The sequence below is a fragment of the Carettochelys insculpta genome, chromosome 1, assembly GCF_033958435.1.
Source record: "Carettochelys insculpta isolate YL-2023 chromosome 1, ASM3395843v1, whole genome shotgun sequence".
Lineage (NCBI taxonomy): Eukaryota > Metazoa > Chordata > Testudines > Carettochelyidae > Carettochelys > Carettochelys insculpta.
The window spans coordinates 351,645,305-351,705,809 of record NC_134137.1 but is presented as its reverse complement, the minus strand read 5'-3'; the positions used below and the strand labels follow the sequence as shown (position 1 = coordinate 351,705,809).

Genomic DNA, 60,505 nt, shown 5'->3' with positions numbered 1-60,505 from the left:
TTTAGTAACAGAGAGGAAGCCGTGCTAGTCTATACACTATCAAAACAAAAAGCAGTCAAGTAGCACTTTAAAGACTAGCAAAATAGTTTATTAGGTGAGCTTTTGTGGGACAGACCCACTTCTTCAGACCATAGCCAGACCAGAACAGACTCAATATTTAAGACACAGAGAACCAAAAACAGTAATCAAGGAGGACAAATCAGAAAAAAGATAATCAAGGTGAGCAAATCAGAGAGTGGAGGGGTGGGGGGGAAGATCAAGAATTAGAATGAGCCAAGTATGCAGACAAGCCCCTATAGTGACTCAGAAAGTTCCGATCATGATTTAAACCATGTGTTAATGTGCCGAATTTGAATATAAAAGCCAGCTCGTCCACTTCTCTCTCTAAAACGGAGCGATAATTTCTCTTCAGTAACACACATACCTTGAGGTCATTGACAGAATGCCCCATTCCATTAAAATGTTGACTAACTGGTTTGTGGATCTGGAGTGTTTTGATGTCTGTTTTGTGCCCATTGACCCTTTGTCTAAGAGAGTTAGAAGTCTGTCCAATATACAAAGCATCTGGGCATTGTTGGCACATGATGGTATATATGATGTTAGTAGAGGAGCATGAGAAAGTGCCCGTGATTCTGTGAGTAACCTGGTTAGGTCCAGTGATGGTATTTCCAGAGAAGATATGTGGACAAAGCTGGCAGCGGGCTTTGTTGCAGGGAAAGGTTCCAGGACTGGTGTTCCTGGGGTATAGGCTGTGGCTGTTAGTAAGGATCCTCATGAGGTTGGGAGGTTGTCTGTAGGAGAGAACAGGCATGTCACCCAGGGCCTTCTGGAGTGTAGCATTCTGATTAAGAATAGGTTGTAGGTCTTCAATAATTCGTTGCAGTGGTCTGAGTTGGGGGCTGTAGGTGATGACCAGTGGTGTTCTGTTCTTGGCTTTTTTGGGCCGATCTTGGAATAGCTGGTCTCTGGGTATTCGTCTGGCCCTGTTGATTTGTTTTTTTACTTCTCCTGGTGGGTAATTCAGGTTTATGAATATTTGGTAAAGTTCTTGTAGTTTTTGGTCTCTGTCAGTTGGATCAGAGCAAATGCGATTGTACCTAAGAGCTTGACTGTAAGCTATGGATCTAGTCACGTGTGCAGGATGGAAACTAGAAGGGTGTAGATAAGTATAGCGATCAGTAGGTTTTCGGTACAATGTGGTACTGATCAGGCCATCCTTGATTAGTACTGTAGTGTCCAGGAAATGTATCTCTTGCATGTTGTAATTGAGACATAAGTTGATGGTGGGGTGTAGATTGTTAAAGTCTCTGTGGAATTCTTCTAGAGCCTCTGTACCATGGGTGCAAATCATAAAGATGTCATCAATGTATCTTAAGTAGAGGAGTGGTAATAGGGGACGAGAGCTGAGGAATCATTGTTCCAGGTCAGCCATAAATATATTAGCATATTGTGGGGCCATGCGGGTGCCCATAGCAGTTCCACTAATCTGGAGGTATAAATTGTCCCCAAAATGGAAATGATTGTGTGTGAGAACAAAGTTACAGAGCTCAGACACCAGATTGGCTGTGGTGGCATCAGGGATGGTGTTCCTGATTGCTTGTAATCCATCTTTATGTGGAATATTAGTGTACAGAGCCTCTACATCCATTGTGGCAAGGATGGCGTTATCAGGAACTTTTCCGATGTTTTGTAATTTCCTCAGGAAGTCAGTGGTATCTTGGATATAGCTGGGAGCGTTGGTGGCATAGGGTTTGAGGAGGGAGCCCACGTAACTGGATAGTCCGGTGGTAAGGGTGCCAATACCTGAAATGATAAGGCATCCAGGGTTTCCAGGTTTGTGGATTTTGGGAAGTAAATAGAATAATCCAGGCTGTGGCTCAGATGTTGTGTCTGAGTTAATGAGGTCCTGAGTAGCAGCAGGGAGTTCCTTCAGTAGTTGTTGTAATTTCCTTTGGAATTCCAAAGTGGGATCTTTAGGTCATTAATAGAATGCCCCATTCCATTAAAATGTTGACTAACTGGTTTGTGGATCTGGAGTTCTTCTGATGTCTGTTTTGTGCTCATTAACCCTTTGTCTAAGGGAGTTAGAAGTCTGTCCAATATACAAAGATCTGGGCATTGTTGGCACATGATGTAATATATGATGTTAGTAGAGGAGCATGAGAAAGTGCCCGTGAGCTCCTCTACTAACATCATAATTCGGCACATTAACACATGGTTTGAACCGGGATGGGAATTTTCTGAGTCACTGTAGGGGCTCGTTTGCATACTTGGCTTAATCTAATTCTTGACCCCACCCCACACCTCTCCACTCTCTGATTTGCTCACCTTGATTATCTTTTTCTGATTTGTCCTCCTTGATTACTGTTTTTGGTTCTCTATGCCTTAAATATTGAGTCTGTTCTGGTCTGGCTATGGTCTGAAGAAGTGGGTCTGTCCCACGAAAGCTCACCTAATGAACTATTTTGCTAGTCTTTAAAGTGCCACTTGACTGCTTTTTGTTTTGTTTGTAATATTGTATTAATTCTTTGTATGATAAAGATATCCCTATAAAACCGAGGTAGACGCATTCAGAATGTTATTGATTTATATTTGTAATTCAAGTTATGTTGTAATATGTACAATTGTAAACCAAAACCTGACTCCATATTGTAACCAAGGATCCATTTTGATAACATAACTCCATTTCATAAGGCTCTGTTGAAACTAAAACTTTATTGTACAAGGTGTGTGAATAGGGTATGAATTGTATTAGATGTGTGAATGGGGTATGTGTGATGGGATTGAGCCTCAACACCAGCCTGTCCTGATGATCAAACACGAGTTCTCCCCCAGTGGCTGAAGAGTGCAAATAACACTGAAGGTGAGAAAAAGATCCACCCTAAAGAGAAAAGAACAAAGTTCCATTAAGGATAAGGTGAAAGTCCATGTCTGAACACTGAGGCAGAATGACTGCAGCATGACCCATAGGCTTACATGTAACATGAAGCTTATAAAAAGAAGGGGTGAAATGTGAAGACCTTTGGGTAATGTTCTGCTTATAACACTGAAGAGCATCGGTGCATGCCGGACAGAGACCCAGCTCTTGCTCATGCCCAGCTTTCCTGGCCAGTTAGCTGCCATGAGCTGGGTACTCAAGCTGCAAACTCAAGCCATGGACTCAAGTTACGCTCAGGACTGGTAACTATACAGCAGCTGCAGAACATTTGTGTGTGTATGTGTGTATTTGATACTGGTTATCAATCAAATCGTATTCTTATAATAAATGTGGCGTACTGCCTTGTCCCCTGAAAAGATCCTGTGTATTTTATCTGTATGACATGGTCTGGAACAGCATCTCTTAGGAAAGTATTAATCTAAGTCTGAATTCAAGTGCCTCAGGTACATAAAGCAGAGCGATATCAAAGTGCATTGCAAAGGAAAAGCTGCTGACAGTAAATCTTAATCCAGCGCCATTCAGAACCCAGGCAAAGTGACAGGCTTGGAAGACACTAGCTCTCTGAACACAACATCCAGAGCAGAGTTCCTCCCAAAGGGAACATGGCCTGCAAGGAGACAGAGACATTGTGAATGACAAATACAGTCATTGATATGGGGACATGCTCAGGAAAATGACAACTAGTCAGCATGATTTTGTAAACATACTCAGGGTCTCGGCTTAACAAATGTGTGTAGAAAAATTAAAGTGATAGTCACACCCAGAAAACCTCTCTTGCTGTCTGTCTGGGGATTGTGAGAGCTTCTGAAAGTGAGGCTGTGTCCATTATGTGTTTTGTGCACTAGCTGGATTTCTGTGAGCCTGTTATGTTTTGTTACTCTGTTTATTTCAGAGGTGTCACTGATTCCCTCCTTTTCCTTGTGTTGAGTGGGTGATTTTCTCCCTAAGGGTCACTTCAGATGCGTTTAAGTTGTTTGACTTGCATGCATGGGGTTTGGGTTGTGCCTGCTGTCTCCTGTACTGCATAGGATGCGTTGGTGTAAATCAATTTATTTGCTGTGCTATTAGAAAATTTGCCTCTTAAATGAGCAAATCTATAGGACTTTCCTGGCCAAGAAGCAGTTTGTGAACCATTTAGTACTGGAGGGATTCAAGGTCAAGGAGTCTTTTGTTCAAGTATTTCCCTCGTTTAGCCCCTGCTAATGAATAAATAATAAATAGCTTTTTTCCCAATTCATCCCTCTTCTTTCACAATGAGACACTAGTGTCTGCCCTTTCCCACTGTGAGAAGGAATTTTCTGCTGGTAGAATGGTTCTGTTAGGCTGCAAGAACCCAAATATGAGGCATGTTATGTCATGCTGGCACCAGCTTTATGCAGTTCTAAAGAACCCTAAACAGCCCTGGAACCTGGTTTTAAAGCACCACATAGATTATACAGTCTTTGCTACCTCTGAACACATGAAATGAGTCTGGTCACTTGAGTGGTTGCTGCCCATGCACTGCTGGTTCAGGGGTCCCTGTGGAGAATGTGGAAGCCCAGGATAGTGGACAGGGAACTGGGACACAAAGGGCCCAGAAGGAAACATCTGCATTGCCAGCCTTCATTTCCTCCCACCCTTACTGTATGTGGCCTGCCATTGTCCAGGGAGATGCGCCCACCAAGGACCCCTCTGTTGTGACCCCATCACTTGTGCAAGGAGAGAATGAATCCTGGAAGGGGAGGAGCACCTCCTTGCAGAGAAAGCAGAGACATGCTTGAGTGCTGTGGGGTAGAGAACAGACCAAGCAGATGGATTTAGGTAGGAGTTTTTTTCTAAAAGGTCTCAGACATTGGAAGCCTGTGAGTTGCTGTCAGTGTCTGGAGCTGGAGTTGTGAGGAGGATCATGGGGAAGTAGTACCATGTCTGGAATTCCCACTCATACACTGTCTTCTGTTGGCATCATGAGTCCTCAATCCCCCGATCCTGCATGTTGCACTTATGGGTCCCAGTCTAACGCTGTATTGCCTACCACTCTTAGGGCAATAGCTGTGCCAGCTGCTCCCACTGAATCTTCCTCCTGCATGAATGATGAGAGTATTACAGTGGCAGCTCAGCGTTCTTCTGAGAGGGTTGAGTCTGGTGGAGACAAAGAGGACAATGATGATCTCTCTGACTCTTCACTGGTTCTGGATAGCCCAGCCTTAAAGCTATGTAGGAAGGATGGTACAGTGAGAAGGAAATTAGTGAGTTTTTTATACAACGTTAAAGGGAGGCAGGGGGGTGATCTTGAGGTCTTTCTTCCTGATTGACAGCACTTTGTTCACTCAACAGCCTTTTTCTTGAGCAATACTCGGTTGATTGCAGGAAATACTTCCATCTCAAAAAGTTGCTGAGTAAGGTGAGGAAATGTGCCAAGATAGTTCAAGATAAGTTGGCCTTCCTGTGATTCATTTTGTTCAAAGTACTTACATTTTACATTGTTTCTGTCTGCTGTTGGCTGTTTCCTAGTTTCTATGGTGTTGCTTGGTTTTGGTTTTCTGGAGTGAAAGATGCCAGGGTGGTCTTAAAAGGGAAGAATTTGCTGAAATTTTCAGACAAAATGAGCTGATGTTGTTTTGCAAGAGATGCATTCAGACTTTGGTAACAATGGGAACAGGCTAAAGGAATGGAAAAAGGAAACTTTCTTGAGCCATGGTTCCTATGTTACTGCTGAGGCAACTGTTCTCTTTTCCCAGGACACAGGGTCACAGATATGCTCTGTGAAGGAGATTGTGCAGGGCTGACTTCTCCGTGTTGTTACACGTGTAACCCTTCTATTAACGCCAGGTGCCTGCCAGAAGGGCCGGGTTTAGCTCCTAGGGGTTTTCTGTCAATGATGCAACCAACCGGCTCAAGCCCCCACCCAGTGACCTGGGACAATCTCACCCCACCTGCTGGGTGCCTGTAAGGCAGTTCTCCCTCCCGCCTCACAAGCAGAGTCTAAGATGGAAACAGCTTGTTTAATAACGATAGCCTAACCCAAGTTTACACAGTGACACGTGCAATATATCTAAACAATGGAGAAATAAACCGCATTAACAAGGCACCATCCCAATACTTTATAGAACCAAGTCTCTTTCTGAGGGCTCTTTGCCTTTACCCCCCACACACGAGTAGGGTGTACCTCTCACGGTGCAGTCCAAGACCCAGAGTCCACAGATACATCACCATGGCGGTGCTAGCTGTCCACCTGTCTGCGGCTTCCCGCTGACTGCTGGCCGCTTGCGGCTCCTCCTACCAGCCGTTGGCCAGTCACACTGACCATTGTGGGTTTGGCCTGAGGCAAAGCCCTATGATTTCAGCTCTTAGTGGCCTCAGCTGCCACTCTGTGATTTCAGCTCTCAGTGTCTACCAGAGTAGAGTCTCATAAAAAAATACAAACACTTCCAGCTCCGTTTTTTCAACAGGTGGGGAGAACTATTCAAACCAGACATATAGCAATATGGCCAAGGCTTAGGCAGGGTCAAGGCACTCAGCTAACTGGTTCAAACAGTACCTCCTCCCTTTCTGCTTTACACTGGTTTAGACCAGGGGAGCCCTGGGCCATCCATGTCTTATGTAAACAAAAAAGCAGTCCAGTCGCACTTTAAAAACTAACAAAATAATTTATTAGATGATGAGCTTTCGTGGGACAGACCCATTTGTTCAGATGTGATGACTGCCCTGTCCCCCACAATGACTTCAAGCATTGGTGAGATTTCACAATTCTTATACTGAGTGTTAGCATAAATTGTGATTTTACAAGAATGTGTTTACAATAAACAAAACCTCATTGCTTCCTTGCTACCCATCAGACTTTGCTTGCAAGGTATCACATATGCACACCTTTGCATTCTCATGCAAATGATCTCTGGGAGACACATTCCTGCCAGCCTTCAGCAGCATTGCGTTCCTGCTGGCACATTCCTTACACACGAAAGCTCATCACCTAATAAATTATTTTGTCAGTCTTTAAAGTGCTACTGGACTGCTTTTTTGTTTTCACAGTACATAGACTACCACGGCTAGCTCTGTGTTACTATTGAACATATTGCCACTATTGTTTTTAATAATTTTATTGTTTATTACCCTTCTCTAGGGCAAAATTGTGTCGCCTTTCTGTAGACACTAGCTGATGCCATGTTTGGCTATGACCCAGATACTACTATTGTTCTGGAAATGGATTTCAATTGTACAGCTGATTATATTTTAGATGGGAACCATGAGGAGACATGCCCTCAGTCAGCTAGGGAATTGTATTGCCTCCTGCAGACCTTTGGGCTACAGTCTTCTCACTGTAGATGGCAAAAGAAGACTGCAAGGATAGGACAATCGGGGGTGTGGGGGAGAGAAAGGAGAAGATTATAAAATATCCAGCCCAACTGTATATGAAAACCTGAATTAATATATTCTATTTGCATCAGGACCGTAAACCCCAATTTCTTAGTCACCAGTGGTTTAACCCATTCCCTATACCAAAACACTGGATGTAACAGTAAACATTAGCAGCAATTATTGTAGTGTTGGTTTACCTGTTCCAACCTCAGTTTTCTTACATTTCTTTTCTTGCTCCTGTTTAATACAATAATTCCATTTTCAATGGTGAAATCATATCCTTGCTGCTGGAAATAAGACATCACACCTTGGTAAAGCTGTTGGTTAAACCTTAAAAGCAAAAATGGATGATTACGTGATGTGACAGTGCCTTTTGAACAATTTTTAAGCACATATGGCTAAGTTACAAACACATTCCACACAACAGGCTATACTCTCTCCTGGAGTGAATGAGTGCGGCTTGAATTTGTCCCAATAATCATTGAAAACATCTCTTTCACATAGGCTTTTACTGTACGAATACTTGGATTAGCTAAATTGGGTTAAAACAGCCATGAAGACACAGCACCTCAGCTTTTAACTGGAGTTAGCAGCTCAAGTTCAAACCAGAGTCCCCCTTGAGTTGCTAACGAGTTAAAAGCAGAGTTGCTGTGTTGTCACTGCTGCATAACCCTGGTTAGCTAACCTGAGCTAAAGACACACTTTTATCTGCCATGAAGACATAAGCACTCTTACAACTAGCATTTATTGCCACAAGCAATTATTTGGCCCTATATAATATGTCCCAGAGATCGGTTTTCTTTTTAGGTTGATCGCTGCTTGTGAATATACTAGTTAAACCTCTCTAGTCTGGCACCCTGGGATCTGACCGATGCTGAATGAGAGAATGTTCCAGACCACAGGAGGTCAATATTGTCTAGCACAGTGTTTCCCAAACTAATTTGGCCATGGAACACTTTTTGGGCTTGGAATATATTGACAGAACAGATGCATGCTGGCTGGAGGTGGATGGTTCTTACTGAAAAATTGCCGCATGTAATGCTCAATAGTTGATTTTAAAGAGTTAGGTTTTTTTAAATGTTTTTTATTTTACAAAGAACAAAAAAATAACAAGAGAAAATCTGAAGGAACAATGAATGTCCTTCTGAGAGGAGGATGGTGAGCAACCCTATAATTAAGTATTAAAAATTAAGTACAAACCCAAAACAAAACAGCAATGTAACAGCCAACAGGAGGATGGTTGGTGTCATTCTTTTGTACAAAAACAGAAAGGACAACATTGTTCAAAGAAGGACTGTCCCTTCCTTCCTTTTCAAGAAAAAGAAACACAAAACAAATGAGGTATGGAAAAATATTTTTTAATTTTGTGTTTTTATAAATGTTGTTTTTACAGAAACCTACTGGAAAATAAAAATAAGTAATATCTGACAGGTTTTTAAATGTTATGAATATGTAATAAATATTAATATACCTACAATCTAAATACTGTTCCAATACCGTAGTATTTTTGATATACACATAATTTCCTATTCAATATATTAGAATAAAAATATCATTAATGGCAAAGTTTTTCCACAGAACACCCATACACATCGCACAGAACACCAGTGGTCCATGGAACTCAGTTTGAGAAACACTAATATTGCAGCATTAGCAACACTTCCACGGCTTACTGGGCTCTTAGAAGACATTTAGGGATAAATTACAGGTAATAGCAGTGAACACACCCATGATAAGTGGCCATCCAGCTAACTAAAATCATGCTGGATTACGGACGTTGACAGATGAGAAAGTGCTGGACTAGAGAGGTTCAAACTGTACCTGAAGTATTTTCAGGTATGCCAAGCAAATTAAAAAGAATTATTATGCCCTGCTTTGAGGACATATGAGAGAAGAAACATTTGTAGAAATCTTGGCCGAAGAAGAGAACACGTTCCAGTAGAACCAAAGCTTTCATTGTGGATGCACTACAACTATGTCTATAGTAAGAAGCTATTTTAAATCACTATTCTAAAAGACATGTGGACTGGATCAGTTATGTGACCATGTGAAGAAGCTGGGCTAAGTTCAGAGTCCATGTGTTCAGTGGTGTTAAATGAGTCTAAACAATTCATTTAGAGCTATCCTAAAGCTGGCATTGAAGAGCAGAAGAGGACTTCCATTCCTCACACACAGGAAGCCACAGATGGGATAGAACCACTACAAGGTTCTTTCAAATCAAATATTGTCTCTAGAAATGAAGGCCTGTGGTAGGGCATGGCAGGACTCCAGAATTGCCAGCTCCCATCATGGCCTCCTGAGGCCTGTGGCAGATGGCATAAACCTTCTGGATGCTCTAATTTACACTTGGGCCTGGCTAGGTACCTGGACAACTCTAAGGGGCCCAGATGTCCTCAATTAATAGGGACAATCCCTATATTTAGGGCTTTGTCTTATATAGGCTTCCTTTACCCTCCTCACCTGTCTGGGTTTTTCACACTTGCTATTTGGTCACTCTAGGACAACTCAAGACAGAGGACACTGGTGGGAACCTCTCCACTGTGCACTTAGGGCTCGGTTCCCTGGTTACAGTCAAGAACTAGGGCCAGGGAGTATCAGTTAGCATCATTTATACACTGAGGAATGTCATTTAAAATTGCACGGTACGGGTAAGGAACACCCCTAACAATTTATTTTAGCTACTTTTCCTGCTGCAGCACTCTTCCCCCCTCCCCAGCATTCCACTGGCACCAATCTACCCCTCCTTGCACCAGTTTACACTGCCTCACATGTTACCTCTGAATACCGCACGTAAAAGGAAGCCATACCAAAGACGCTGAGCCACAAAGTGGCTTTGCACGCTCAGCTTCATAGTAGCCTGTGGCTGGTTTGGTACATCGGCAGCCCACAACGTTAGGAAGACAGTCATACTGCCCATCGCTTGAGGAACAACTGGGTGCACAGATGGGAAACAAAAGATGTCAGAGTCTTATCAATACACGTATATTTACACCATACGGGTCTGGCTGTTCTACCTTTGCTTTTATTCTTCTTGTTTCTTTCATTTTAAAATGGACTCGTTTAAAAATATTTTCCCAACAATCACTATTTGTTGCTTGTAATGGTGGGTTTTCTTCCAGTGCTTCCTTATTAATCTGTTAGTAAATGTATGGGGTACTCATGTGTCTGTCACCCTTGCTTGTTCTACCAGTTCCACAAACTGCAACACGTCTCATCTTTACTAGCTTGGTTTTACCCATCCGAGCTATTTAGTTAGGTGACTAAACATGAATATAGGAACCCAAGTTCAAAAATATTGTCCCTAATTAACTAGACAGTGCTGGGGCCCCTGGCATCCAGAGTCAGGTCAGGGTCGTTTGTGCTTTTAATTGAACTGATCTTAAATCTTAATGATTTGAGATTTGCTTCTCAGAAAAAGAGAAGGGCACGTCTACATAAACACTTACTGCATGGTACGCCAGGGTGTCGATATACAGCCTGGGAGTGTGCTGTACACAAACTGTATATGTGGATCCTGCTGCTGCACACTAAAAGTTCCCTCATGTGTCCTGACATTTCCTAGTTATACTCAAATCCTTTAAACCCTGCTAATAAATTTACAAAATCATATATCCCAGGGTGATTTTACATGGCTCACACATGGCAAAACTCTGATTCTGAACTACTTAGTTTCTTCATGAACCACCTAAATGGCACCCATGTAGGTTTTAAACTTACAGCCCTAGGTTTAGCAGGCTAATGCTCAAACCACTCAACCATCCCTCTTCCCATAATATATGGAGATACACTAGAAGGGACCTTGAGAGGTCACAGAGTCCAGTCCCCCGGCTTTTTGGGAGGACCAAGCACCATCTCCCCTCCTTGGCAACAGGTCTCTAAATAGCCCTCCCCCTTCAAGCATTGACCTCACAACCCTGGGTTTAGCAGGCCAGTGCTTGGCCTACTGCATTATCCCACCCCCACTAATGGAGATATGCATCTTGTAGAGCTGGAAGGGACCACAGGAGGCCATCAAGTCCAGTCTGCTGCACGCATGACAGGACCAAGCTACATCCTTCCCTGCTCCCCCCTGAACCCCCATCACAGGTTGGGCTCACAATCCAGGGTTTAGCAGGCCAATACTCAAAGCACTGAGCTATACCATTCAAGGATTGAACTAACAACGCTGCATTAGCAGGCAAATGCTCAAAGCACTAACCTACCCCTGGGCACTAGCAAAGTATGTTGAACTCTTGAAAGAAGTTCTGTGCAGTGGTTTTTGGTGCATTCTTTTTGCTACACTTTAGTATTCTCACTGTTGTCAAATCTAACCTCTGCCATTACTATTTATTTCTATTTCTGATTCAATAACCACAATCTGTTTGCAAAATTGGACAGTTCCTGAGGTGGACAAGGTTGCACAATTTCACTTAAAACTGACTTGGAAAAGCGATTGGCTGAAAGTTCTCTAAATCAGTATTTCCCAAAGTGTGGTACACATCCCTCCAGTGGGATGCAAAAGGATATAAAGGGGTACACTACAGAAAACAAATTATTAAAAATCAGGAGATAAACACTGGGACGGCACTGGAAGAAGGGATACACCGATAGGGCCAAAGTCCTGAAACAGGTATGCAAATGTTTTAAGTTGGAGAGACACTGCTCTAGAGTAATACAGTCTTGTAGCCTGTTCATACCCAGCATGACAAGTTTGCCACCTGCTAGACCTTTGCCACATCAAATATGGGGCCTCCTAAATCATCCCAAAAAAGTGCTCCCACATGGTAGTGCAGACCTCGTGTTTTGTTTCTGTTCCACGTGGGTTTCTGTGACCTTTAAGTTCAAGCTTTTATTCTCTAAAAATATGACTGGAATGTTAAACTAGGGATTTTGATGGCATTCCTCCTTTTCTGTGTTTAAAAGGCACAAGTTTAGCTGTCCAGATACATGGTTTCTAAATGCTCTTGAAATACTAAGACAGGATATGGCTCTGCAAAACCTTCTATAAGGTGCTTGCAATGGACATTTGTCTGTGTCACTAATAACCCGACAGACTGACAGGAGAATGTTCACAAACTGCAAGAGAACATGAGTGTTGCGAGCCAGGAGGGTGGTGTGCTGGAGAGACAAGCTGGGGAAGTCTTTCATAAAGCTTACCTGCCGGATGAGTGATTCCAGCTCGTCTCCTTCATGATTACCAAATTACCCTGCTACTTTTTCATATAAATAAACATTTCACCTGTTTGAAGTCCCCCCTTCCCTAAGGAATCAGATGGCGTATTTAATATCCCTTCTGTTTAACAGAGAATGCAGCTGATTCAATACATGTTTTTGGTAACTAGTATGTTTCTAGTCCTACTCTTCTTCATTGGCTGGTTTCCTCTATCGGGACAGCCCATCTTCAAATAAGTTAAAGCTGTTATAAAGAGGAGTGGGATCAATTGTTCTCTATGTCCACTGCCGATAGGACAAGAAGTAATGAGCTTAATCTGCAGCAAGGGAGATTTGGGTTGGATATTAGGAAAAAACTTGCCAGCTGTAAGGGTTCAAGCTCTGGAATAGGCTGCAAAGGGAAGTTATAGGATTGCTATCAGTGGAGATTTTTACAAACAGGTTGGACCAGGTTTCTGGTTTCCCCGGGGGGGCTTGATCCCCTTATGACCCCAGACTCCATCCTCTCTTCACTGTTTCCCCCATGGTCCCCCTCATCTTTCCCACCTCTGTTCTGCCCCTCCCTGAACACAGCTTGCCCTTGCTCCAATTGGTTGGTTTGGATTGGAAGAGGTTGCTGGTGGGCAGGAGGTGCTGGGGGAGGAGCTCATCCTGAGGCTCACTGCAGGGATGCTGAACACTCATTACGTTTTCCCCCTGGGGTGTTTCAGCCCTGGAGCACCCACAAAATTGGCACCTATGGGCAGAATGGAAACCTGTCAGGGACGGGTGATAGGTGGAATTGAACTTCTGGAGCTTAGTGCATGAGCCAAAAGCCAGCAGGCTCCCAGCTAAGGCTGTAGAGGAGACTTTTTCTTTCCCTCTTGAAGTGGTCTAAGCAGGGGCAAAAGGAACTTAAAATTTCCTACAGGTACCATCCTACTGCATTGCGGGTCCCTGCCAGCTATTTAAATAGCTCCCCGCCGGCTTTTGCTGCAGCTCAGCCTGCTCTTGCCAGAGCTGTGCACCTGCTTTCTTTCACTTCTGGGTCTAAGTGGCACTATGTGAGACAGAGGACAACACCCAGGAGGAGTCTAGTTTTGCACCTAGGTTTCTATGGTCCTGCCTCACTGCAGGGGTTGAAATGGATGACTTGTCCAAGTCCCTTCCCGCCCTGCATTTCTGATGCCTTGGTTCATTTCACACACTGCCCCCCGGTGACAATTCTGGAAATGAAATAATGTCAGACAGTGCAACGGGATTTGTAAAGGGGCCAGATTTGTTTTTATCTGCCTCAGTCACTGAAAGTTAAATGTTGAAAGGAAAAAAAAGAAAAAGATAATAATTTACATATGCTGGGAGCCAAGTGATCCCAGTGGTAGTGATCCTGCTCAGTCCATAGTAGCTTGGTCTGCATGTCTCACAACAAACTCCCTCAACATTTTGCTTGAAAGACACCGGCCAGCAACAGTTCCAAGAGTCGGGTCTGTTTGGCTTTCACACAACCCCTTATATAATTTGCCCTTTGGCTCACAGTTACAGGCTACGATCACAGATATCCACATGGAGATGGAAAATAATGATATTCAAAACTATACATTAAAATGCAGATCCCATAAGAGCCATCATTAATTCAATATTTGTATTCAGGAAATACCGGAGAGCCAGTCAGGATGAGGGCCCCAGTGTGCTAGAAACTCTATAAGCAAAGCCTCATCTTAGCCAGAATTATTCCAAACACCTTCCAAGAAAAACATCCTGGAGAGGGTGTTACCCATCCCTTGAAGGATGCCAAAAATTCCCTCTTCTCTTTGTGTGAAAGGCGGAAACATAGTCCCATTCCAGTCACCCTCACCCTCTTTCAGGTACCTAGCACCTCCAGGTAGTAGTTAAAAGCAAACAATATGCTCCTGAATGGGGTTCTGGTAAATCCCTCTTAAAGGATGCAAGGCTCTAGAGAACACATGGTATTCGCCTCTTCCTAGCACCTGTGCAAAGCCTGGCTTGAGCCTGTCATTTATGGTTATTCATGTTTACGCTGATTTGTTACAAGATTTTTTGAGGGGGATGGAGGCACCCATCTGTCGCCCTGACATTTCGTCTTGGGAGATATGCTGCCTGCCTGGGGCCCGTATCCGAGATGTTTCAGAGGCATTGTCGAGGATTGTCCGACCCTCAGACTACTATCCCATGCTTCTCATCCATGTGGGCACTAATGATACTGTGAGGTGTAATGCTGAGCAGGTCAAGAGTGACTACAGGGCTCTGGGGGCATGGGTGGAGGGATTTGGGGTGCAGGTGGTATTCTCTTCAATCCTTCCTGTTGCAGGTAGGGGACCGGGCAGAGACAGGTGCATCCTAGAGGTGAATGCCTGGCTGTGTGGATGGTGTCGCCAGGAAGGCTTCGGTTTCTTCGACCACGGGATGCTATTTCAGGAAGGACTGCTAGGCAGAGATGGCGTTCACCTTTCAAGGAGGGGAAAGACCATATTCGGACACAGACTTGCTAACCTGGTGAGGAGGGCTTTAAACTAGGTTTGCCGGGGACAGGGGAGCAAAGCCTGCAGGTAAGTGGAGAACATGGAAACCTGGGAGATGGGTCGGAAGTAGGAGGGAGCATGGGCAACAATGTCAGAGTAAAAAGAGGACGAGGAAAAAACTGGGGGGAAAGTTCAAATCAATATCTAAGATGCCTATATACCAATGCAAGAAGTATGGGTAATAAGCAGGAAGAACTGGAAGTGCTAATAAATAAATACAACTATGATATCATTGGCATCACAGAAACTTGGTGGGATAAAACACATGATTGGAATGTTGGTATTGAAGGCTACAGCCTGGTTAGGAAAGATAGACAGGGAAAAAAGGGGGGAGGTGTTGCCTTATATATAAAAAATGTACACACTTGGACTGAGGTGGAGATGGACATAGGAGATGAACGTGTTGAGAGTCGGTGGGTTAGTTTAAGAGGGGTAAAAAACAAGGGCGATGTCCTGTTAGGAGTCTACTACAGGCCACCTAACCAGGTGGAAGAGGTGGATGATGCTTTTTTTAAACAACTAACAAAATCATCCAGAGCCCAGGATTTGGTGGTGATGGGGGACTTTAACTATCCAGATATATGCTGGGACACTAATACAGCGGGGCACAGACTATCCAATAAGTTCTTAGACTGCATTGGAGACAATTTTTTATTCCAAAAAGTTGAAAAAGCCACCAGGGGAGAAACTGTTCTGGATTTGATTTTAACAAATAAGGAGGACTTGGTCGAGAATTTGAATGTGGGAGGCTGCTTGGGTGAAAGTGATCATGAAATCATAGAATTCACAATTCTAAGGACTGGTAGGAGGGAAAACAGCAAAGTAGAGATGATGGATTTCAGGAAGGCAGATTTTGGTAAACTCAGAGAGCTGGTAGGTAAGATCCCATGGGAGGAAAAACTGAGGGGAAAAACAACTGAGGAGAGTTGGCAGTTTTTCAAAGAGACATTATTAAGGGCCCAAAAACAAGCTATTCCCCTATGTAGGAAAGATAGTAAATATGGGCAAAGACCGCCTTGGCTTAACAAGGAGATCCTGCATGATCTCAAACTAAAAAAGGAATCCTATAAAAAATGGAAACTGGGACAAATTACAAAGAATGAACACAGGCAAATGACACAGGAATGCAGGAGTAAAATTAGAAAGGCTAAGGCACAAAATGAGCTCCAACTAGCTACAGGCATAAAGGGTAACAAGAAGGCCTTTTACAAATATATTAGAAACAAGAGGAAGACCAAGGACAGGGTAGGGCCATTGCTCAGTGAGGAGGGAGAAACAGTAATGGGGAACTTGGAAATGGCAGAGATGCTTAATGACTTCTTTGTTTCGGTCTTCACAGAGAAGTCTGAAGGAATGCCTGACATAGTGAATGCCGATGGAAAAGGGGTAGAGTCAGTTTTTGAAATAAAAAAAGAACAAGTTAAAAACCATTTGGAAAAATTAGATGTCTGCAAGTCACCAGGGCCTGATGAAATGCATCCTAGAATCCTCAAGGAGCTGATAGAAGAGGTAGCTGAGCTGTTAGCTCTCATTTTTGGAAAGTCATGGGAGACAGGAGAGATTCCAGAAGACTGGAAGAGGGCAAATATAGTGCCCATCTACAAAAAGGGGAATAAGAACAACCCAGGAAATTACAGGCCAGTCAGCTTAACTTCTGTGCCAGGAAAGGTAATGGAGCAGGTAGTTAAGGCAGTCATCTGCAAGAATTTGGAAGGTAGTAAAGTGATAGGGAACAGCCAGCATGGTTTTGTAAAAAACAAATCATGTCAAACCAACCTGATAGCTTTTTTTGACACGATAACGAGACTTGTAGATAAGGGAGAAGCAGTGGATGTGGTATACCTAGACTTTAGTAAAGCATCTGATACGGTCTCGCATAATATTCTTATCGACAAACTAGGCAAGTCCAACTTAAATGGGGCTGCAATAAGGTGGGTGCATAACTGGCTGGCTAATCGTACCCAGAGAGTAGTTGTTAATGGTGCTCAATCCTGCTGGAAAAGCATAACAAGTGGGGTTCCGCAGGGGTCTGTTTTGGGACCAGTTCTGTTCAATATCTTCATTAATGATTTGGATATTGGCATAGAAAGTACGCTTATTAGGTTTGCAGATGATACCAAGCTGGGAGGGGTTGCAACTACCTTGGAGGATAGGGTCATAATTCAGAATGATCTAGATAAATTGAGAAATGGTCTGAAGTAAACAGGATGAAGTTTAATAAAGATAAATGTAAGGTGCTGCACTTAGGAAGGAATAATCTGTTTCACACATACAGAATGGGAAAAGACTGTCTAGGAAGGAGTACAGCAGAAAGGGATCTAGGGGTTCTAGTAGATCACAAGTTAAATATGAGTCAACAGTGTGATGCTGTTGCAAAAAAAGCAAACATGATTCTGGGATGCATTAGCAGGTGTGTTGTGAACAAGACACGAGAAATCATTCTACCGCTCTACTCTGCGCTGGTTAGGCCTCAGCTGGAATATTGTGTCCAGTTCTGGGCACCCCAATTCAAGAAAGATGTGGAGAAATTAGAGAAGGTCCAGAGAAGAGCAACTAGAATGATAAAAGGTCTGGAGAACATAACTTATGAAGAAAGGCTGAAAGAATTGGGCTTGTTTAGCTTGGAAAAGAGAAGATTGAGGGGGGACATGATAGCAGTTTTCAGATATCTTAAAGGGTGTCATAAGGAGGAGGGAGAAAACTTGTTCTTCTTGGCCTCTGAGGAGAGAACAAGAGGCAATGGACTTAAGCTGCAGCAAGGGAAGTTTAGGATGGACATTAGGAAAAAGTTCCTAACTGTCAGGGTGGTCAAGTACTGGAATAAGTTGCCAAGGGAGGTTGTAGAATCTCCCTCCCTGGAGATATTTAAGAACAGATTAGATAGATGTCCATCAGGGATGGTGTAGATAGTGGTCGGTCCTGCCGTCGGGGCAGGGGACTGGACTCGATGGCCTCTCGAGGCCCCTTCCGGTCCTAGTGTTCTATGATTCTATGATTCTAAGATAGATAACTCCCAGCCAGACTTCAAAGCTAAATTCAGTGCAGAGCCCTAGCTGAAATGAACGCAGGTTCTTTCCCTCTTTAGCCTGAGCATGTTATTAATCAACTGGGGTATTACATGCTTCTGTGGGTGGGGGGGAACATTTTTAGATCTCTATTGACAATTAAGTATTAATGAAGCAAGTGCTTGGGGAGTGCAGCAACTTATAGAGAGAACTGTAAACATTTAATTTTGAACCATCCATTGCTTGCCATTCATAAAGGGTGAAAGAACAGCATGCTTACAGATACAGGCACAAAGATCTGAAATGGTTGTGTGGGGGGTCCTGGTAGAAGAAATGTTTGCTCTGATCAAACCTATGCTACCCCCTGGTATTGTGCTGACAGTCTTCACAAATGCTGCCACTGATGCGATCATTAGCTACATACACAACCATGTCAAAATGGCATCGGTCCAAATGGCCATTGCACGTACACTCTAAAACAGAAGACAAAGTGAGGTTTATTTAAGAGCCAGACTGTCACAGCTGGAATAAAGTTTCTGATTCCGATCTCACACTGATTTAATCAGCATGAAAAGCCAGTGGAGCGATTCCCAGTTTTCACTGATAGAACTGAGAACACAGGCAGCTGCACGGCCTTTGCAGATCAGATGCAGCTCTACAGTCTGGCCGTTTTACATCAGTGGGGTGACACAAAGCAGATGCTGCGTACAGGTGAACCTGGCCCAGAATGTCTTAGATCCCTTGTGGCCCTCACCATTGATTACTATTTTGTCACATACCTACAGCTGGGTTAGAAATCAGCTGGTAATCTGCTGAAGAGAATACACTTTGTCTAAATAATATTTTGCTTTGCAACAAGAACGCTAACCAAAGAATGAGCCCTTTTTAGTTCTGTGCCTTTCTTGCTCACTTTGCTTTTACTCTTTACAGAGTGTTGGAAACTGAAATAGCTCTCCACGGAGAGCAACACTAATGTCAGATATAGGGCTGTACCAGCATGGGGCATAGCACCATTGATATGCATCTCCGCTCACAAGGTATCACTGGCGCTTGTATCTGTCTACGATATTCTGTGCTGCTGGGTTTAAGCTGGAGAAATGATCCCATGTGACAGCTCAGCTGGGATTGTACAGCGCCATCACCCATTTGATGCAAAGTTAAGTAACTATTAGTCAGGTACGTTTGTAAGCATTCTCCTGTGATCCTTCAGCTGGGCTCCAAGGAGCATCACTGTAGAATTCTTCACACCTTTCACAGGACAGGCCACCAGTGTTGTGATGACAGACACATCTGCCATGGACCTGCAGCATGTCAACAACCAAAACAAGTGAATTTTCAATCCATTGACTTTGAGCCCTTGGGCATGGGGGAAAAAAATCCCACCCCCCCACCCGCATGTAGTTTTATTTCAGGTGGGGTAATATATTGCATTTTGATTCCTGAAGATGGAAAACGTCCATAGGGCCAGAGCCTGGTCAGGTTGTCTCTATCTCTTACAGCCAGGGTTGGCAACCCCCAGCATGCATGCCAGTAGTGGCACGTGAGCTGATCTGAGTTGGCACATGCAGGAGATCGGCCTCTTCCCTCCTCCTCCCCATGCAGTACAGGAAGGGGCCAGAGGACGGGGCCGGGGCTGGGGCTGGAGCTGGAGCCCCTGCTGCGAAGGCCACAGGACAGTATGCGGATGGGGATGGGGCTCCTTGGAGTCCCCGCCATGGCACAGAGTTGGGTCCAGAGCCCCCCTGGAGCCCCCACCACAGCAGCATGGGGCTGAGGCTGGAGCCCCCCCCGAAGTCCCTGCCACAGCAGCATGGGGCTAGTGCTGGAGCCCCACTGCAGCCCCTACTGTGACATGGCACTGGTGCTGGAGCCCCCAGCGTGATACAGGTCTGGGGCTGGAGCCCCTGCCACAGCATCATGGGGCTGGGGATGGAGCCCCCTGGAGCCCCCACCACAGCAGCCTGGGGCTGGGGACAAAGCCCCCCTGGAATCCCTGGTGCAGGGCTGCGGCTGGAACCCTACCATGGTGGCCCCTGCTGCACAGGCCCCCACTGCGGGGCTGGGGGTGGAGCCCTCCTTGCGGAGCCCTACAGAACCTGCTGCAAGTTGGTTTTTCTCCCCCTCCCCTGTGGGCTGGGAGTGGGTGTTTGAGTTCTGGCCAAGAGGGATGGTGCATGAGCAAGCTGGGTGTGGGTGTTTGGGGTCTGAATGTGAGGGAGGGACTGGGCTGGGCTGGAGGTGAGAGGTCTGGGTGAGAGGGAGGGTGCAGGAACAGGCTGAGGGTGGGGGAGCAGGGTGGGGGAGGGATGGTCTAGGCAGGAGGGGATGCCAGAGCAGGGTGGGGTGGTCGGGGCAGGAGCAGGGTGGGTGAAGAGGCGGTGCTTATCTCCCTGCAGTGTTGTCACTGTCCCCTCCCCCACCCGGTGGTGCCCCCCTGCAGGGCTGCCAACAGCTCCACTCCCAGCCTGTGGGGCTGCCTGCCAGACCAGCTGAGACCATGGAAGTTACTGGACCAGAGGGTCCGGGAGAAGAGATGTTCAACCTGTATGAAAATCACAGACATTTTTGGATGTTTAAAAAACCCAGCTGGGCTGCGATTTAGTGACCGGAATGGTAAAGCTCTGCCTTTTAATTTATTAATGAAGCTGTTGGAAGTAGGACTATCAGTGACTTTAAAAAGTATCACCAGCACTTGGGCTGTACATAGAGGTCAAAAGATCAAATTTCAGCACTCCTCCTCGGAAAGGTTGTTGATGCCTGTCTTAGAGGGAGAAATTAACTATGTTTAGTATGTTCATCAGTATTCCTGATGTTTCACCTCCAGAAAGCAACTGATCTCAAGAGTGACTTTTCTTTCTTTGCTGAGATAAACTTCAAATCTACAAATCTGTCACTTGCTGAAACTGAAGCGTTCTACATCATTTAAAGAGTCCTATGTACTCTACTCACCTGGCTGGTAGAAGTCCCCTAAATGCTATATGCTAACCTAAAATGTTTGCATATAAAATTACTAAATAACCCTAGGCTTGTGGTATGCTAGCATAAGCTAAGAAATTCAGAGCCCTCTGGCTCCCTCCTGTGACATAAACCATTCTCAGTTACATGAACAAGAAGCACGGACTGCGTGGTAACAATAACCCACTTTAAATATATGGAACAAATTTTAGGAAAGACACTTCTGACAAAAACTGAAGTTTAAATACTTATATAGCTTATCCAGGAAAAAAAGGCAACTAGTTCCAAATATGACCGTACTTTACTCTGTTCCTGGCTTCTTGGAAAATCTGCTGTTCATCAGTTTTTTGGATTTTTTTGTTTTGTTGTTGTTGGTTGTTTATTGGTTTTAACGTAGAAGCAGGGGATTCTCTTAACACTGATGACTCTTTTTGTGTATCATAGTTTTCACCAAGCCTTGCCAATGATGTGAAATGTACCAAGTAAAGTAGCCATTCAGATCTGCACACAATACAGATTCCTTTCTGCATTATATTTTCACCATTACAGCTCTGGAATTTTCTTGCTATTATTAACATGTTTGTGTGACACTTGATTAATCTAGAAATTTCACTCTACTGCCCAAAGGGTTTAGATTCTGGTGTCTTTTAATCTGGCCCAGTGTTTTTCATAGAGGAGGCAATGTTAACATTTTTTAAAATGTTGAGTGACAAATTACAATCCAGAGATAATCATCTAAAATTACCAGATATGGAATCCTCTTTTAGGACTGAAAGTTTTATAATTTACCATTCCCAACTGATGGAAAACATCTCGCTGCAGTTTCTGCACTGGACTGCATTGGCAGGTGTGGCCATTATAAAAGCAGCTTCCATGGACAACCATTTCATAAACCGCGTAATAGTATTTTTCAAGGAGATCACTTCACCTTCTTCCAAATACAGTATCCCCAAGAGTGTGGAGTTTTGTGAAATTTATTCTTAAGTTTGTTAAGGTGATGAGTTCTGGGACAAGAGAAATGAAATCAAAAACCACAATTTCTCTAAAATTTCTATTCACTTGAAAATATACAGGATACTCAGCTGATGTAAATTGGTACAATATTCCGAGTTACACCTTCTGAGCACCTGGATAACAGTGTTTAACAGGCAAGACAAACAAATAACTATGTGTAAGGAAAACCCAAACTATACATATCCTGGACAGAAGGAGTATTGGGATTTTCTATTTCAAAGCTAGGATCCAAAGCTTTTAAGAAAACCTGTAAACCAAATGAATATATATTTAAGTATGCAATGTATTCTTTTAGCACATAAAAGCAAATATTTATCTGAAATTCATCACTATATAGTTAATACCACTTGGAAATAAAATAATTCATTAATAAAACTGCATGCCACTTTGTAAATCATATAGAAGAAAGAACAGGCTTAGGGCGCTGATTTAGAAAAGCATTTAAACATGTTAAGTCCATCCTTATGCAGTAAGGCACCGGTGTAACAACATACTTGCATGCCTGCCTAACAAACTACACAAGGGCTATGTCTACGCTACCTCCCTTCTTCAAAGGGGGCAGGGTAATCAGCCTGAGCAGAGAATGCTAATGAAGTGCTGCGATGAATATGCAGCACCTCATTAGGCTAATTCTCCCCGCGGCATCTTTGAAGTTGCAAACTTCAAAGTGCCAGCATGCTGTGTAGCTGTGGGCACTTCAATGTACCCACATAACTTCGAAGTGCCCTTACTCACAAAAATTTTGAACCTGACACTCAAAATAAAACCTGGTAGTCTCTCAGTGTAAACCATCGCTGGAATTTCCCCATGTAAAGCCGGTGTGGGAGGAGAATCAGACCTGGGACACAAAGTAGCTGGCTGATATCTCACTGGCATGTGAAGGAAATCACAGTAACTTCAAGTAAAAGAAGCACAGATATGAAGGAATATGTTGCCTTCAGTGGATGCCTAATGTCTGAATATCTTAAAGCACAAACAATGTCTTCCACTCCTTTTGCTGGACCAGGAGGGATGGTGGGGAAAGATTCAGCACAGTTTTGTGCAAAGTACCTAAATATCTTCCAGCTGTGCCCATAGTCTGTGGAGCGCTCAACCAACATGGCTGCAGGCCAAAAGGTCTAGAAGGAACATTGTGTCAAAAAGTGATCTACTCTGTAGACAGAGAGTGGCCAGGCTGTCCGGCCCTCTCTCAACAGAACAGCCCACTGGAAGCGCAGCAGACAGGGCTACCTGGTGACCCGGAAGCCCTGTCTGGCGACGGAAGGCCCCTGGAATGTCCACGCGGTTTCTTTGTTGACAGATCCTATCAAGAAGGGTGGTTTTGCCTGGTGGGGGAAAGGTGGAAGGCTGTCGACAAAAGTGCCAACAGCATGTCTACAGAAGGCATTTTTAGTGTGGACACTCCATGGGTTTTATCGACAAAACACCTGTTTTGTTGAAAAAACCCATCAGTGTACACAAGTATCAGAGAGATGGGCATGTTAGTCTGTATCTTTGAGAACAACAAGAAGTTCCGTGGCACCTTGTAGACTAACAGATATTTTGCTCCCTATGGGACAAGTGTATGATTGTCTACATAGCAAAATCTGCCAGGTTACGTTAATTCCTGAACTTTGCAGTTTTACACCTTGCCTGATAGCATATTTTATTCTTTTGTTTATAAACTTTTCATACATACTACATAGAATATTATATTAAATCAGATATTTTACATAAGCATGCATGCAATTCAGACAGATATAGTAACACTTTGTAATCAGGACTACAATATGAATCTCAAGTGTTGTTTTGAACTTGGACTCAAAATTTTCAATAAAATGTTCAGTTTAAACCTTCAATGGGATTTTGTAAAGTGCCTCAAGTGACTCATCTGCATAAATCTTTGTAGGATTGGAGCCTATTCACTTCCCTCTGTTACTCTTTATTTTTGTTAGCACAGTATCTTCGCATTATTTCTAATGATGTTTCAGTAAGCTAAACAAATATGTACACATACACAGTACATGAGGTCCCAAAATGATATTGCTAAGGAAATTATTCCAATGGCAATGACTATCTTTCAGAGGGGTAGCCATGTTAGTTTGTAGCTTCACAAACACACAAACAAATAAACAAGCAGTCTTGTAGTACCTGAAAAACTAAATATTTTACCAGTCTTTATTCATCTGTACTAGTTTATGTTTATTAATAAAGGCACTTAATGCTTTGCATGCTCTATCTGATAACTTCAAAGTGCTTTAACATAATGAAACAGCTGAAATGCACCAGAGCCCTGGGGTATGGAAACACTATCTTTGTTTTATACATAAAGAAAAAGACGCAGGAGGTTATTAGCACTAATTATTTGTAGAGCATTGCTAGTATACCAGATACTTTACAAAACTTGAGGTCAGACTCTCTGCTCCATAGATTTAACCATTTACAGGGAAAAAAACTTAAAGGAGACCTCAGATAAGATGCTGGTTATAGCGTATGAGGGAGTGGAGAGATTATTGGTGAGTACAACCCGGAAGCAATAATTTTGGGAGACAAAATGGCTATGTCTACATTTGCATTCCTCTTTCTAAAGAAGAGATTCGAAAGAAAGCAGTGTAGATGGGGTTTTTTGAAAATAAACCCCATTTTTGAAAGAACTCTTCTTCCTACTTTGTTTTAGGAAGAAGGGTTCTTTTGAAGATGGGGTTTATTTTTGAAAGAGCCTGATCTACACCACTTTCTTTTGAAAGAATCTCTTCCGAAAAGAGAGTATGCAAATGAAGCACAAGATATGTAAATCAATGCCTCATTTGCATTTTCAATTTCCCTCATTTGCATTCCTCTTTAGAAAGAGGAGTGCAAGTGTAGATGTGGCCAATGGGTTTTAAGAAAGGATTTGGGAGGGTATGAGGGCAGAGATGGTCTGATCCTGAATTCTTCCCTACTCACCTCCACTCCCTGGCCGAGATAGCTGGCTATTCATGGAGGGGATGTAATCAACAGCCTTTTACAGGGCTGTGATTACCCTCCCTCTCTGAAGCAATATGATAACAGGTTTAGAAATTATGGGGATATTGATTAGTGATACCAGAATTAGTACATTTCTGCTGTAATCTCTTTGTTAATCAAACACAAATGTTGACAATCATTTTTTCAGTTATGTTCTCAGAAATAAAATAAAATAGAGTAAAACATCAGTATGCAGAAATATCACACAAATCCAGTGCAAAAAACTGTTCCCCTGGGTGTTCTCATTCTTGTAGCTTTCTTGGAGACAGATTTTATTATGAGGTGAGAGCAGAACCAGTGTTAGTTGCTCACTTGTACCATGTTCATTAATCACAAACATTTACACTAACAGCTTTTCTCTTGCAGGAACCCTTGACCTGGGTCATCAGTGGGGAAAGAATGCAGGATTTCATCAGTAAAAATGATGGCCTTCATCCAGCAAAACAGTTATTGTAGGCACGTGAGTAGTTCTATTGACTCCAGTGGGACAATTCACCGAGTTTAAGTTATGTATACACTGAAGTCGTTTGCCACACTGGGACCTTACAAGGTCAAGGTCCCAATGCACAGGCCTCCACTATATGGCTGTGTCTACACGTGCCCCAAACTTCGAAATGGCCATGCAAATGGCCATTTTGAAGTTTACTAATGAAGCGCTGAAATGCATATTCAGCGCTTCATTAGCATGAGGGCGGCAGCGGCGCTTCGAAATTGACGAGCCTTGCAGCTGCGCGGCGCATCCAGACGGGGCTCCTTTTCGAAAGGGCCCCACCTACTTCGAAGTCCCCTTATTCCCATGAGCTCATGGGAATAAGGGGACTTCAAAGAAGGTGGCGTCCTTTCGAAAAGGAGCCCCATGTGGACGCGCCGCGCGGCGGCAAGGCTCGTCAATTTCGAAGCGCTGCTGCCGCCCGCATGCTAATGAAGCGCTGAATATGCATTTCAGCGCTTCATTAGTAAACTTCAAAATGGCCATTTGCATGGCCATTTCGAAGTTTGGGGCACGTGTAGACACAGCCTATGAGTGGAAGGAATAATCCCGTTAGGTGGTAGCAGTAGTAGACTCTTATCCTCTGTCCAAAGTAATAATTAAGGTTGCACCTCTCTACTCCAGCACCCTCAGAACCTGACTGGTGCCAAACAAGGCAATTTGCTGAACAACAGGCAGGTAATATTGTCTAGCAGCATTACCAACACGTCCACTGTCTTTCGGGCTCTTAGAAGACATTTAGGGGCAAATTAGAGGCAAATAACAGCACTGAACACTGAGAGCCAGGACTGGTGGCTGTGACAGGAAAATAATTAAGAGCTCTGAACGAGGTGCTCATGCCCTGCAGAAAGACCTGTGGAAGCGGAAAACTTACTTACACCAACTTTCTGGTTTTCCTGGGGGGTGCTTGACCCCCACTCCACCCCGAGCCCCACCTCTGCTCCACCCCTTCCCCATGGCCCCACCCTACCCCTACGCTACTTCTTTCTACCCTGTGGCACCCTTCCCTGACCATGCCCTGCCTTTGCTCTCCCTGTTCCTGGCACTGCTTCTCCCCTTCCTCCCCCAGCGCCTCTTGTACGCTGCTCGACACCCCATCACTGGTGGGCAGAATGTGCTGGGGTGAGGAGGACAAGCTGATTGGTGGGGTCCACTGGTAGGCGGGAGGCACTGGGGTTGGAGGAGGAGCTGACTGATGTGGGTGCTGAGCATCTGCTATTAGTTTCCTGTGGTGGCGCCTGTGGGAAAACGCAGTAGGACACACGGGGATTTTTCATGTGGGATTTTCTCTGCATCCTTCCCCGCCAAGGGAATTATTAGTAACCTCAGAGTCAGGAAGAAGTGACCCTGTAAACCCCAAAGATCTCGGAGAAAGCAGCTGGCAGCCAGTGGGCCCGATTGCCTGGCACCTCAAGTGAAGTCGTGCTGCCGTGGTAACCCACTCCCCTCAGAGAGGAGCAAGCAGACATGCCGTACGCATTGACATTGCTTGCAGCAGCAGGTGGACGGTCCCTGCGAGACCTGGGACAAGGTGGAAGGGGCCCAGCTCCATGCCTGGAAGGGGCGGGACCAGGCAGAGGTGACCAGTGTGGGGATTGCAAGGGGGACACCTGCCGAGTGGCCCTGCCCAGCCCCTCACTGCCCCTGCTCCACCCAAGCCTCACTCCTTTGCACCCTTGCCCCGCCCTCTCCCTGTCCCTGCTCCACCCATGCCTGCCTACCCCCCTGGAGTGGCATAGAGTGGCATGGCCTAGGAGTAGTGCTTCCAGGCCATGCTGTTTTGGGGAAGGGGTGGGACTGACCCCATACTCATTGGGAGCGGAGCAGTGTTCATGATGAATGTGAGGGGGGCAATGCAAGGTGCATATGGCCTTCTGTGCACCCCCATGCATCACCTATGGGATCAAGGGCAGAATGGGCAGGGCGAGGGCAGTTAGCCCTTGCACCTGCATGGACTGTGGTGCTGCCCCTCTCCCCTCACCCCACCTCACCACAGCTGTATGCACCAGCGCTGCTGTGGCACTTCAAAGGAGCCCGGAGCGCCAGGCCCCTTTGGAATGTCAGGCACCAGGGCAACGGCCCCATTTCCCCAAACCCCCCAATCAGTGCGCCTCGTTTGTAGTATTAGCTTCTGTGGAGTTGCCATGTGGCATGAGCTAAGATGAAATTCTGCAGAATACCAGTTGCAGGAAAACCACTGCACCAGGAGTCTGCAACCTGTGGCTCTTTAAGGACTTCTTTGAGTCTCCCAATGCTACAATTGCAAAGTTAAAAAACAAAACAAAAAAAACCCACCTCCTGATTATTTTTGATAAATGGTAAATGTCTGAAAGCCCCAAAATGAACAACTCACATCTAAAGATATGTGATCTCGAAACGTCGGCTCATTCCTTCTGGTGTCCTCCAGAGAGAGAGGAGGTTGGGAGTGAAAGTCAGGAGGACACTGGTACAAACACACATCTAAAGTGTGAGGAAATAGAATATGTAACAAGTTTGTGAACGTCCTGCAGTCAACATGTATCACATTACAAATCTTTGTGTGCGCGATGTTCTTAAAATAAGAGTCACAAGAAGTATGGTTTGACCTTATTTATTAAAGGACCGTCTCGTATTCACATGCATTGTGGCTCCTGAATTATTGATTGTTTTACCAAATTGGAAAAAATGGCTCTTTTTGCTACTTTGGTTGCCTACCCCTGTACTAGACCATAGAGGAGCTAGGGCACCTCACCTTGCACAGCTGCACCACCCATGAGCCTGTGAACTTTGACTGAGACTCAGACTTGTTTACACTTTATAGAACAAGTTTTAAAAACCCCACCCACTTTCATCCCGGACAAGGCAGGTTACCCTTGCTGCTTTTAATGAGTTATGCTTTCTTGTTTCCCCTTTACCCACTCTTGCCTCACAGTTCACTTTCCCTTTGTTGTAAACTTGCACATGCAGGAACTTATTTGAAACATTCACTTCAATAAAACATTTCAGTGGAATTAGTCACATGCCTAAAGTCATTTACTTATTTGCAGGCTTTGGTCCCATGTAAGCGTAGTTTGCAGTCTCCATAATTACACAGCTATTCGAGCAATGTTATTTGGGAAAAAGTTATGAAAGGACAATAAGCTCCTCTTCTGTGCTCTAGGCAGAGAGCACATTATTTCAATTCTTCCTAGTGTACAGCAGCTTTGAAGGAGCTTGATGAACGGCGTATAAGAAGATGAATACCCTAGGTGCACTTGTGCCTTTTGCTATCAAATTACAAAGGGAATTTCCCACAGACCCAATTCCATATAGCTTAATTCAGCAAACATTTTTCTGTTAAGATGAACTTCAAAATCTGATACAGTATCAAAATAACAGACAGACAGGGTAATTTTAAATACTATTACTGAACCACACTTGGACTTTTAATAAAATACATGTCCACAGTAACAATAATCTATCTAACAAAACAAAGCAGCAGAAATGTAGCACTTTGCTGCTTTGTTTTGTTGGAGTACAGACTAACACAGCAGTTTCTCTGTTAATAATCTATCTAGGAGCTGTATGGGCTCATCACCACAGTTTCTGAATTACTAATATTAAAAAGTGCTAAACTGACCATAGCCACTGGAGTCTACCTTTGTTGTTGCATTCGTTTAACATCTGAAATGACAAACCGCAAAAACAGAAGGCTGTAGTTCAGCACATAGCAGGGAAGCTAAATGGTGAAAAAGGTCTTACATGGACCTGGGAAGATGAAGCGTTTTTAGAAATGAATGGGATAATATGAAGGCAGCAAGGCAAGGCACACCAGTGAGCATCAGCTCAGAAAGGGAAGGGCTTCCCCTCAGGCACCTGGGCATAGAAGAAAAAGAGAACTAGTCTAAAACCTTCCAAAGAGATGATTTGTGAAGTCATTCAGCCTGAGATTTTTGGCATTAGCAAATACATGCAGTAAATAGAAACAGACATAGGCATGTTTATAGCAAAAAATAGTGCTGCATTGCTTTAAGCATGAATCTACAATTCACAAAATGCTGACTTACGTGTCTTTGATTCTATGTTCCACTTTGCGGCTGAACACCAACATACCTAATTTACAACAAAAGTTTAGTAGCATGTGAATACTCTAACTTGGGTAGGAACAACTAAAACCAGAGCACAGCAGACTTCCAACACGTGTGCATACTGAATTAAAGAGTCAATTTGTGTCTGAGAAGATGCAGATTACAACCACACACAAAAAATAAAGGGCCAGGGGTACAAGTTTAGTTCAGAGGTCTGGTCATGTACCTAGCACTTCTGCAGATTTTCTGGCTAGCCCCAGACAAGTCACAGAAACATTTTCAAAAGTGGTGACTGATTCAGGGTGTCTCCAGTTTTGGCCCACCAGTTTGAAACACTTTGATTCTGATTTTCAAAAATGCCAAACACCTGAAAAATGTTAGGCACTAAGACTTGCACAATCAGTGACTACTTTTGAAATTTTTAGTTTTAAGTTCTTAGAGCTTGAGTTTCCCGGTGTATAAAATGGGTGCTGCGGGCTTTGATTCATTAGTTTGTTTGCAAAACACCTCGAGATCCTGTGACAGAAAGTTCTATAGGTGAGCAATACGTACATTATTGTATAACAAGGTAATCGGCTTTCTTTCATCTAATTCTTGTGCTCACTAGAAAGTTCTTCAACTCCTAAAATTATGGCTTTGGTCTTCTGACAGTTGTTCTGTCACCAGAATTGCCCCAGCAGAAGTAATGCACACAGCTACAATTTTAGAAATGTTTCTCCTCAGGAACATTTGTACATGTTGGAGCACAAAGTCCTCATTTCAGGCTGACTTCCTCCCCTGTTTGATGTGCATTCACCTACTGCGGGTATGAATGATTGTAGAAGTGTTTTACATTTAGGCTGGGTCCAGCGCGCCCTACCAGCTGCTCCCAGGAAGCTAAAAACATGCCCCAGGCAGATGTGTACTATGCTTTGCTCTTCCACAGCTCAGGGAAGGGATCCCAGGGCTCTGGAAGGGGTGGCAGGAGGCAGGCCCCGTCCTGGTCTGGCCTCAAAATAAAGGACCTGCTGGTCCTCTGGGCCAAAGAGGAAGTGGTCCTGGACCCCTCCGCCAAGCACGGGAATGTCGTGGGCTACGTGTGTATGGCCAAAGCCCTGATGGAGCATGGCCACCCTGCTCACACCCATGAGCAGGTGCAAGCGAAGGTGAAAGAGCTCCGCCAGGGCTACATGCAGGCCCAGGACACCCACCGGCAGTCTGGGGCAGGGTCTGCCACCTACATCTATTACAGGGAGCTGGACCACCTCCTTGGGGGCAAGGATGGAGCCCCAAGCACCACCCCCATGGATACCACGGAGTGGACTGCCCCCTGAAGGTCCTCGCCAGGGCTGCCCAGCTCCCTGGAGCCACCCCAACAGGAGCCCACGTCAGATCCCAAGTCGAGCCAGAGCACGCCAGTGATTGCCTTGAATCCACCACCACCAGCATTGCCATCTACACATGGGTATCCCTGGACCTGTTCTCTCCGGTGCAGAGTAACTGCCTGAATAAGTCCCCGGCATCCCAGGAAGGCTTCTACAGCTCATGCTTAAGTCTCTGCTGTGGGGGCTTCGCTGCAGTTGGAAGGTACGTTAACTCACGCAGGCTCAGCACAGTTACGTCCCCATGTGCTCCACTCACAGATCTGGGCATGGATGGTACAAGCTGATGACTTGTTGCATATGTGTATCTATACAGGCCAGTATAGACTGGGAGCATCTTGTGCCTCACAGAATAACTCCTTGAGAGATAGTAACAGAGAGGCAGCCGTGTTAGTCTGTACGCCAATGAAAGTGCTGTAAAGTGCTATGTTTCTGCTGCTTTATTCCCTTGAGAGATGTCCATGCGGGCTGCACCAAGAGGTATGCACTCTACATTCTCCAAATAACAGACCAAACTGGACCCTAGATTTATTTTTGTGTGTTTGATCATTATTTAAATCAGACTTATATAGTTAGAAATGATCAAAATCTTATAGGAAAAAAAGACCGTTGATTTTCCAGTAATAGAAGTGTCTTATGGTCTTGCACAATCTTTGCATGCACAAGTAAGGACATTTTTGAACTTGAAGTCAACAGTTTCCCCTTTGCAAATAAGAATACCAGACTGAGTCTCAATTTCAGCTTCCTGGCAGCAGCAACACTGGCGTTCTTTATAACGAATGCTAAAGGGAATAAAAAAGTTGTTGTTGGAAAACTGTATTGTTTTGAAATGTTAAATGCAACTTCAAAGTGTCAAGATTTAATCACAGCCAGTGGTTGAACCCCTGGCTTAACAAGGCAGCTCAGCCCCACCCCTTTCACCTGAAGCCTTGTCTCTTCCATGCCCACCTGCCCCACCCAACCTCATAGTGAGCACTGGCCCCTGCTCCCAACCCAGGATTGCCGGACAGTGTGGCTCCAGACCCCTGGGACCCAGAGAGCCTGGCCAGCCCTCCTGCCCATGAAGGCCCTCATCTCAAGTGAGCTGCCAGCCCCTTCCCATGTTGGACTGTCAGAATGACCCCGAGGGCACTATGGCCCCTAGTCTGCCTGCCCTCCCTTAGGAGGGGACCCGAGGGAGACCATAGGTGGGGTTTCCTCAGTCAGTTTGGAAAGGCAACACCTTTGCATGTCTGTGATACCCACTGCCCATAGATTTAATGTGAAATTGTTTGTCATAATGTCCCCTGAGAGCTTGACTTTTCTGAGCAGATTAAGAAGAGTATTTTGCAAGCTGACAGGTCTGGCAGATTCTGTGTTACTCATATCATAAGATATCTGTTGGCTCAGAAAGTGCTCACCTGAGGCACCAGAATCTATCTTTGTTATTGGTAAGACACTCGAGCTGGCTGTGATAGCAGGCGACTGGTGTCAGTGACCCAAGAGGTCCCTCCGAATGCTCTATTCCTTACAATCTGGGCACATATGAAACCTTTGGGGCAGAGGCACCATATGGGGCGGGACTGGATGTTCAGCAGTTTCTGAACGGCAGACCCTTAATGTCTAAGTATGACTTAAGAACTCTTCTAACTTTGTCATGCAAATTTTACAATTTTCATTTGTTCTTGTCTAAATTAACTGCTTCCTTGAGTATAGATCAGAAACAACAATTTTCCACAACAGAAAGAGCAGTGATCAATGTGTACGAATAGAGTTCACTTTTCCATTTAGTATTATTATTATTCTACATCTTAAATTTGCCATGCAATATTCCCTCTCCTAACTGTGGTATGGGAAAGTTAGTGCCGGGGGAAGCTAGCCAGAAGCTGAAGCCAGCACAGCAGCTGCAGAAAGCCGTTCTAGCCATTCTGACAGACACTGATGGCAGTAGCCTGCTGCCTACAGTTTTCCCAGTGAACCTTCCAACCCCTGTGCTGATTGGCTGGAACTCTTTCACTTCCCTCCCTTCCTTCGTCTTTCCACCTCGTTAATCCCTTCCCAAAGACCATACTGAACGAGTTTAAATAAACACGCCAAACCAAAATAATCACAGAACATGGGTGGCCTGCTGCCATCATATTATTAATTTGCTTGCATGCTATTTCCATTTCCCTTATGCTTTGTCTGTCTTTCCTCTTCAGATTCCAAATGCTTCATGCCAGGGGCTGTCTCTTACTTACATAGGTACAGCACCAAGCACAATGGGCCCTCTTCTGGGTTGATCTAAATGAGCCTTTTTAATAAACATGATAGTTTTGGCTGTAGTCTCTCAAACTTATGAGAGACTCCACAAAACAAAGCAAGCAGTCCTATAGAACCTCAAGGACTAACAATTCTATTTATTATGTACAATAATCCCTCAAGGTGCATGAGGGTTGTGTTCCACGCAGCCCTTGCGTACCTGGAATCTCATGTAAGTCGGGGCTGGCTTGCAGGGATGGGTTGTGGCCCTGGGATGGGACAGGGGGTTAAGCCTGTGGTGGATTAGGGCAGCAGGAGTGGTAGAAGGGTGCTGTTCAGCTGGGGCTTGCAGGGGATTGGACCTGGGTAGCAGGGGGTTCTGGAGGGGGTTGAGCCCGGCCAGGGGGTTGCAGCCGGGGCTGCAGGGGTGGTGGATAGTGGGGTTGGAGCTGGAGCCCCGGGCACTGGGGGCTGGGAGCTGGAGACCCAGGCATGGGTTGAAGTCGGAGCCCCATGCATGGGGTGTGAGCCAGGGCCGTGGGGGAGTTGAGCCAGCCAAGGAAGGGGTTGATAGGGGGTCCACTGGGGTGGGGTGCTTGAGCGGGGGGCAGGTTGGAGTCCCCTGCATGCTGAGCCAGCTGCATGGGGGGTGATCTGGGGCCACATGGGAGTTAAGCAGGTTGGGTCTGGGTCCATGGGTGTTGTGGCTGGGTAGGTGGGGTCAAGGGGGACTGGAGATGCATCTGCAGGGGTTGGAGGGGAGCCCCAGGCATGTGGCTGGAGCCTCCCCCCTGGGGGAGATGAGATGGGGCACACAAGGAATCATAGAATCATAGAACACTAGGACTGGAAGGGACCTCGAGGGACCATCGAGTCCAGCCCCCTGCCCCAATGGCAGGACCAAGTACTGTCTAAACCATCCCTGATAGACATCTATCCAACCTGTTCTTAAGTATCTCCAGCGATGGAGATTCCACAACCTCCCTTGGCAATTTATTCCACTGTTTGACCACCCTGACAGTTAGGAACTTTTTCCTAATGTCCAACCTAAACCTCCCTTGCTGCAGTTTAAGTCCATTGCCTCTTGTTCTATCCTCAGAGGTCAAAAAGAACAAGTTTTCTTCCTCCTCCTTATGACAGCCTTTTAGATACCTGAAAACTGCTTTCATGTCTCCCCTCAATCTTCTCTTTTCCAAACTAAACAAGCCCAGTTCTTTCAGCCTTTCTTCATAGGTCACATTCTCTAGACCTTTAATCATTCTTGTTGCTCTTTTCTGGACCCTCTCTAATTTCTCCACATTCTTCTTGAACTGCAGTGCCCAGAACTGGACACAAGACTCCAGCTGAGGCCTAACCAGTGCAGAGTAGAGTGGAAGAATGACTTCTCGTGCCTTGTTCACAACACGCCTGTTAATGCATCCCAGACTCATGTTTGCTTTTTTTGCAACAGCATTACACTGTTGACTGATATTTAGCTTATGGTCCACTATAACCCCTAGGTCCCTTTCTGCTGTAGTTGTTCGTAGACAGTCTCTCCCCATTCTGTATGTGTGAAACTGATTGTTCCTTCCCAAGTGGAGCACTTTGCATTTGTCCTTATTAAACTTCATCCTGTTTACCTCAGACCATTTCTCCAATTTATCCAGATCATTTTGAATTATGACCCTATCCTCCAAAGCAGTTGCAATCCCTCCCAGTTTGGTATCATCTGCAAACTTAATAAGCGTACTTTCCATGCCAATCTCTAAATCATTGATGAAGATATTGAACAGAACTGGTCCTAACACAGACCCCTGTGGAACCCCACTTGTTTTACTTTTCCAGCAGGATTGAGCACCATTAAGAACTACTCTCTGGGTACGGTTACCCAGCCAGTTATGCACCCACCTTACAGTAGCCTCATCTAAATTGTATTTGCCTAGTTTTTTTATAAAAATATCATGTGAGACCATATCAAATGCTTTACTAAAGTCTAGGTATACCATATCTACCGCTTCTCCCCTATCCACAAGGCTCGTTATCCTATCAAAGAAAGCTATCAGATTAGTTTGACATGATTTGTTCTTTACAAATCCATGCTGGCTGTTCCCTGTCGCCTTACCACCTTCCAAGTGCTTGCAGATGATTTCTTTAATCATCTGCTCCATTATCTTTCTTGGCACAGAAGTTAAGCTGACTGGCCTGTAGTTTCCTGGGTTATTCTTACTCCCCTTTTTATAGATGGGCACTATATTTGCCCTTTTCCAGTCTTCTGGAATCTCTCCTGTTTCCCATGATTTTCCAAAGATGATAGCTAACGGCTCAGATACCTCCTCTATCAGCTCGAGTATAGAGGGAAGGTGAACTGAGGCCATGGGGGTGGGGAAGTTGGGTGGAGGGAGTTGAGCTGACGAGGAGTTTAACAGGAGTGAACATACATGGCTGTCAAGCGGTGCTGCTTTGGGAGGCAGGTGAAAGGGGTTCTTAGTCTGCTTAGCTGCCTGCAGCTGCAGGAAACTAGGCAGGCTGAGAACCCAGCAGCTTTGCACTGTGTGAACATGAAGCCTTGTGAAGCGAGGGGTTACTGTGTGAATCGGAGGTCAGCCACACAAGAGCAGGGTCGCATACTCTGGATTTGCATACTCTGAGACCTCACTGTAATGAGCTTTCCTGGGTAAGAGCCACTGTCATTTGGAGATCAGTTTTGCATGATATATAAAAATTATATTTATTTTCTTTCTGAAATGAATTATTTGTAAACAAAATATTCTCTTTATTATGCAACTAACACTAAGGTGCTTGTTATCTACAAAGTTGTTACAAGCAGGATGGATAAATATTTTCATTAACCTCTGGTGATAGGACAAAAAGCAATGGGCTTAAATTGCAGCAAGGATGGTTTAGACTGGACATTAAGAAAAACTGCCAAACTACCAAGGTGGTTAAGTACTGGAACAAAATTTCCAGGGAGGCTGTTGAGTCTCCATAATTGGAGATAGTAACAAACAGGTTAGACAAACACCTGTCAGGGATGGTCTACTCAATGAAGACAGGGACAGGACTAGAAGACTCTTGAGGTCTCTTACAATCTTGACATTCTATGATTATATGGTGGCAGGGTTGAAATCCAAGTACTGTAATAAATAATCCTTTTATGAATAGGCAGGAAAAACCAAACCAAAAGACAAGTTCTCCTTGGTTATAGGACCTCTCCCAGTAGCGTGTTCTAACTCCTTTCGACACTATTCTGTATTTTGTTCTGAAAGTTGCTTGGATAGCTACAGAGAGATTTTATTTACAGTTCCAGAGTGGCTTTACATTTGAATCAAACACAATACAGATAGTGGATGGATGGATAAATAACGAATAATGAGGAAAAAAGGCCCAGATCTTCAAAGGTATGTGAGTACCTCAAGAGAGACAGGTGCCTAAACACTTTTGAGGATATTGGCCTAAGCTTCTCGCTCGCAGTCGCATTCTCCCCTGTGCAAGAACCTCTTATGAAGAGGAGGATGTTCAGAGTTCCAATTCTTGGCATTTCCTCTTCCTTGTCATTCCTCGGTAAGGAGCTTTCCCCACTGCAATCAAGGGTGACGTGTGGGTGGGGCATGAGGGATTATGTGCACACTCCCAGTGCCCGTCCCCCCTGCAATGTCAGCACTGTGCCACTTCCGATGAGTCCGGGGTGGTCCCACCCCTCCCCTGGAGCCGTGCAACTCGAGAATAGCATGAACTTTCTCTGCCTTCCACTGCTCTCCGACCAAACTGCTCCGGGATGAGAGGCGGTACACCCCACCCCGGCCTCTTCCTATTGCTGCTTCCAGGGAGTCCAGGGGTGGTCCTGCCTCTCTCCCAGAGAGGTGTGGCTCAACAGCAGTGTGAGCTTGCTCTAGCTCGCATGGCTTTAGGGCCCTCCCATTCTAAGCGGGGGGGGCAGCACCACCCCTGCACTTCACCAGAAGTGGCACAGCACTTCCAGAGGAAGAGGCAGGTGGGGGCAGAGCAGGGGGGGAGAATGGGAGGAGCAAGGGGAAGGAGGGTGGGGCTTGGTGTGGCCAGGAGCTTCCCACACCTCCCTGGGCTGAGGGCAGGGCATGTGGCCAATGACCTCCCCAGAGCCCCTCTCACCAGTCACCACTGACTGCAATGTTCCCATTTCTAATCCAGCAGATTTCCTGGGATCCACACAGATTTTGGGACACGAGGAGAAGCCCAGGGCTTCCATGCATCTGTGCTCCCAGTGACTACTTCCATCCTCTGCCACTATCTAATTCTGTTCACAGAGCAGCAACACCTCCCAGTTGGACATACTGTGGGAAATCACCAATCTGCAGAAAAGCAGCGGATCCCAAATTCCAGTTTTTTCACTCCTGGCTCCACCAAGCCCCATTCCATACTTACGGGGGCTTCTCCAGAACCAAGTGCTTAGGGACCATGATGTGTGCTGAAATCTATTTCCCCTCACTTTTCTATGATAGCGACCTACAGCGAGTTCACTTCTCCTTTGGTAATGTAAGCACAGGATAAAATCGGTACTCTGTTTTTTACAGTGCCAATAAAAAAATCAAATAGTCTGTTCTCATACAGCTCAGAATCTCATACAAAGACATTTCCAATAACAAATCACTGTGGATTTATTTAAATGCAGCCTAATAACTTACTTTTCTTTTTTTGTACAATGATCACTGCATTTGGATGCATTAACTGAAGTGCTACAATCTTTGAATGTAAAGTGTATGACTGTAGGCACTGGCTTGCACATTTCCTCACCTAAAAGAGAGAATACGAGTGAAGATTTATATTGAATGGTACCAATTTAGAAACAATGTGCCCATAATGATTATAGTAAGTAATAATTTAGAATGTTCCGCAGATAAGATTGATGGGCAGAGTGTTCTAAAGTGAATAGCAAGTTTTGGATGTCCCATTATTTCTCAACTTGCAACAACGGAAAGGGTCTTAATTTTTCAGAGAGTGGCTGGCCCTGCACTATCTAAAAATCAAGTGCCTTTAATGATGACTCATATTGGCTACGTCTACACGTGCACACTACATCAAAATAGCTTATTTTGATGTAGCGACATCGAAATAAGCTATTTCGATGAATAACGTCTCCACGTCCTCCAGGGCTGGCAACGTCGACGTTCAACTTCAACGTTGGGCAGCACCATATTGAAATAGGCGCTGCGAGGGAACGTCTACATGCCAAAGTAGCACACATCGAAATAAGGGTGCCAGGCACAGCTGCAGACAGGGTCACAGGGCGGACTCAACAGCAAGCCGCTCCCTTAAAGGGCCCCTCCCAGACACAGTTGCACTAAACAACACAAGATCCACAGAGCCGACAACTGGTTGCAGACCCTGTGCATGCAGCATGGATCCCCAGCTGCAGCAGCAGCAGCCAGAAGCCCTGGGCTAAGGGCTGCTGCACACGGTGAACATAGAGCCCCGCAGGGGCTGGAGAGAGAGCGTCTCTCAACCCCTCAGCTGATGGCTGCCATGGCGGACCCCGCTATTTCGATGTTGCGGGATGCGGATCGTCTACACGTGCCCTACTTCAACGTTCAACTTCGAAGTAGGGCGCTATTCCCATCCCCTCATGGGGTTAGCTACTTCGACATCTCGCCATCTAACGTCGATTTCAACTTTGAAATAGTGCCCAACATGTGTAGCCATGACGGGCGCTATTTTGAAGTTGGCGCCGCTACTTCGAAGTAGCGTGCACGTGTAGACACGGCCATTGACTACTTATACTCTCTAGTTAATTTGGGAAATGTTGGCCAACATTTTTAATTGCAAACCACATTTCAATAAGGTGTAATGAAAGCTCAAAGAATGTCCACCGTAAAACAGCAACTAAAATAGGGCTAATACTGCTAATATCTATCTCTCTATCTATCTATCACAAAATATACTTACAGGTGTGGAGACAACAGCAATCTTTCATACCATGTTTGTGTCCCTGAAAAGTAAAATAAATATGTTAGTGTCTAACTGGAATATCTTCTCCACAATAGTATCTGCTAATATGGCATAACACTGATCTTACTCTATTAAAGTTCTAGGTAGTAAATTAAACTGTTATGAAAAGGTAATATTTTCATCCATCCTGGAAGTTTGCAAGCAACCTCCAGTGTAATCCATCTATTTTTAGCTTTTCCATAACTATGGTGGTGTGAAAGATTGCTAGGTTTGACAGCAAGGTGATAATTCACAAGTTAAAATGAATTCTTCTCCGTGAAGTTTGAATAAAACCTATCATGCTCTTTTGGAGTTACAGAAAATTACAAATTAGCCTGATTAGAGAAAATTTGTCTTATACTAATGTAGGGAATGTGGCAGAAGGAATGCAGTGCTGCTGAAGGCTGGGAGGAATGAGTCTCCCAGAGGTCATCTGCATGAGAATGCAAAAGGTGTGCATGTGTGATACCTTTTCAGGCAAAGCCTAATGGGTAGCAAGTAAGTCATGAGATTTGGTCTATTGTAAACATGTAGTTGTAAAATCACAATTTAAGCTGACACTTAATGCTGGAGTTGTGAGATCTCACCAATGCTCTGGGTTGTTGTGGGGGACAGGGCAGTCGCCTTAGCTGTGTAAGACATTGATTACACAGGGCTCCCTGGTTTAAAGTGTTGTGAGAGAGAAGGGGAGGGGTACTGGTTGAGCCAGCTTGCTGAGTGCCTTGGCCCTGCCTATGCCTTGGCCATATAGCTATAAGCCTGGCTTGACTAGCCTGCCTCACCTGTTAAAAGATAGAGCTGGATACTAGGGTGTTTGTGAAACCCCACACTAAAGATACCAAGAGCTGAAATCACAGAGTGGCAGCTGAGGCCACACAGAGCTGAAATCACTGGGTTCTGCCTTAGGGCAGTTCCAAGCAGTGGGGTTAGGACTGGTGGACAACAGCAGGACCAGCGGGTGGCTGGTAGGAGCAGCAGTGGCCGGCCGGTAGGAGCGGCGGTAGACGAAGGCGGCCGGTAGGAGTGGTGGTGGATGACAGCGACCGGCGGGTGGCTGGTAGGAGTGGCGGTGGACGACGGTGATTGGCAGACGGCTGGTGACAGCAAGGGGAGGCTACAGACAAGTGGACAGCTAGTATTGCCCTGGTGATGCATCTATGGGCTTTGAGTTTGGGACTGTACCGCACAGGGTACACCCTGTAACTGTGTGTGGAAAAGGGCCAAGAACCCCAGCAAGAGACTGAGTTCTACTGCATATGGGGATGGTATCTGGGTAAAAGGGGTTTTGTCTCTTCTGTGCTAAGATATACTGCATCTGTCGCTGTAACCTTGGGGTAGGTTATGGTCATTAAACGAGCCATTTCTATCTCAGACTCTGCTTGCGAGGAGGGGGGAGAACCGCCTTACAGGCACCCAGCACGGGGGTGAAATTGTCCCAGGCCACTGGGTGGGGGCTCTAGCCGGTTGGTTGTATCCTTGATAGGAAAACCCCACAAGAGTTGAACCCGGCCCTTCTGGCAGGCATCTGGCGTTAACAGAAGGGTTACACTAATTCTTTATGCCCTTTTAGTTTGAAACTTCTGGCTGGAGAGAAATGGCAGTTTTCCTGGCAGGAGAAACCACCCCTTCTCTCCAATTGTTCCCCCTGCTCCTCCTGAGTCCTCCAGCCCAGACCTGCACTGCTCCCTGCTGATCCCATTTAAACAGTATTGTGACCCACTGTGGGGTCCTGACCCACAGTCTGAGAAGCCTAGAGCTTCTCTAATCTTCATGGTCCCCGAAGAGATTTTGTGCAGGCTGGGGTTGTGCAAACCACTGACTTGACTTCCACTTTGGATTCCCCCTTGCCTGAGAACTGGGAAGATAAGCTTCGTTCTTGCTGTAGGAGGCTACGTCTACATGTGCCCCAAACTTCGAAATGGCCATGCAAATGGCCATTTCGAAGTTTACTAATGAAGCGCTAAAATGCATATTCAGCGCTTCATTAGCATGCGGGCGGCAGCGGCGCTTCGAAATTGACGCGCCTTGCCACCGCGCAGCGCGTCCAGACGGGGCTCCTTTTCGAAAGGACGCCACCTACTTCGAAGTCCCCTTATTCCCATGAGCTCATGGGAATGAGGGGACTTCGAAGTAGGCGGGGTCCTTTCGAAAAGGAGCCCCGTCTGGACGCGCCGCGCGGCGGCAAGGCACGTCAATTTCGAAGCGCCGCTGCCGCCCGCATGATGACGAAGCGCTGAATATGCATTTCAGCGCTTCATTAGTAAACTTCGAAATGGCCATTTGCATGGCCATTTCGAAGTTTGGGGCACGTGTAGACACGGCCGGAGTGTGAGAGGGAGGCCAGGCAAGGCAGGGGTTAAACAAGGCCTGTTAGCCCAATCAGCCCCGCCCAGGTTCACCTGCAGCCAGTGTCAGGCCTGGAGGGGTATAAAGGGACGGAAGCCAGCATAGTTTAGGGGCTGACCAGCTAAGAGGCAGGAGTTGGCTCTGAGGTAGGAGGCCCTGAGCCAGAGCTGCCACCCAGTTAGCTGCCAGAGGGTGCAGCCCAGGACCCTCTCCCATGTACTGAGGGGAGTGGGGAGCCCCACCCTAGGGAACCCCTCTGCTGCTAAAAGGGGGACCTAGATTCTTGGGGCCATGCCCCAAACTCAACCCCTAGTCTCTCAGGTGGGGGCTGCTCACCCACCCAACAAGCCCTGGCCAGGGGCCCTCGCCACTAGGCTGCCCAGGTGCAAACCGCTCATGTTGCCCTTTTTGCAACACAAAAAGCAGTGCCAAGGGAACAGGGACCACTCCAGCAGTGGCTGAAGGGGGACATATAGTCTGCCCCAGGAATGTGTGGGGGGAGGTAGGGATGACCTTTCTGAAGCACAGCAGAAGAGTGAATGAGATGTTACAAAGGGATTTTAAATCCATACAGGAGTGGGTCGACTGGTCTTTCTGATTCAGTTGAATGATGAATGGGAAATCTTCCTAAACTGAAGGGACTATGGAAAATAATACAAGATCTCTGTGGTCTCTTGACCATAGTAAGCGGATGAGCAGGAGCAGAGCTGAGTCTGATCTGCATATGGAAGGTAAAGGGAATGATGTTGATGTCCCTTCCAATAAGGGGGGATGAATTAGAGTGGAGCTTTTCAACCTTTTTCCTTCTGAATCCCCCTGCCCAATGCTGTAAAAACGCCAGAGACTCTAGGGCCCAATGGCGGGGGTGTATTTCAGGTCTTCAGAGGCAGGGTTGGGGGTGGCTGGGACCTCTTCCCTGCAAGGCTGTGTGACTTGGGATATCAGCTGTACAGCAGGGGGACTCGGAGCTTCCGCCCTGTGGTGCGTCAGGGCTCCTCTCCCATGGGATGCTGGGCTCCTGCTTAGCAAGGCAGGGGGGATTGGGACTCAGGGTTTCAGCTGCAGGGTGGGGGGTTCTGCCTGGAGCGGGGTTGGGAGGGCTTGGGGTTTGTGTCTTGTGGGGTGCAGAGGCTTGAGGTTCAGGGCTTCAGCCATGGGGTCAGGAATCTGAGTTTTCTGCCTTGGGCCCTAAAGCTGGCCTGCTCTGTGAACCCACTGAAACCAGCCTATGGCCCTCCATGGGGCTGCAGACCCACAGTTGAGAACTGCTGAACGAGAGGATGGTCTGCCAGCCATATGTGGTGGATGGGTGCTGGTTTGTAAGAGTTTGTAGCATATCACACCCTAATTGACAGAAAGTCTGTTTCTTTGTTACTGACAGAGGCGTAAGTTGGGCATAGGCCTTGCACTGATTCTGTGCACAGGGGTTAAGTTCACCCTGAGTAAATTACTGCATGAACATGACTATTTCATCAAATACTTAATTCAATTAGTAACATGCCAACAGCGTGGTTGGTTACATACGGCAAAAGAGCCATTGACTAAAAGGCTTGTTGCAAATGGCAATACAGTAAACCCTTGATTTTACAGACCCTGATTTAGCAGACTTTGGGAACGATGGATGTCTGCCCCTCTCTTTGTTTCCGAAGTCCACCTAACCAAGGTCCATAAAATCCTAAATCTCCACCCGGCAAGAAAGTATGATAAAGGGCTTACTGCCACAGCCTGGAGGAGCTGCTGGTGCCGCTGGAGCTGTCATGCCCTCCTACCACCAGGGTTGGGGCATGTACATGGCCAGATGACTCTTGTGTACATGCTCCACCCCTTGTGGGAGGAGCATATGGTGGCTCCAGCGGTGGTAGCACTTCCTCCAGGCCATGGCAAGGTTCTTGCTGCTGCACACCCCTACAGCTTTTGCGGCCCATGCAGTGGGGCACTTGTTGGCATGCATGGTATGGTGGGACCCGCAGCCATGGCACGGCTTTGGATGCCACTTCTGGCAGTGCCCTTGCTGGTGTATGTGGCATGGCTTAGGGTGCCATGTGTGGTGGGGTCCCCAAATGTGGTGGTGGGTTCTGGTGGCTCTGGCAGTGGCAGCGGTTCTGGTGGCAGTGAGTAGTGGCCATTGTTTTGGGGAGGGAGATTGGGACTGGGGGTAGCCTGGCAGGGGTGGTGGACAGTACTATGGCCCCCTTTCATCTCAAGAGATGGTGGTTAGCAGCGACGGTGAGGATCTATGGGCAATGCTCGATACTGAAGCTTCTCTGATGGCTTATCCATCCAATATTGGATTTGCATGGTCGATTGCAATAACCGCATGTCAGTCTATTTCCACATTCTGGAGTCTAAGAGTTTTTCCTTCTAAGATGAAGTTCTTTTGTGTGACTTGCACATATACTATGGAAGTATGATGTGCCCTGTCGTAGCAATCATCTCCTGGTATTTCAATCCGATGATGCAGATTCCCAGGATTTTGGATCGATGTTGAACTTTTTCATGGTGTTTTTGCATGTATCCTTCAATCTTAGCTTTGGTCTTCCTCTTGTTCTCAACACACATGACAGTTCAGTGAAGAAAATTTCTTTGGGAAGACGTTTGTCACCCATTCTTCTCACATGACCAAGCCATCATAGCCGCCTGCTGTTGAGGATCACTCTGAGGCTGGGTATGCGAGATCTTGACAAGACAGCTGAATCACAGACTCATAGGGCTGGAAGGGACCTCAGGAGGTCATCTAGTCCAGACCCCTGCTTCAAGCAGGATCAATTCCCACTAACTCATCTCAGCCAGGACCTTGTCATGCCAGGACTTAAAAACCTCCAGGGATGGAGAATCCATCTGCATTTGAAACTGTATCTTGCCAGCAGTAAACCCTCCAATTTAACAGACTTTGGGCTTTAATGGACACCCCTTCCCCCATTAGTTTGTTAAATCGAGGGTTTACTGTACTTGTTGGGGTGTATTTGCCAAACACTATTCAGGCAGCTGTAGTTGGCAATAAATTTCTTCATGACTAGGGCTAGGAAGCAATAACATTTCACAGTGTGGGAGAGCATGAAGCCCTCTTGGAAATGATAGAAGGAAATGCCAGAGATGATTGGTTAATTTTTCTTTCTACTAGAGGTTAGCTATCCTCTGTGTGCCAGAAGCTTTCTGAGAGCTTAAAGAAATGTTGCAGGGCAGGGTGCCTTCACCTTGGTCTGCTTACTGCAAACAATCACACAGAAGGTGTGGCAATTTCAACCCTCAGTGCTTTATTTACAGTTCCCCGAAGCTCAAGTTGTATAAGGTGAGAGTAAGTCAAGATTTCACTTCCCTCAGAGCCTGGGCTTCTGCACCCTTCTTTCCAACCTACCTCTCTTCCTGTAAGAAATAAGCTTGCGTGAGATACAACTCACTTCCTCAGACCAAGCATCTAAGGGAGGGAGGTGTAACTCAAGAAAGCTTATGCTCTAATAAATTTTAGTCTTTAATGTGCTACTGGACTACTTGTTGTTTCTTGTCAATTGGCTAATTATTCAGTCTTTTACCCATTATCTCCCTAATTTGCCCAAGTGGGGATGTTTAACAATCAGCCAGACTAATGCATCTCACCCTCTGCCACATTCTGGTTTCCTTTGGATATAGTTTTACCTGTTAGCTGACTGTGCATGTATTACCTGGAATGCGAAAAGGTACCTCAGATATGAGACACACCATATATATCTAAGATTCATTTGGCTACTGAATTGGCAAGGTAGTTTGTGTTGCTGTTTTCCTCTTACACACACTGCAGTGTAGTATAGTACGTGGTGGGATAAAAACATGGCCAGTGGACAGAAGGAATGAAGGCCTGCAATAGGTACTGTGTACCCCAATTTGATGTTACTTGACAGACTTTCTCAAAGCTCATCGTAGCACTTAATATAGTAAGAATTTCAAATGCTCTTAGGTGGTACGCTTAGAAAGAAACCACTGCCTTGTATAGAATGACTTCAGCCTCTCCTCCACAGACATGTTTTTTTCATGTGGATGCCCTGTGAGGTGCTTTAGAATGTTATCTCCATCGGTCAGAAGAAGAGTTGCTAACAAACAGATGGAGAAACATCAGCAGGCACAAAGTTAGCCATGTATTCTCCCACTTCCCCATGCTGAGCTGCTGTTGAGAAATATGCCAGACCCCCCACCATTTGTTTCTGTGACAGTTCCTAGTCGGTTGCTGGGAGCACTCCTCTGCCTTTGTGTTCACTGTTTCAATTAAAAACCACGAGAAGTCCTGTGGCACCTCATGGACTAACACATTTTGCGAGCATAAGCTTTCATGGGCAAAGACCTGCTCTGTCAGATGCATGACATGTGCCTGATGGAGTGGGTCTTTTGCCCACAAAAGCTGATGCCTCAAAAAGTGTGTTAGTCTATGAGGTACCACAGGACTTCTCATTGTTTTTGAGGATACAGACTAACACAGCTACCTCTCTGATACTGTTTCAATTAGTCTTTCTTCATGTGCTTCTACCTCCTCACATTACAGTACTGTAACTACACATTTATTAACATACATTCCTACTCTATGAAGATTCCCTACTAACTGCTTAAGTTTAAAGCCAGGCCACACTGTAATCAATGGTGAGAATTCCACTGGCATTTTATGAGACCATAATTTGGCTCATAAAGAACAGCAGGAACAGAACCCTTAGCAGCCTCCAGGATAGTCGCTGGTGTTGCTGTGCAGGTGCATGTGAAGAGGATAGCTCACCAGGATGCAGCAAGAACTGCTACTATTGTCAGAGAAAAAAGCAAACATCCAACAGGCAACTCAAATATCAGAAGACATACAGTTTAAAAACAGATTTCAGTTGGAAGCTCAAACATCTAAATAATTTAAAAAACTGTTCAAATGTATCCTGCATTTTTCATTATCATGCTGTTAATTATTTTGCCCGGGGTTAAAATCTCTGGTAAATAACAGATGTTTTCCCATTATTCATAGAATCATAGAATAGTAGGACTGGAAGGGACCTCGAGAGGCCATCGAGTCCAGCCCCATGCCCCCATGGCAGGACCGAGTACTGTCTAAACCATCCCTGATAGACATCTATCTAACCTGTTCCTAAATATCTCCAGCGATGGAGATTCCACAACCTCCCCTGGCAATTTATTCCACTGTTTGACCACCTGACAGTTAGGAACTTTTTCCTAACGTCCAACATAAACCTCCCTTGCTGCAGTTTAAGTCCATTGCCTCTTGTTCTATCCTCAGAGGCTACACATATTACTTAACAATATGTAAGTGACTCAGCAACACAATAGTCTATAAAATCGTGCCAGACTCCTGTAGTAATACTGTGGTAAATAACCGTATTTGGGACTGTCATGGTTGATGTTTGGTATTTGTTTTAGATAAATTGTCCTTCAGAAGCTAGTGAGTGCAAAGATGACAGGACTGTGGTTTATAGGATCTCATTGAAAAGATCCTCAGCCAGTAAGTGACATGAAATTTATTTTGCCCACCTTGGAAGCATGAACAACTAAGTTGACCCTTCTGTGTTCCATGGAAGTATTTTAAATCTGATACTCAGATCACTGTTAGCTTTTCTGGGAAGCCATTTAAATTTATTAACCTATACATATTAATACATATATCTACTATAGTACAACACAGTGACATGTAAACTTTCAACTATTGTAAGACGTCCTCAATGCCCATTGCTGCAACATCAAGGGACTATATAATATTAAACAATCATATAAAAAGGTGAAATGCAAAAACTTAAGGGTACAATCCTTCTCCTCTGTGATCCCTGGAAGTACAATGAGTAATAGAACAGCATAAAATAAAACAAATAAAATGTAATTCTTCTAGGCTGGCCAATGAATACATGGTTTAATTTTTGCGCTCTCTCACAGGATTTTAATTGCATTGGAAATGCACAGAAGCAGCAGAAGCAGCCCTCTCTGCTTTCCTGGTCTCACCTTAATGCATGGAGGCTTGACACTGGAAGCATCAACACCTTTAGACTGGAGCAGTGGACAACATATGGAAAACCAGCAAAGCCAAGCACTGAGGCAAGCAGCAGCAAGCACCAAGAAGGAAAAATGCCTCTGGCTTTCAAATGCCATCCTTGTAGAAGAAATTGATTTTGTGGGATAGAGGGAAAAGTAATCTTTCCCTTGCCTTCTCTTTATGTTCTATTGCTCCGCAACAGCAAGATATCTAATATTCCTGTACTCACTCCTACCCTGCCCCTTCTTTCTTATTGGACAACTAAGTAAACCAGCCCAAGTCCACTGCACAGGGGAGGAGAGAGATGACGAGCCCTGAGATGAGTGACAGAGCTTAGCTAGATAGCTAGATGAGTCTTTGCTATAGGATGTGCAGAAAGTAACCTCCAGAGAGTGTGTTTCCTGATTTTAGAGGTTAGTATATCATTGTAGGCTCTGACTGAAAGATACAGTTATTTCCCCAGCATCAGGATATACAGAAGTGAATTATTGTGTTCAATATCTTAGAAGGATATTTAGGGTGTACACGACGGACGCACACGCTGAGGACAAAACATAGCTTTGAAGACTTTTATTAAAATAAGGCCAGACCACAGAACCAAAAGACAATATTATAATACTGGGGTTACGTCTATATTTACATTCCTGTTTCGAAAGAGGTATGCAAATGAGGGAACCCAAAATGCAAATGATGCACATATTTGCATACTGGCACCTCATTTGCATATTATTTCAAAAGAGCTTCTTTCGAAAAAAGAAAACCAGGATTCTTTTGAAGATGGGGTTTACTTTCGAAAGAGCAGTGTCTACACTGGTTTTCTTCCTTTGAAAGAAGCTTTTTCGAAATAAGAATATGCAAATGAGATGCCAAATATGCATTTCAAAAGAGGAATGCAAGTCTAGCTGCACCCTGGGAGTATTTATTTATGTGCATTGAGACATGTACAGATGTGCACCACTAGGAAAACACATGCTGCTGGCTGCTGCCAGCTCTGGGTGCTCTGCACTCTGGGTGGCATTTGAATCTCTCCTGGGAGGACACTCAAGCACCCAGCTTGTAGGGAACACTGACCAGAGGTATCATTCTTTTAAAACAATTCCCAGGTTAGCATATTCAAACCCTTAGTGGGGGATCTGGTGGCAAGAGACAAAGGGGCACTCTTGCCTATGGCATGCCAAGTAAGACCAAAGATCCAGGTTCCTGATTGCCCTAAATTGGCTGGAGAGTCCAATGCCGAGCATCTAAGATACCAATGGACAGCTAATAGACTCTAGAGCTAACGGAAAACCTCAGAAGTAGCCCAACGATGCTAATACCAGGGTTCTCAACCTTTTTCATTCTGAGCCTTTCTCCTCCTCCCCAACACACTATAAAAACTCCAGGGCCCAGCTGGGAGGGGACTCAACTCTTCAGCTGTGGGTTGGAGGACAGGGTTTAGGACAGGGCAGCATGGCCGATGGCTTGGGCCACGGGCTGCTGAGGTTTGGGGATTCTGCCCCACAGGCAGCCTGCTCTGTAAGCCGTGCACGTGAGTGGCCACTCAGGAGAGATTCACGTGCTGCCCAGCTGATCAGCAGAGTGCCCACAGCCAGCAGCGTGTGTTTCTATGGGTGGTGCTCACCTGCACGTCTTGGTGCACATAAAATTAATTTAGCAACTGGAAGGAAAAAGAATAGAGGGACCCTCGCTCTCAGGGTGCCATGGCCCTGGGCTTCAGTCATGGCTGGCAGGGACTGGGGTCCTGTGACTTGTGGGGTTCTAGGGCTCTGGGCTTTAGCCTCATTGGTGGTTGGGCTTTGGGCTTCTGACCTCTGGTGGGGATGGAGTTCTGGGCTTTAGCCCATGGGACTTGGGGACTTCGGGGTTCTGACCCATGATGCCAGGGCTCAGGGCTTCTGCTGCAGGGCTCAGAGCTTCTTTCTTGGGGGTTCTGGAGCTTGGAGCTTCAGAACTGGGCACAAGATCTCAGGGACTCAGGATTAATGCCCTGGCCCTAGCTAGCCTAAAGGCAACCCTGCTTCACAGACCCCCTGAAGTCAGCTGCAGACCCCCAGAAATCTGTAGAACCTGGACTAAGGTGTACTGCTAATGCCACAAGGTGGTTTGCCCTTTTACAGGGCCTGAGCACTAGCTTCGATATTCGTGCCAATGCCCAATCTTCCATGCCTACATCCGTCTTCCGCCCACATTTAAGATTGGCTTACACTTCTCTGATAGGCTGGCATATCCATACATATTAACACCAGTTAGAGCATTCCAGAACTGCCACTTCTTCCCCAGGCTTGTTTATGGTGCCTACTTCCATGTTCCATGTGATTGCTGTCTACTCTTGCATTATAACTCCTACTCTTAGGTAAATATATCCAGCTCCCCACAACCTGAAAGGGTGACCATTAGGCCATTTATGTACGTTAAAGGTAACAAACATACTTAAACATGCCTGTGCTCATTAGCCTGGAATAGACTTTGTTCTGGATTATGCTGGGAACAGAAAATTGCTTATCCAGTAGCCAATACATCTGCTGACAACCACTCTACTGTACCCTGGGGTTCTGTCTGGATACAAAATAGTGGGACCTACAAGCACTGGAAGGTGCGGGGGAACTTTGGTGAGCCAGTTTGTGCTCAACCTTAGTACCACGGCCAGCTGGGGATATCAGTTGGTGACTCCTTCATGGAGAGGTGAGTACAGAAGTGTACTTGGTACAGTGCACCCTTGTCCCTGCAACCTGTCCCTTTTGTGGCATGAGTAACACTCTGGCACATATATAACTTAACTTTAGTGTGCCAGATTGCAGCCCCTCTTCTAACTCCACCAGGACCTCTTATTGAGATTCTGGCTGTACATTTTCCTTCAATTATTTATGTATGCACACACAGTTGTGGGACCTCTTCATCAACTTCCTCTTAATGTTGGCCAAGCTAGCTGTCTCTAAGACCATGGAGAAGAGGGAGTTTCCTGTGACTGTGGGGCCTATTTCCACTCCTTCTGTTCACACATCCAGGCAGAGTTTCTCTGGGTGGTGTCTGCTGGCTCCCTTGGTATCTTCAAAGAGCAGTGGGCACTGTCCAGGGTTCCCGGCTTGGTATCACCTTCTGGTTCCCTTGTTTTAGAGCTTTGACCATTACACTTGCCCTTGTTTTCTTTTTAGCTGTCTCCTGTAATCATCTGAATTTCTGGAGTCAGTGGAGCCTCCCAAAAGGTTGAGGCAGAGTTCCGTAGCAGTGGGCAGGCATTAGCTGGCCTGCTTCCCTGGAATGCAATTTGACTACTCTACTGTACCCCACTGGCCTAGGTCAGTTACAAAGCCTTCCCCCTGCTCATCAGCAGAGGGGTGGGGAACTGTTTTGGAGGGTAATCCCTTGGCTAGTGCCTTCTGGGCCATCCACCCTCCCTTGCTGTCTTGCTGGCTGCTTCCCACTCCCCCACCTGTTACCTGCTGTAGTTGCTGGGGGGCTCTGCTGGCCTACCTTTTGGCAGGGGAGAAGGAGGAGCCTTCTTCACCCTGTCTGAAGTCTTTCCTTTCTCTTTTTCTGCTGCAGTCCTGGTGCTCCACCATAGCTGTTGCTTTTCCTCTTGGTGCAGAGGAGGTAGGGGTGCACTTGGGTTTTCTGTGAGCAGGGAGGGAACTTGTGCCTGTGTTCGGCCTTTTTCCACCCTGGTTCCTGGGGTGGTAGTGTGGGGCACCAGGACAGAAGTGTGCTGCGCTCCCCACGGTCCACCTCTCTCCCCATTCCTTTCTGCTCCCACCTTTAATGCTGCTCCTTCCCCAGCCCATGGCTGCGAGAGGCCTTCTCTGCTCTTTGGCCCGGCCACTTGCCCCCACCTTTGCTAACCTGGGGCTTTGCAGTGGCTGGTGGAGCTTGCTGCTCAAGTGACCATGGGTGCACCTTTACCTCCCTTGGTTTTTTCCTCCCTCCCCTAGCTGCAACAGATCAGGAGAAAGCATTTGACTGGATGGACCATGGGTATGTCTTGGACACTCTGCAGGCATTTGGCTTCAGGCATCAGTTTGCGGAGTTTCTCCCAGTGCCATTCATCTCCACAGTGTGTTTAATCAGACTCAGCTGGAGCCTGACTGCACCTGTCAGCTTCAGGGGAGAAGTCAATCAAGGCTCTGTGCTGTTGGGTCAGCTGTATGCTGTGGCCATTGAGCTCTTCCTCCATCTCCTTCGTAAGGGATTGACGGGGATGGTGCTCTGTGAATGGTATGCAAACAACCTGCAAAAAACCTCCTTCTCATGGTCCAAGACCCAGATTACCTGATGCAGGTGGAGGTCTGTCAAGACCCCTGGCTTGCTTGTTGGTGCAAAGTAGCATGTGACTCCCTCCCACCAGCACTCCAGGCTGGATGGGACTACTCCAGTGCCACTCCCTGCAAGGGAGGGCACTGATGGTTAACTAGCTGGTCCTGTCCACTCTCTGGCACCAGCTGAACACCCTGGTCCCCCAACTCTGGGTTTCGTAGCTGTCCTCCAGAAGCTGGGTCTGGGATTCTTTTGATCTGAACTGTGCAATTTTCACTGGCTCCCTGAAAAAGGAGAGCATCCAGCAATGTCCCCCTCTTTACACTGTGACGTTTTAACTGAATGCCAGGAAAGTCAGTGTTTTAATTAAGGAAGGGGGGACAGTCAGTGGATGTCCAGTTAAGAACACAGACTGTGCACAGAAGCTGTAGAGTGGACTGGGAAGCCAAATATTATTCAAAAACTTTACTATCTATTCTTTCTTCAAGCTTTTCATTGTCCCTGTGTTATTTTCAGGGATCAGATGCAATCATGGGAGGGGAGAAAATCAGTGAATGGCCAGTTGAGAAGACACACACTTGCTGATTTTTATGAAATCCTTGATAATTCAGCTACAGAAGAAAGAGATTTCTGTTAACTCCACCATTTTGTTGATGCCTTACTTTTCCTTCCTTCTGACTGGAAAAAATGGACCCTTGCTTAACATGGGAGGGGAATGAGGACAATGTGAGGAGCATGTGGGGAGGTGAGGACAGTCAAAATAGATTATAAATTCCAGAGTTACAAAATTGATATTAATAAATTCGATTTATCTCATAGTGTAGAAGCAGCCACAGTAGAATAACCATGATGAAGGGAGTGATACTACCCCTTTCTGCACATTCCAGCCATTCAGTTACCTACAGTGCCTATAAGGGTTAAACCAAGAAACACTGGGCCCTTCTGAGTCTCCAGAAAGTGATGGCAGGGAGCCAGGAGAACCAATGAAAACATAATGTGAGTTTTTTAATTGAAAAAAACAGAACCCTCCTGGGCAGTCTTTGTGTGAGCAGAGGTGAGCTGGGAGAGATGGACTGAGCTAGGAACAAGGCATGGAATTTCTAGCAATATCCATGCCTAAGGAAGGGCGAAACCTTGGTACAGATATGTGAGTAGAACTGGGAATGTGTAATCAGAAATGATCAGTTTATTTTATTTATTTTGGGCTTACTAGATTCATCTGGTCTGAGCCCATGTACTACCCCCACTTTACACTGTAACTTTTTAACTGAATACCAGAAAAGTAATTCTGTGTTTTAATACTGTTTTTTTTAGTTGCTCTGTAACACCTAGCAACCAAATCATGTTTTACCAAGTAAGTCTTCTTTGTTTTGTTAATAAAATCACCATTTTAAACACTCTAAACTGATTCCTGTGTCCTAGAAGGCGGGAGGTTCTGTGTGCATATGCCTGAAGCTGCAAGGTCAGCTTTTAGGAAAAGTACTGGACTTTTCAAGCTCTCTTCAGAGGGAGGGTTAAAGAGCTTGAGTGTACCCCACAGGAAGAAAGTCCCAAGCACATCTTCCTGGCTCTGAAAGTGGTTTTTGCATTTGGGCAGTGGAAGCATATTACCAAAGGTCAGGGAACCAGTGACCTTGGGGAGTTTTTATGTAGAAGCCTGTAGTGGCAGGGTATTTTCAAGGTCTCTTGCAGTCCCCCACCTTCTGCACTCAACGTGCCAGAGTGGGAAAGAGTCTTGACAGATCATTAATCAAGGCCTTGCTAAAATATTTACTAGCTCTATGCATAGAACAAGAAGCCCCCACTTAAAGGAGCAATCTAAATGCAACTTTTAGAACTAATATTCAGATTCGCATCTATCAAAATCAACAGATGCTACTAGATACAATGGTGACAGTCACATCATATGAAAACTGCTTATATGCAACATCATAAGGAACTTTGGGACAATACTGCCTTATCACCTGGAATCAATTCAAATTCTTTAAAAATGAATATTGTTCTCATGTCTTGCTTGTACTGAATATTTATTCAATCGGGTAAAGGTAAACAAAAACAATTGTGTTAAAGATGGTAGTTAAAGAAGTGTCTTGAATATAAATGTCACAACCTGAGTAGACTTACATTGGAAAACATAATTAAACTACCATTATTAAATTGGTATTATCTAGAATGGTCTCTTAAACAGAAACAAAAGAATCAAGGTACCTTGCTAGATGCAATAAATTATCCCCAAGTATCATAAGAGGTACTTTAATAGCATACCATAAGTTATGTTACATAAATGAAAACTATATGGGCCGCATCTACACTGACAAAGAACTTCGAAATGGCCATTCTAATGGCCAAATTGAAGAACACTAATGAGGTGCTGAAATTAATATTTGGCGCCTCATGAGCATGCTGCTGGCCGTGGCACTTTTCGTTCGCCTATGGCTCGTCTACACTCAGGAACTCTGCCAACATCAAAATCCTCTTATTCCTATCAGCTGATTTTGATGTTGGCAGGGTTCCTGAGTGTAGACGAGCCATAGGCAAACGAAAAGTGCCACGGCCAGCAGCATGCTCATGAGGCGCCAAATATTAATTTCAGCACCTCATTAGTATTCTTCAATTTGGCCATTAGAATGGCCATTTCGAAGTTTTTTGTCAGTGTAGATGCGGCCCATATAGTTTTCATTTATGTAACATAACTTATGGTATGCTATTAAAGTACCTCTTATGATACTTGGGGATAATTTATTGCATCTAGCAAGGTACCTTGATTCTTTTGTTTCTGTTTAAGAGACCATTCTAGATAATACCAATTTAATAACTGTAGTTTAATTATGTTTTCTTCAATTCTTCAATTTGTCAGCTGATAGGAATAAGAGGATTTTGATGTTGGCTGGGTCCTTTCGAAAAGGACCAGTGTGTAGACAAGTGGTGGGTGAGTGAACCGCATGCTAAATAAGGTGCTGAATATTCCTTTCAGTGTCTCATTAGTATTCTTTGATTTAGCCATTAGCATAACTGTTTCAAAGCTTTTTGTCAGTGTAGACGTAGCTATAGTGTTTAATTTCGTGCATGGGCCATTCATTACTTCATTGCCAGTGTTTGACCTTAATATCGATCTATTTAATGAATAAATAGTCTCCACAATGTAAGATTTAAATATGAACAATAGACCAAATTACTCTTAATATTCAGGGGCAGACGCACCAACAGGAAGGTGGCCTCTTCTCCTTGGTGTCATGTGAATCCACCCACAACCGTTAGGCTATGTCTACACTAGAACAGAAGACGATACTGTTTACAGAGAAATCTCAACAGAACCTCTGTCAACAGATTGCATCTACACACAATTTGCTCTGTTGGCAGAGAGCTGTCAGACTGCACTGCCCTCTTGTGCCAGAAAGCAGAATGGCAGCTCTGCAAAGAGGGCTGCCCAGCAACCAGAAGCCCTCTCTGTTGACAGAAGTGGCTATCCTGCACTTCTGTCAACAGTACTCTGCACAGAGATTCTTATGCCTCAAATTTTCGAGGGACAATACTGTTGAGGCAAATGCAGAGTTCAGTGAAGAATCTGTTGACAGAAGGATTTAAGTGTATAGATGCTCCCTGAGTTATGTCAATAGAAGGGCCCGTCTGTCAACAACACTCTCTAGTGTAGATCCAGCCTTAGTGATTTGCAATGATTATTTACTACTAAAATATTTGCCTCCCCCACCCCCAGTCTCTGAATAGAGACCTGATTCTGCAAAACACTTCATCCATGTGCTCAACTTTCACCACCTGCTTAGTGCCTTTGATTTCAGGGACATTCACTGGAAGTTCAGCACATGGTTAAATGATTTGCTGAATTGGATCCTAACCAGTAACCCACCATTTGTCATAGCTCCCTGGCAAGGAACATGAGAGAACTAATTATTTTCTTTTACTGATGTGCTAACAGGCATAGAGAGGACAAGTCTGAGGTTCTCAAAAGAACTTAAAGTAGTTCTGTGCCCAGCTCCCATTAAGTTTCAAAAGCCATTAGGTGCCTAAATATCTTTGAAGTTGAGGGCCCGAGCTCCCCAAGGCATCTATGAACCTCTGCTCCACCCCCAACACTGACCAGCAACTGGCCAGTGGATGCAGGCAGTCAGTAGCAGGGACTGAATTCAGGGGTAGGTCAGATTTTAGGAGCTCTTTCCTCTTGACCTTGCTACCTCCCCTGAACTTTCACTCATTTTTAACACCAAACACCAACCAACCGTTTCAGGGCTGTTCAAAAATGCCAGGCTTTGTAACGAGCAGGTGGTTTTGTGAAGGATGTAAAATGGCTGTTTAAGGCACCAGGAAGACAGTGAGGGTGGCCTGTGGATTAATAAAGGACCAGCTAATGCTACCAACCACCTACACAGTAAAGCTTCACATCTTAATTTATTTAGTAGTGAAGCTGTCATAAATAGGACTGTTAGGGACTTTAAAATGTATCACTGGGACTCGGAGAGTACGTACCAGCCAAAAGGTCAAATTTCAGCACTCTGCCTCGGCAAGGTTGCTGACCCCTGGGATGGGATCTAGCATGACCTTGACAAGGTAAAGAATTGGGCCAAAAGAAACATGATGATGTTAACAAGGGCAAGTGCAGAGTCCTCCACTTGGAAGAGCCCCATGTATTGTTATTGACTGGGGGCTGTCGAGCTAATCAGCAGTTCTACAGAACAAAACCACAGAATTACAGTGCATGAGAAGCCTGTGAGTCAGTTTGTCCTTGTTCTTAAGAAGGATGATGGCATATTGGGCTGCATTAATAGGGCATTGCCAGTAGATCAAGGGAAGTGATTATTTCCTTCTATTTGACACTGGTGAGGCCACATCTGGATTATTACATCCAGGTTTGGGTCTGCCACTACAGAAGGGAGGTTGACAAATTGGAGAGAGTCCATTGGAGGCTAACAAAAATTATTAGGGGCTATGGCACATGACTTATGAGGAGAGGCTGAGGGAACTGTGCTTATTCAGTCTTCGAAAGAGAAGAGTTAAGTAGGGATATGGTAGCACCCTTTAACTACCTGAAGGCTGGTTCCAAAGAGGATGGACCCAGGCTATTCTCAGTGGTGACAGATGACAGAACAAGGAGGAATGGTCTCAAGCTGCAGTGTGGAAAATCTAGGTTAGATATCAGGAAAAAATATTTCATTTGGAGGTTTTTAAGAAGCAGCTTGACAAAACCTTGGTTGCAATTATTAGTTAGATTTAGTCCTGCTTTGAGGAGAGGGTTGGACTAGATGACCTCCTAAGGTCTCTTTCAGCCCTAATTTTCTTCTATGAAACCTTAAAAAATAATCAGTTGTAACTGTAATAGTTGATTGGAGTACAAAGGAGAGAACCCCATTGTCTTCGATGATTTGTATGTGCAATTTATGTATATGCAACTTCAGTGGACCATTTAGAAACAATAGTTATTAATGCCACACTGTTTACTCAAGGAAGCAAAGTTTCATAGAATACTGAATAACGAGGCCACAATGTTCCCAAGTTCACCTGAGTAAATATCTTTGTTTAAATGCGAATGTTAGCTACTCATTCAATTATATAAGTATTTGTGCAAAACTCACAGTAACATCAAAAGAAACACGTTTGTATGATTGACTATTGGATATGCCATCTATGAATGCAGACACTTATTAGTCTAGCAGTGATGAGTTAGGACTGCTGACAAGAATAAGTCAATCTCTTTATACTACAACAGCTGTAATCAAAACTGTGATGCAGATCAGTGACCTACATATCCCATGTCCTATTTTTAACTGATAAAAATCTATTCTGAATGAATAAGGCATCTTCAGATTAGATATTTAATTATTAAATCTCAGATGCAAACTAACAATTAGTAATTTACAAATCATTCACAAATTACAACTTAATTTAATATCTAACAACCTGGGAGGAAAATAACAAGGCTATACTTATATTACCATACGTCCACAACTTTGTATCTCAAGTCTCTTGTGAACCAAGTATTATATCCATCTAACATCTGAGCAAACTGATGTTTAGAGAAGTTTACTTTTGTGATCTGGATAAGCGATTTACCCAGTCAGTAGAACAGCTATACTTAACTCTGACTAAAAAGGTTATAGTTGATAATTTTCTGGGAGTCTGTACTGAAAACATGACAGTCCTATGGAACAGATTAGCACTGTCTGCCACAAGAGTCTACCTTATTTTTGATGTAAGAGTTGTTTTTTTGTGATATGCTGTCAATGAATATGTCCCAAAAAACATTCTTCCCTGTTGATAAAGTGGTAGCTTCCCATTTCATTTCAAAATGTGTTTCAACAGGATTTAAAATTATTTTTGAAGAGATGATTTGGAAGAGCAGGAGGATGATAAAATAGAAAATAAAGCCAATAAAAATAAAGATCAGGGTCTCGTTCTTCATTAGTTATCCTGTTTTTTTGGTTTTTCTGTTCTGTTTTGTTTTTAAATTCTAACAGCATGGTTACAGCTACACTACAGAGATCTTCCGAATGAAGCCCTTCAGGAAAATCTCTTCCAAAAGAACTTCTTTTGAAAGAGTGCGGCCACACCCAAAAAGCGGATCAAAAGAGTGAGCTGCTGTTTCAAAAGAAAGTGTCCATGCAACCCATACTGTTTTGAAAGAACAGGCCAGGGACTGAAAAAGGAAGAGCAATTTCAAAAGGAGCACCACATTCTTTTGATTTAATTTTGAAAGAATGCTTTTTGTGTGTGGATGCGCCACAGAATCTTTGAAAGAGCCCCCTGCTTTCAAAAAATCTTCTGAAAGAATTGCGAGCGTAGACTCAGCCCACATGTTCTAAGGGACCATTCCAGGTGAAGTTCAAATTACTGGATATCAAATTCCCATTGAAGGGAGCCTTAGAATATGCACTAACTACTTAAACTAAACTATGTTAAATCTTGTATTTGGATGTGACACTCTGAGTACCTTTCCCAGACCTCATCAAGAGCTCTGTGTAACCCCAAAGTTTGTCTCTGTCACCGACAGAAGATGGTTCAATGAAAGATATTACCTCACTGATCTTGTCTAATATCATACCTGTCCCTGTCATTGGATGGTTCAGGGTGGTCACTCCTGGAACAGATATTTGTGGTGGGGCCTGAGACAGGGTGGTGGCAGGGTCTGAAGTGGTGATGGGATGTCACACTCCCCTAGAGTTGGCCCTGTATAATATCCTGAGACCGACATGGTTACCACACTACAAACAACAAAAAGAATGCAGTCAGCTTAGATAATAAAGTCTTCACAGAGAAAGGTATGGACAGTTTACTGCAGAAAGTCTGCCCAGATCCACCACAACACTGGCTTTTTGTGACTTATTTACAGAAACAGTACATATATATTCACACTCTTCTTCTCTTTTTCACCCCAAATCCTTTATCATTTCTGCATTTCTTTTCCTATCCTTTGGTCCTGACTCTCTATCCCCACTTTGACTAGAAGACACCTCAGTTTCGCCAGCTCCAATTATTCATGGGTCTGGCCTCCAAACTGCATGAGATTGGATGATAAAAAATCAAATTCTGAAAAAATATGCTTGGTAGTCTTATTGTCTTGGCTCAGGCTTTGTCTATATTACAGAGTTTTATCAAAAAAGAGAGTTTTTCTTGACAAAACAGAAGAGGTGTGCATACTACAAAGCTACTTTTCCTGACAAAAGTGTCCTGTTTTTGCAACAAGACAAAAACAACCTGGACAAGAGGCATAGAGCTTTTTGTGTCAAAGTTTCATCAATGAAGTATCAGAGTTTACAATGCATTTGGTTTAGTTGCTGACCAGGTCATTCAGGAGGTGTCTCATAATGACCACTCTTGTAGTGAGAGATTTTTGCTTTGGATGATCTGAGATACCTTCAGCACCTCAACAGCGGCTTGCAGAAAAGCTTTGGAATGGGTTTTAAAAAACCCTTAAATGTTCACTTCTCCAAATTGATATAAATGAAATGATGATGGTCTCAGAACCCTTTTGTGTGCATAAAATAGTAAACAGTTTTAAGGTTAATGCTTTAATTAAGTAGAACTTAATGCTAGTTTAAATTTAGAAAATCCAACATGGCTGACTAAAATGCAGAGGCAGGGATGATGCAGTCTACATTTAGGTAATGGAGAGTTCTAGCAAACAAGATTGTGCTGGGGGAGGAGTTTAGAAAGATCTAGAATCCAAGATGGCATGGAAGGGAGGAGCTTCAAAGTCAAGCCTCCAAGATGATGCCAGGGAGGAGCTTTCCTATGTAAAATAGGTGTGATGTCACAGGGGTGGAGCTAGAAAGATAGCAGCTGATTGACTGAGAGGGGCTGAGCCTGAGGGAGCAACCAACATATGATGCCAATAGCCAGCAGGCTGAACCTCTAGTGGGTCTGGGATTTTGTGAAGGAAGGAAACTGCAAGACATTACCAAAGAGAAAAGCTTCCCGAAAAACAGCTATCAGCAAGCAGCAGGCAGTAGAACCTTAAGGGTTGTGTGACAGGGTGTACCGACCCTGCACTAGCTGGGGGGAGGGGGGTGGCAGCCAGGCTTGCTGGGTGGATAAGGCCCCTCCCCGTGGCCCTTCTGGGCATGCTGCAACTGCAGCCCAGGTATATAAAGGCCAGGGAGGCTAGTCAGTTGGGGCTGGCCAGCAGAGGGGAAAGAGCTCTTGCTAGAACTTGACAGTGGTGGCTGCTGCCCCTCCCCCTCCCCCAAGGAACAGTAGCTGCCACTGCCACTGCCGCAGACTGGGGCAGAGCAGCACCCATCATATGAGATGGGGTAGGAAGCAGCCCAAGGCAGGGAACTGGCTGATAACCTGGGAGCTCAGTGTGTTGTGGGGATCCCTACTGAGCTGGTGGTTGGGGAGACACACCCACCACCAACATGGCCCTGGGTTGGAGCTCGGTGGAGTGGGAGGGCCTGAGGTCTCCTAGCCCGCCCCGCCCCCCCGTGACCCTGAGGAAGGTGAGTGCTGACTAGGCCACC

General features: G+C 45.1%; 1 protein-coding gene and 1 pseudogene across 1 annotated transcript; both read right to left on the bottom strand.

Moving 5' to 3' along the window:
* Positions 1–12,607: 12,607 nt before the first annotated feature.
* LOC142019462 (laminin subunit beta-4-like) lies at positions 12,608–29,461 on the bottom strand (annotated as a pseudogene).
* Positions 29,462–31,370: 1,909 nt separating this feature from the next.
* On the bottom strand, positions 31,371–47,385 carry LOC142024378 (mucin-19-like). Its single transcript, XM_075016341.1, has 4 exons — positions 47,258–47,385; positions 38,918–38,960; positions 37,660–37,768; positions 31,371–31,581 (listed from the first exon to the last, which is right to left on the bottom strand). The coding sequence occupies exons 2-4, from the start codon at positions 38,943–38,945 to the stop codon at positions 31,434–31,436; spliced, it is 285 nt and encodes a 94-aa protein (XP_074872442.1). The 5' UTR covers positions 38,946–38,960; positions 47,258–47,385; the 3' UTR covers positions 31,371–31,433.
* Positions 47,386–60,505: the final 13,120 nt, after the last annotated feature.

Excerpts from the sequence above, each read along its gene's own strand:
- LOC142024378 (XM_075016341.1), bottom strand. The coding sequence starts at position 38,945 with ATGAAAGATTGCTGTTGTCTCCACACCT. Across the intron at positions 37,769-38,917 it reads TTGCTGTTGTCTCCACACCT|GTGAGGAAATGTGCAAGCCA; the intron begins GTAAGTATATTT and ends TCTCTCTTTTAG. Across the intron at positions 31,582-37,659 it reads CATTGTACAAAAAAAGAAAA|CATTCGTTATAAAGAACGCC; the intron begins GTAAGTTATTAG and ends TATTCCCTTTAG.